Below are 72,089 nucleotides of genomic sequence, written 5' to 3'. Positions count from 1 at the left end.
ATGCCTTAATCCAACTCCCAAACCAACTATTTGGATTATACCCATTCCAAATCTGAGTAGGTACGTGCACCAGTTTAACCATGTGGCTGGTAAGATCAACCACTGCCTGCCCCTCATTATCTATATGCAGACAACAATTACTGAGGTAAAATTTTCCACACACACCTCCTTCCACTGCTAACAAATAATCAAGATCCAGCGTATTTTGGTAAATGGCTGACCTCATACGGGTGTTTTGTTTTACCAAAAGGTTAAGTGCTTTAGCTGTCTGGTTATGATCTCAACCACCGCCTGCAATCTTATGATGCGGTTGAGCATATATATGGGGGTTTGGTAACCGTGAGTGCCATCTTTAGCCCACGTAGCAGGTCCATAATAATTAATAATGCGCTGAGGTGGCCACTCATCATCTTCCCAACTACCTATGTTCAATGATGCTCGCTTCTTTCTATGATTTACATTATAAACCTTAACTCCCAAGGTCTCTCCCGTTTTAATTGGCAACAAGAAGAAGGATGGTTTGAGCATACCTAGCACACATGCCCCCTCCCAATCTTGTGGTAACTCTGAGTATGCTTTCTTACCACAGATCCAGTATAAATTCTCTGAGGCTCTCCAATTAGATGTAGCCGTTAGATCAAACCATACCTCTCTCAAATTGGTGTAATTGGCAAAAGAATTAGAAGGTTCCGAGACATTTGAAGCTGACCACTAAGTAGTAGTTTGAGTACTAGCATTATCGGCCTTCTGTCCTAAACAAGTTAACTCGCCAACAGGTGTATTATACATTGGACCTCCTCTAGCTAAACATACATGACCTATTATAGATGTCTTTAAACGCCATTCCGATTTTTCTCTTACACTTACTTGATGGCCAGTTTGGGAATGCATCTGTTTTTCATTTGTCTCAGTACCATACTTCTCTTTCTTCCATGGCCATTGGTCTCCCATATTTGTGCCTCCACATACAAAGCAGTTAGTTATATTAAGACCACCTGCTATACTCTCAGCCAAATCAATAAACAGATTCTTAACATTATGGGGAACTTTATCCTCAACACTCATCTCCTCATAAAAGGAATGGAAATCCTGTTTAGTCTGAGCAGTCGTGGTCTCGGTTTCAAGGCCTACATACAATATAGCTCCTGGATCTGCTCCTGTACCATGTATCTGGAACCCAAAAAGGTTTACAAACTTGTCAATGAATTGCTGCGGGTTGGAAATTGTCATCTGTACGGGGTTACACTCCATAGTTTTACAATAAGGTGTAGTGGGCAACCTTTGAATTATCATGTCCTGGTCTACTGTCTTTCCTCAGGTCGCCCAACCTACACATGACCAATAGGGGCAGAAGTTAAAATCTCTATTTGGGCTATCAGGATCAGTAGGTCTTTTACTAGGGCATAAATACTTATCATTGAACTAACAGACACACACCCACACACTAACAGACATACATACACACACTAACAGACACACACACACACACACACTAACAGACATACATACACACACTAACAGACACACATACTAACAGACACACACTAACAGACATACACACACTCACATATTTAACACATACATACATACACACTAGCAGACACATACACACTAACAGACACACACTAACAGACATACACACACACTAACGGACACACACACTAACAGACACACACACACACTCACATATTTAACACATATTTGTTTTTTAAATGTAACCCCCCCAGCCTCCTTACCTTTGGAAATGCTGGGGGGGAAGGTTCTCTTCCTCCCTGGTGGTCCAGTGGCTGCTGGGCGGGCGGCATTGGCGGGCGGGTGGCTGGCGAGGCAGGAGCACTTCCCCATAGCTGTCTGCTCAGCTCCCTCGCGCGTCGCAGAGTGAGGCTGGGATCCGGAATATGACATCATATTCCGGCTCCCCGCCTCACTCTGCGGCGCGCGAATGAGCTGAGCAGACAGCTCAGAGGAAGTGCTCGCTTGCCAGCCGCCCACCAGCGCCGCCCGCCCAGCCTAGCAGCCCGCCGGCATGTCTGTTAGCCGCAAGGCTAACAAGACATTTGCCTTGGGCATTTGTGGGCGGCTTTTTTTGCGCCCCCTGGAAAATGGCGCCCAAGGCAAATGCCTTGTTTGCCTCGCGGCTAATACGTCCCTGCCTGTGGACTGTATGGTACTACTTTATCAATGTCCCCTGAGAGTGAGTATTTCGAATTACTAACCAAATTGTACGAGGTTGGAATTGGGGATCAAAACACTTAGGCTCACCTGATATCGGATGACACACACTATAATCAGTATCTAAGTATCTACACCTAGACACAGATCCTCTACATTCATATTGTGAGTGCCAAATAATGGTCTGAGATATCTGATTACCCGTTTTTGTAGTCTTAATACAACTAACACAACTTGGAATATCCTCACCTTTACCTTCCTGAAATATTATCAACACATTAAAACAGACAAACACATCATTCTTGAGGTCCTCATCCTACTCTTCGACCGTGCGACGGCACCTCAGCTTCCTGCTTGTGAGGGTTACAAGGAGTGTTGTCCTTCTGATCCTCACTTACCTTCACAGAGGTCCCTTCGAGACACTCTGACTATGACAAGTAGGCAGGTGGTCAGGCTTTATTATGGCTATCAAAACACCTACTTGCTGATCTCTGATGATGTTTCCAAGCACGATACTTCAAAAATCACCTCGTACTTCGCAAGTCATGTTCAATCCGACTGGGTCATGCGCTTCAACCGGATCTTGCAAGGATTTTCAGGATCTGGAGTAGCTTGCCAGGAATCTGCCGCTGGTTTAACCCTAGAGTGATGGATCCAATGAGTCACCTCTGCCACCTTTACAGCTGTTAGGGTAGATAAAAGAACAACATACGAAGGCTAACAGAATTCACCCCAAGTTTTAACTTAATATGTATTGGTGGGATATTATGGGCAAGTCCTGGAGGATTATTCTCTGCCCATACTCCTGGAATATAAAATAAGGATTCATCACTTCTTGGGTTCGCATTTGTCATTACAGAATAGAAATGCCATTCTTCTTCTTTCGGCACCAATACCGCTAATATGCCAGGTGATTTATTAAACTGCAGGGACATTGATCCATTGAAGCTTAAATATTATCTGAGCTTGAGGGGCTACTAATTTGGTCAGCACCTGTGTCTATCATAAAAGGACTTCTCTTTCCCCCTATTGATACATCGACCATTGGCTCCACTTGGCCAAGGGTGATGGAGCCCGGTCGGTATCAATAGTCCTCCATGACTGTGTCAGCCAGACCAACAAAATCTCTATCTTCCCTATTCCTTGGTTTCTGAGTAGGGGGATAATATCTGCCTTCCTGAACACGCCATCTGCTATTGCTATTATTCCCTCCAAAACTTCCTCTTCCTCTAAAGCCACCACTATAACCACTTTGTCTTCTTCTCTCATCTTGCCTATGACCTGCTATATCCCCTCTGTGGGCAATCCTTCTTCCAATGTCCTTCCTCTCTACAGTATGCACATTGATCTCTGCCTAGTGATACCCTGCTCATCCTATTTTGAACTCCTCTATCCATCTCCCCTCCTTGTCTAGCTACACCTGAAATAGCAACCGCTAACATATCTGCTTTCTTCCTCATCTTAAGTTCCTCCTCACGCTTTGTTTCAGTCTCCCTGTTCATATTCACCTTATTTGCAATCTCCATTAACTGTGATATGGACATCCCTGCAAATCCATCTAACTTTTGTAACTTCCTTTTAATATCACTCTGGGACTGGCTGACAAAGGCTGAGTTAATCATTCGGGAGTTTTCAAGGGCTTCAGGATTGAAAGGAGTGTACAGTCTGTATGACTCAAGCAGTCTCTCATAAAAAGCACTGGGTGATTCATTAGCTTTCTGTAACACCTCAGCCGTCCTGGACATGTTAATTGCCTTTTTCCCACCTGCCTTCATGCCAGTAATAATGGCTTGTTGATAACCCTTTAAATGGATCATGTCAGCGCCATTTACATTCCAATTAGGATCCGTGCTAGGAAAATGAGCAGTAGCCCAAGCAGCTGGATTAGCTTGGTTTTGGGTACCAAAAGAGCCTTAATGGGCGCTTGATTAATGCGAATCCTTGCCTCAGAATTGAATAAGGTTAGTAATAGCTAGTGATGTACCGAACTGTTCGCTGGCGAATAGTTCCTGGCGAACATAGCGTGTTCGCGTTTGCCACGGTGGGCGAACACATGCGCGGTTCGATCCGCCCCCTATTTGTCATCATTGACTAAACTTTGACCCTGTGCCTCACAGTCAGCAGACACATTCCAGCCAATCCGCAGCAGACCCTCCCTTCCAGACCCTCCCACCTCCTGTACAGCATCCATTTTAGATTAATTCTGAAGCTGCATTCTTAGATAGAGGAGGGAAAGTGTAGCTGCTGCTCATTTGATAGGGAAATGTATAGCTAGGCTAGTGTATTCAGTGTCCAATACAGTCCTGAAGGACTCATCTGATCTCTGCTGTAAGGACAGCACCCCAAAAAGCCCTTTTTTAGGGCTAGAACATCAGTCTGCTTTTTTTTTGTGTAATCTAATTGCAGTTGCCTGCCAGCTTCTGTGTCAGGTTCACAGTGGATACTGTGCCCACTTGTCCAGTGCCACCACTCATATCACAATAGCGTGCATGTCACAATAGCGTGCATTTAAAAACAATTTTTTTTTTTACTGTTATAGATTGAATAGCAGTTATTCCCTTTTGCCCTAGAATAATGCCCAATTTTCAGAGGCCACGTACCCTGAACTTGAAAAGTTCTGAGGACATAGTTGACTGGCTAACACAGGACACCCAATCTTCTACAGCTTCCGCTCGGAACCTTGACGCACCATCCTCCTCCAGCTTAGCTTCGGGCACCTCTCAAGATACCACTGTAAAGGACCGTTTCGCTCACAAGGGGATACAAACCGTTTAGGCGATAATCCCCTTCCAGATAGACAAGCAGCTACTGCAATCTCCAATCTCCCGAACTGCAAACTGCACAAATTCACCAACTCCCGAACAAGAGACACACGAACACTGGAAGCAGCCGAACAGGAAAAGCCCTATGAACACCTTGACGCACCATCCTCCTCCAGCTTAGCTTCGGGCACCTCTCAAGATACCACTGTAAAGGACCGTTTCGCTCACAAGGGGATACAAACCGTTTAGGCGATAATCCCCTTCCAGATAGACAAGCAGCTACTGCAATCACCAATCTCCCGAACTGCAAACTGCACAAATTCACCAACTCCCGAACAAGAGACACACGAACATTGGAAGCAGCCGAACAGGAAAAGCCCTATGAACAGCTTACACTCCTGGCAATCGGCATACAATCAAATTCCCCCCAAGAATGAGACGACACTTCACTTTGAGGGTTAAAACAGGAACTCCTTTACTGGGGCTAACTGCCCGGTTTTTATGCAGGTCTCCCACCTGGTGGACACTCCCCTAGGGGACCAGATGGGAAACTGGGAAACATATTGGACATTGACCAATCACAGACATACATCTTTAAACAATCCCACAATGCATCACAATCCCTCCTCCCTGACCTGGAGATAATTGGAGAAGTAATCCAATTATCTCCAAGGACAGAGGCAAAACTCCATTACCCACATGGCAGACAAAAAGACAGTAAAAGACACAAAATTACCCACTGACACATTTAGTACACAAAACACATACATGCAACATATCCCCAGATAGCTTAGATCTGAGCGCACATTATTACCGAATGGCGCTCAGATCACATACATATAGTTCAATCGCCATGGAGCCAAAGTCTTTCACATAGTCTTTCGTTACACGAATAGGCTCCATGGCATGGCTATCTGGGGTGAGGCTGTTCATACGGTCAAACTACCGAATGAACAGCCAGTCGGTTCCACTACCGAATGCCGAGGTAAGGAGGCTGGCGGCTCAGCGGTGTTCGCGCAATAAAGTGTCCGTTTTCAGTTCCATAGTTTGAGCGCTGAACACCGCTGGCCGTTCGGGAGTTAAAATGGCCGCTGCCACGTGTTCGGCAAACGAACAAAGGCCACCCAGCGTTCATCAATTAAGCTGCAGTTAACCGCAGCTTCTGGGCGGTCAATTGACGGCACACTCCAGCTCCTAGGTTGTCCCTCGTACGGTAGTTTGTTCGGTAGCTGGAATCTACCGAACACCCCGGCAGAAAGGCACGAACAAGCCTTTCTGCAGGGAAAATAAAAGCTTTAACCTGCAGGGCCATAGTCCAAAGGGAGCAGGCGAGCAACCAGGCTCCTCCAGTGTACAGTGGCGAGGTTGGTTTCGCAACACTTCTCCCCTTTACCCCCTAGACTAACAGGGTATCTGACCTCCTGCCGGTCAGTGCCCTGGTTAGTCCAGCAACCCACCCACGAAGCACAAACAGCAGTACAGCCCACCAACAACAACTGGTTACTACACCTGGATAAAGTAGAAACTTGTCCATGTCCAGGTGCCTTACCACGACTGTGCGGGGAACTGGTAGATTGCCTTGGTGGGTTACTGAGTGGGCAGAGACCAGTGGTACTCTGCCCTGGTGCCAGCACTACCACGGAAGTAGCCTGGTTGGAGCCTGGTTGTGGGAGGGGGAGACCGACTGTCTCCCCTCTGGATACACCGCTCTGGCTGGGGGACAGGACCGACCGTCCCTACCCCTTGTGCTGCAAGTGCAGAGACTACGGTCCCATCTGCACAGTTGTGGGGCTTAACATCTCCCCTTGGTGGGTTAGGCTGCCGCTGGAGAGAGGGTGTAACCAGCTCCTCTCTCTGAACTGTAGACTGCTGCTGGGGAGAGGGGGTAACCCGCTCCTCTCCCTGACACTCTCTATGCTGGTGGAGAGTGGGACCCACTGTCTCCCCTTTCAATATTTTGTCCTGCGGCTAGGGTGCAACACTGACGGTCTCTGCTCCCTGCAGGACACTCTGCCGCTGGGGAGGAAGGCCAGCACCTTCCGCTCCCTGGGGTACACACTGCCGCTGGGGAGGAAGGACGGCATCTTCAGCTCCCTGGGATACACACTGCCACTGGGGAGGAAGGATGGCACCTTCAGCTCCCTGGGGTACACACTGCCGCTGGGGAGGAAGGACAGCACTCTCAGCTCCCTGGGGTACACACTGTCACTGGGGAGGAAGGACAACACCTTCTGCTCCCTGGGGTACACACTGCCGCTGGGGAGGAAGGACGGCACCTTCAGCTCCCTGGGGTACACACTGCCGCTGGGGAGGAAGGACAACACATTCATCTCCCTGGGGTACACACTGCCACTGGGGAGGAAGGACAACACCTTCAGCTCCCTGGGGTACACACTGCTGCTGGGGAGGAAGGACAACACCTTCAGCTCCCTGGGATACACACTGCCGCTGGGGAGTAAGGACGGCACCTTCAGCTCCCTGGGATACACACTGCCGCTGGGGACTAAGGAGAACACCTTCAGCTCCCTGGGGTACACACTGCCGCTAGGGAGGAAAGGCAACACCTTCAGCTCCCTGGGACACACACTGCCGCTGGGGAGGAAGGACAACACCTTCAGCTCCCTGGGATACACACTGCCGCTGGGGAGAAAGGACGACACCTTCAGCTCCCTGGGATACACACTGCCACTGGGGAGTAAGGACGGCACCTTCAGCTCCCTGGGGTACACACTGCCACTGGGGAGTAAGCACGGCACCTTCAGCTCCCTGGGATACACACTGCCGCTGGGGAGGAAGGACGGCACCTTCAGCTCCCTGGGGTACACACTGCCTCTGGGTAGGAAGGACAACACCTTCAGCTCCCTGGGGTACACAGTGCCACTGGGGAGGAAGGACGGCACCTTCAGCTCCCTGGGGTACACACTGCCGCTGGGGAGGAAGGACAACACCTTCAGCTCCCTGGGATACACACTGCCGCTGGGGAGGAAGGACGGCACCTTCAGCTCCCTGGGGTACACACTGCCGCTGCGGAGGAAGGACGACCCGCTTCTCTCCCTGCAACTTGCTCGGCCACTGGGGTCTCCAACCTGCTGACTTACATGCCCACCCTGCTCCGACCTGCAGGTACTCTTCTACATGTTTCCTCACGAGCTGCACGTATTCCTCCGGAGGGTTAGGTCCGAGGAAAATCAGCCGTGATCTCAGCTCTTTGTCAAACTCCTCCTGCGTGTAGCTGGGCGCCATGCTTGTTCTGCTGAAGTTGCTTCTTTTGTAGATAGGGGCGCTGTACGGATACTGGTGTTGCCCTCACTTTGTAATCCAAGGAATGGTGTTGCCCTGTAGCTGTCCTTCTGGGCTGTGGAAATGATCCTGCCGCTTGCCACCAATTGTAACGGACCGTTTCGCTCACAAGGGGATAAAACACGTTTAGGCGATAATCCCCTTCCAGATAGACAAGCAGCTACTGCAATCACCAATCTCCCGAACTGCAATCTGCACGAATTCACCAACTCCCGAACAAGAGACACACGAACACTGGAAGCAGCCGAACAGGAAAAGCCCTATGAACAGCTTACACTCCTGGCAATCGGCATACAATCAAATTCCCCCCAAGAATGAGACGACACTTCACTTTGAGGGTTAAAACAGGAACTCCTTTACTGGGGCTAACTGCCCGGCTTTTATGCAGGTCTCCCACCTGGTGGACACTCCCCTAGGGGACCAGATGGGAAACTGGGAAACATATTGGACATTGACCAATCGCAGACATACACCTTTAAACAATCCCACAATGCATCACAATCCCTCCTCCCTGGCCTGGAGATAATTGGAGAAGTAATCCAATTATCTCCAAGGACAGAGGCAAAACTCCATTACCCACATGGCAGACAAAAAGACAGTAAAAGACACAAAATTACCCACTGATACATTTAGTACACAAAACACATACATGCAACATATCCCTATATAGCTTAGATCTGAGCGCACATTATTACCGAATGGAGCTCAGATCACATACATATAGTTCAATCGCCATGGAACCAAAGTCTTTCACATAGTCTTTTGTTACACAAATAGGCTCCATGGCATGGCTATCTGGGGTGAGGCTGTTCATACGGTCAAACCACCGAATGAACAGCCAGTCGGTTCCACTACCGAATGCCGAGGTAAGGAGGCTGGCGGCTCAGCGGTGTTCACGCAATAAAGTGTCCGTTTTCAGTTCCATAGTTTGAGCGCTGAACACCGCTGGCCGTTCGGGAGTTAAAATGGCCGCTGCCACGTGTTCGGCAAACGAACAAAGGCCACCCAGCATTCATCAATTAAGCTGCAGTTAACCGCAGCTTCTGGGCGGTCAATTGACGGCACACTCCAGCTCCTAGGTGGTCCCTCGTACGGTAGTTTGATCGGTAGCTGGAATCTACCAAACGCCCCGGCAAAAAGGCACAAACAAGCCTTTCTGCAGGGAAAATAAAAGCTTTAACCTGCAGGGCCATAGTCCAAAGAGAGCAGGCGAGCAACCAGGCTCCTCCAGTGCACAGTGGCGAGGTTGGTTTCGCAACAACCACTCACCTGCCTGCCGCCACCACCAACACTAGCACAACAGCCGCTTCACTTTATCTGTCAGAGGAGTTATTTACACATCCGTTTGAAGAAATGAGTGATGCGCAACCATTATTGCCAGAGGATGTAGATAACAGGGATATGTCTCAGTTAGGCAGCATTGCACACATGGATGTACGGTGTGATGATGATGATGTTGTACCCTTATATGCAGAAAGTGTTTGTGATATAAAGTAGAAAAAATAAGTAAATAAAATGTAAACAACTAAAGTTCAAAATAATTCAGGAAAATACCACACAAAAAAAGTCCAGAGTCTGTAAAATCAATATGTAAGTCCTGCAGAAAAGAGTCCAGTAATGTAATGGAAGGTGGAGGTCCAAATGTATGTAGAGATACCTTGGGTAAAGAGAGACAAAAGCGTATATAGTGTAACTCTATAACAAATTTATTGCCCCAGGTATAAAAGGTCCCCCCCAACATAAAAACTCTTAAACGAATAAAAATATAATACTCATCGTAGTGCAGGAGAAAAAAAACCTGTGCTAGCTCGTATCAAGTTCAGACTGTAAGTCAGGTTCCCCAGGGAAGACAGCGACTGCCTGGTGCACTCAGGAGGGCTGTCTGTAGTTGTACTAGAGGGGAAACGCTGGCGGTAAATCCGGCTTCTTTCAGGAGCTTGTGGAGAAGGGTATACTGCAGTAGTATACAAAAAATCACAGACTCCTAATAAAGGTGAATGTGTAGTGTCTACCAGATATCCAAAATAGGGGGTAACCCTGGTAAACTTGAAAAAAGAAAAAATGTACAAGGGTTCTAACAAGTAGACCCTAGAACATAACTTGGATATCTGTAAAGAATGGTCTAAATAGAGTATAACGAAAATATATAATAGCTTTATTGAATAAACAGAATCCTAACTACCAATTCAAACACAAAAAAGTGAATCCCAGAGGGGAGCTATAAGAAACTCAAAATGCCAAAATAAACATACTGAGCCATGAATTGTGAAAAATATAGCCTATGGCTAAACCTATCTAGAGGGTAGATACAAAACCCTTCTAATGAGGTAAATACTAAAACCCTAGAGCATATAGACACAAAGTTGCAGAGTATCTGCTAAAAAGGTAACAAGGTATAGCCAGTATGACAACTTAAGTGCTTACATAAGGATTGCAACAATTGCAAAAAAGAAAAAACCGCTGAAAATTGATGAAGGACTGGACTAATAAACTGTATACCCTGATAGGGGTGTGCACTAAGGATGTACCTGGTGGAATCTAGCTAGATAAACAAAATAGCAAAATCCTGTGATAGAAAATACTTCCTTAAGGCTAGGACTACAGAAATCTCAATCCTGCAGGTGCTATAGGTCTTAGAAACCGACCCTATAGCTAAAGAGATGGTAGCACTAAGTAGAGGTGCCCCTTACTCGATCCTGCAGGTGCTATAAATAATAGAGACTGTAACTAAAGAGATTCTAGCACTGAGTGGAAGTGCCCCCTAACCAGTAGCAAACTGCAACCTAAAGGCTCTTAATTCCGGCTGGCAAGACCCCCATAATCAAAGAACAAAAAAAGTGCTTAAATAAATCGTGCTAAGTGAAAATAAAAATAGCGTGATGCCTATAGCATGATGCCTAACGCGTTTCGGCGCTACTGAAGCGCCTTTGTCAAAGGCAGAATGAACCATGCTGACTCCTGCGTGTTCTTTTATATCTGTAGGGAGGGCTCAGCTATCCAATCGCTGATGATGGGCGGGTATGCGTTCGTACCAGAATGAGGCTTGAAATGCAACATGCTAATTGAAGCACTTCCCCTCCGATTCTGCCGCCCCTTCAATTACATCCTCGGCGAAACTCCGCCTAATAGGGTGTGTATTAGAAGTCAATACCGATCCTAAATGTTAACCCTTAAGTCATTATAGGGTTATATTACCCCATACTTCACTTAAGGTCCTGAAAATTAGGACCCTTGAGTGATCCAAGGATATATAAACATACACAGAAAGTGGGGTTGGTTTATTTGAAATATTGTCATACAGATGACTGGGCTAACAGATGTAACACTAACAGGAGTCTTGTTCTGGTTCATTTTATTTGTAGTGTATTTGGAATTTAAATTAAAAAAGCAAACAACAATTACTTAAATTATTCATTATCAATAATAAAGCCAAAACATCATTATTACTGGTCTAGACATTAATAAATGGGGTAAAAGAAAACCCTTCATTAAGTCCCTTTGGTGACATGGTGTCCAATTTGCTTATCCAGAAACATTCCCTTCTTCTTAAGATCAGGTCAAAGTTTCCACCTCTTTTGCCCTTATAGACACGTTCAATACCTGCAAATTGTATGGCTCTTGGTGAGTCATTATGGTATTGTCTCATATGTCTGGCCACTGGGGTGTCTCTAAATGATGTTATGGAGTGGACATGCTCCATTACCCTTTTAACCCCTTAAGGACACATGACATGTGTGACATGTCATGATTCCCTTTTATTCCAGAAGTTTGGTCCTTAAGGGGTTAAAGGGACATATGGTCTTCCCCACATATTTCATGCCGCAGCTGCAGGTTAGGAGATAAACCAAACCTGCAGTATTGTAGTTAAAGAAATGTTTTATGGGGATATGGATTGTGCCTGTGGAATCGGATAGAATTTTGGAGTCCTTGGCCATGAAACAACATGCGACACACCTGCCGCATTTATATGTGCCGTGTACCGTGAGCCAACTTCCCTTGTTTTTATTTTGAAGCTGTAAATGACTCGGGACAAGCATCTCTTTCAGATTCTTACCTCTCCTAGCCGTAATTGATACTGTAGGAGATACCACATTTTTTTGATGGGGATCTTGGGTGAGGAGGGGGCAAAACCTACCAATGATTTTCTTTGCCACATCCCAACCCGCATCATATTTGGCTATGCAGCGTATCATTTTTGTAGTGTTTGGTGCGGGGATATCATCAAGAAGTTTTTCCCTATCGTTTTGCAATGCCCGTTGGTAGGCTTGTTTCAAACATCTACCTGGGTAGCCCTTTTCCTTGAATCTTTCTCTGAGATCTTTTGCCTTTTCTTTAAATTCCTCCAAAGAGGAACAATTCCGTCTAAGTCTTAAATATTGACCTACCGGAATTCCACGTTTGAGTGCATTAGGATGAAAACTTTCCCACTTCAACATGCTGTTGGTAGATGTGGGTTTCCGATAGAGAGTGGTGACAATTTCTCCATTATCTGATATGGTGAGTGTACAGTCCAAGAAATTCAAAGAGGGGTTTCCCATCTCTGAGGTAAATTTGAGGTTGAGAGTATTGATATTCAGATTTCTCACAAAGTCTAGGAATAGTTCCCCTGTTCCAGTCCATATTATTAGTATGTCGTCTATAAAGCGTTTCCATAGAAAAACATTATCCCTGTATTGAGAAAACGCTTCAGAGCTTACAACTTCATTTTCCCACCACCCCAGGTGCAGGTTGGCATACGACGGGGCACAAGACGTCCCCATCGCCGTACCCTGCACCTGGTGGTAGAATGTGTTCTGAAAGAGGAAGAAATTGTGTGTAAGTATAAACCTTAATAGGTCTATGACAGGGATAGGCAACCTTCGGCTCTCCAGATGCTGTGGACTACATCCCCCATAATGCTCTTACACACATAATGCTGGCAAAGCATCATGGGAGGTGTAGTCTAAAACATCTGCAGAGCCGAAGGTTGCCTATGCCTGGTCTATGAAAAAGTAGTATGTGGTAAATGTTCCATTCCTCTAGATGCCAAAAATGACCTTACATGGTTGATGCCGGTCATATGGGGTATCGAGGAATATAGGGCTTCCACATCTAAACTACATAGGGTCGCTCCTTTTGGTACTTTAATACCTCTCAAACATCTCAGTGTATCCTTGGTATCTTTTAGATACGACTTTAAATTCTCCACATATGGTCTCAAGATCTCAAATGCTACCCTTACTCGTGAAATTATTCGATCCTGATACTATAGGGCGTGCTGTTAGGACTTCATACCGCTTATGTACCTTAGGAAGGCAATAAAAGTTGGAAATAGTCGGATCCTTCACAAAGATACATGCATATTCATCTTTAGTCAAGATGCCCCGATTAAAATGCATTGTCCAACAGGGACTTATATTCACTCTGGTACTTTTGGGAGGGATCCCCTGATAGCATTTTGTACGTATTTTTATCATGAAGAATATTTTCGGCCATTATGACCACATTACCCCCTTTGTCGGCCGGTTTAATTATGATACTCTCATCGGTTTTTAGACTGTTCAATGCTTTCCACTCAGCTCTGGTTAAAAGAACACGCAGGAGTCAGCACGGTTCATTCTGCCTTTGACATAGGTGCTTCAGTAGCGCCGAAACGCGTTAGGCATCATGCTATTTTTATTTTCACTTACCACGATTTATTTAAGCACTTTTTTTGTTCTTTGATTATGGGGGTCTTGCCAGCCGGAATTAAGAGCCTTTAGGTTGCAGTTTGCTACTGGTTAGGGGGCACTTCCACTCAGTGCTAGAATCTCTTTAGTTACAGTCTCTATTATTTATAGCACCTGCAGGATCGAGTAAGGGGCACCTCTACTTAGTGCTACCATCTCTTTAGCTATAGGGTCGGTTTCTAAGACCTATAGCACCTGCAGGATTGAGATTTCTGTAGTCCTAGCCTTAAGGAAGTATTTTCTATCACAGGATTTTGCTATTTTGTTTATCTAGCTAGATTCCACCAGGTACATCCTTAGTGCACACCCCTATCAGGGTATACAGTTTATTAGTCCAGTCCTTCATCAATTTTCAGCGGTTTTTTCTTTTTTGCAATTGTTGCAATCCTTATGTAAGCACTTAAGTTGTCATACTGGCTATACCTTGTTACCTTTTTAGCAGATACTCTGCAACTTTGTGTCTATATGCTCTAGGGGTTTAGTATTTACCTCATTAGAAGGGTTTTGCATCTACCCTCTAGATAGGTTTAGCCATAGGCTATATTTTTCACAATTCATGGCTCAGTATGTTTATTTTGGCATTTTGAGCTTCTTATAGCTCCCCTCTGGGATTCACTTTTTTGTGTTTGAATTGGTAGTTAGGATTCCGTTTATTCAATAAAGCTATTATTTATTTTCGTTATACTCTATTTAGACCATTCTTTACAGATATCCAAGTTATGTTCTAGGGTCTACTTGTTAGAACCCTTGTACATTTTTTCTTTTTTCTTTTTTGAAGGGTATACTGCAGATGAGATTTTCGTTTGCACCCTATCAACGCGTTTCGCCCTTTTTCCAAGGGCTTTTTCAAGATAGGTGCTCCATACCTTACTTAGCAGTTATATACTTTGCCGGGCAAACGGATTCAACTTTCTTAGACATCGATAAAATCTTAAATAAAAAATGAATAAGAAATAGCTACTACACATAAAAACCTGTTAAAATACAGTAATAGATATGCAGATCTTGAAAGCTATAGTACAATGCCATCCTAGTGTGGTTAAGAGGCAATTCTAATATAATATAGATATGCAAAACTTAAACAGTGTCATCCAGGTATGATTAAAAGAGGCAACCTGAAGTAACATAAAAAAAATACATAGACTTTGAGACATACAATTGTTACAATAGTTAAAGTTGCTGTTAATACATTTGCACATCTTACTCTAACATTATGATATTTTGTGAACCTCATTTGTTAGTTTAAAATAGTAGCAAAAATGTTTCACTATTGATAGTTTGGTACATGATCTTGATAACAAAATAAGTGAGCGATCTTAACTTAGGGGTAGCATTATTAATAAATGCATATAGACTATCCAGTGGTCTCACATTTTCCTTAGGGGCAGACATTTAGTAACAAATTTACCCCTAAAGGAGAGAGTGCTTGATATTCTGTTCGAAACACCCAAAATAACCGTATTTACAAAAAGTACATTGTGATTTTCTGTATTAAAGCTAAAATCTTAACCATTGTTCCCTTAGATGAAAAATCTTTAGATACTGGGTAAAATATGTACTATCTTTAGATTTATAAATTCTGCTCTAAAAGGTTCATTCGCGGCAAAGTATATAACTGCTAAGTAAGGTATGGAGCACCTATCTTGAAAAAGACCCCGGAAGAAGGGCGAAACGCGTTGATAGGGTGCAAACAAAAATCTCATCTGCAGTATACCCTTCTCCACAAGCTCCTTAAAGAAGCCAGATTTACCGCCAGCGTTTCCCCTCTAGTACAACTACAGACAGCACCAGGCAGTCACTGTCTTCCCTGGGGAACCGGACTTTCATTCTGAACTTGATACGAGCTAGCACAGGATTTTTCTCCTGCACTATGATGAGTATTATATTTTTATTCGTGTAAGAGTTTTTATGTTGTGGGGGGACCTTTTATACCCGGGGCAATAAATTTGTTATAGAGTTACACTATATACTCTTTTGTCTCTCTTTACCCAAGGTATCTCTACATACATTTGGACCTCCACCTTCCATTACATTACTGGACTCTTTTCTGCAGGACTTACATATTGATTTAGCAGACTCCGGACTTTTTTTGTGTGGTATTTTCCACAATTATTTTGAACTTTAGTTGTTTACATTTTAATTTTTTCACCTTATTTACTTATTTTTTCTACTTTATATCACAAATACTTTCTGCATATAAAGACACCCTTATTACTCATAAGGAGACTATCCACTAAGCGCTGAAACTTATATTTGCATCTCTATATAGGAATTGGGAAATTTATTTTGTTTTAGCTGCTAACATCTTCAGAATACTTAGTATATTATTTCTATTTGCTTTATTTAGACTATATATTGGTTATTACGTTAGTCTGTTATTTATTCAGTACGTGCGCTCTCTTTTATATTTTGTATGATGTTGTACCCGCTGCTGCTTCCTTTGCTGAGTTGTCAGATACAAGTGAAGCGGTTGATGATGATGATGCGTCCATGGATGTCACGTGGGCGCCCGCTCAGTAAGAAGAAGAACAGGGCGAAAGTTCAGATGGGGAGACAGAGAGGAAGAGGAGACGAGTTAGAAGCAGGGGGAGGTCGTCGCAAGGAGCTAGTGGCACAGTCAGACAGCATGCATCGGCACCCGGGGTCAGCCCGACAGCATGCCAATCAATGCATGCTGTGTCCACCACCAGAATGCCGTCATTGCAGAGCTCAGCAGTGTGGCAATTTTTCTTGTGTGTCTGCCTCTGATAACAGCGATGCCATTTGCAACCTGTGCCAAAAGAAACTGTGTCGTGGGAAGTCCAACACCCACCTAGGTACAACTGCTTTGCGTAGGCACATGATCACACATCACAAACGCCTATGGGATCAACACATGAGTACAAGCAGCACAGAAACTCAAAGCCTCCATCCTCCTCCTGGTCCAGCATCTTCAGCCATGTCAACCACTGCTGTCCTCCTTGCCCCATCTCAACCATCCGCCACTCCGTCTCTCGCCTTGAGCAGTTCCCGCTCATCTGCCCACAGTCAGGTGTCTGTCAAGGACATGTTTGAGCGTAAGAAGCCAATGTCAGAAAGTCACCCCCTTGCCCAGCATCTGACAGGCATTCAAAAAATTTGTGGCTATCGGGACACCGCAGTGGAAGGTACCCGGACAAAATTTATTTTCACAAAAGGCAATCCCCAACCTGTACTCGATTGTGCAAAAGGAAGTAATGGCATGTCTGGCACACAGTGTTGGGGAAAGGGTCCATCTGACCACTGATACCTGGTCTGCAAAGCATGGTCAGGGCAGGTATATCACCTACACTGCGCATTGGGTAAACCTGCTGACGGCTGCCAAGCATGGAATGCGTGGCTCTGCAGAGGCGTTGTTGACACCGCCACGACTTGCAGGCAGGCCTGCTGCCACCTCCTCTACTCCTCCTACTCCATCCTCTTCCATAACCTCCTCGGCTGAGTCCTCTTCTGCTGCTGCTTCTTGCTCCACATCAACGGCACCCCTCCAGCTAACTAGGTACTATTCCACATCCGGGATACGGCAGTGTGTCGCCGTCTTGGGTTTGACTTGCTTGAAAGCAGAGAGTCACACCGGACAAGCACTCCTGTCCGCCCTGAACGCACAGGTGGAAAAGTGGCTGACTCCGCAGCAATTGGATATCGGCAAAGTGGTTTGTGACAACGGAACAAATTTGTTGGCGGCATTGAAGTTGGGCAAGTTGACACATGTGCCGTGCATGGCACATGTGTGTAATCTGATCGTACAACGCTTTGTGCATAAGTACACAGGCTTACAGGACGTCCTGAATCAGGCCAGGAAGGTGTGTGGCCATTTCAGGCGTTCCTACACGGCCATGGCGCACTTTGCAGATATCCAGCGGTGAAACAACATGCCAGTGAGGCGCTTGATTTGCGACAGCCCGACACCTTGGAATTCAACACTCCTAATGTTCGACCGCCTGCTCCAACAAGAAAAAGCCGTTAATGAATATTTGTATGACTGAGGTGCTAGGACAGCCTCTGGGGAGCTGGGGATTTTTTTGCCACGTTACTGGACGCTCATGCGCAATGCCTGTAGGCTCATGCGTCCTTTCGAGGAGGTGACAAACCTAGTCAGTCGCACCGAAGGCACCATCAGCGACATCATACCATTTGTTTTCTTCCTGCGAAGAGGATCAGGCCGTAGATGAGCGTGAAGAGGAAGAGTTGTGGTCACCATCACCACCAGAAACAGCCTTATCAGCTTATCAGCATCACTTGCTGGACCTGCGGCAACGCTGGAAGAGGATTGTGAGGAAGAGGAGTCAGAGGAGGAATGTGGCTTTGAGGAGGAGGAGGAAGACCAACCACAACAGGCATCCCAGGGTGCTCGTTGTCACCTATCTGGTACCCGTGGTGTTGTACGTGGCTGGGGGGAAGAACATACCTTCATTGAGATCACTGAGGAGGAGGAACGGGAAATGAGTAGCTCGGCATCCAACCTTGTGCAAATGGGGTCTTTCATGCTGTCGTGCCTGTTGAGGGACCCTCGTATAAAAAGGCTGAAGGAGAACTACCTGTACTGGGTGTCCACGCTACTAGACCCCCGGTATAAGCAGAAAGTGTCTGAAATGTTACCAAATTACAACAAGTCGGAAAGGATGCAGCATTTGCAAAATAAATTAAAAAGTATGCTTTACACAGCGTATAACGGTGATGTCACAGCACAACGGGAATCTAACAGGGGAAGAGGTGAAAGTAATCCTCCTCCTCCCACAACCACGCTGGCAAGGACAGGACGCTTTAAAGACGTGTTGTTGATGGAGGACATGCACCTTCTGGCGAGCAGCGGAATCCACCAAAGAACGCTGAACCTGCTCCCAAGTATTACGCAAACCAGCCAAATGCTCATCCAGAACTGGCATGCCCTGTGAGGAGAAAGCAGCCGGAAGAACAACAGGATGCTGGCCATAGACAATGTAAAAAGGACGTTTGCCGGAAGAATCATGAGTAGCGTTATTCCGAGCAAACTCAGCCCAAGGAAGAAGGTCAGCCCAATTGTTCTGATGGTGGGATACGAAACTACGAAGGTACTGCTCCAGAGATTGATTGGCACGTTCAGCAGCTCCATTAGACTGGGGGTGGTAAGCGGAAGAAAACGAGAGAGTAATACCCATTTCCGAATAAAAAGCTTTCCAGAACCTGGAAATAAATTGGCTACCCATATCGGATACAATAGATACAGGAATGCCATGCAACCGAAACACCTCTCTAGCGAAGATAAGTGCCAGTTCCCTAGACGTGGGCAGCTTGCGAAGAGACACAAAGTGAGCCATCTTGGAAAACCGATCTACTATCATTAGGATAACAGTGTTACCATTCGAAGGGGGTAATTCAACAATAAAATCCATGGACAGGTTAGACCAAGGTCTCTTGGGAACGGGTAACGGATGCAACAGCCCACAAGGAACTCTACGAGAAGATTTCATACAGGCACAAGTAGTACAAGCACCTATATAGTCGGTGACATCCTTGCGCAAGGAATCCCACCAAAAATACAGAGAAACAGCTGACACCGTTTTGGAAATACCAGGATGTCCAGCAGTCTTAGTGTCATGATACAACGACAGAATATCCCGTCTCTCAGGAACATCAACGAATAGTTTATCAGTAGGCCTCTCGCTAGGTGCCATGCTTTGTTTCGCTTGTATGGTCTGCAAGAGGGACGAGGAAATAGACAAAATAGTAGTAGCTATTATCCTGTCTGGGGGAATGACAGGAGTAACATCAATCTCCTGTTTGTAAGCAGTTTTGAACTGTCTGGACAGAGCGTCTGCTTTAGTGTTATGATCACCTGGCCTATAGGTGATAATATAATTGAAATGGGACAAAAACAGTGACCACCTAGCCTGCCTAGAAGACAATCTTTTAGCCTCACTAAGGTAGGATAGGTTCTTGTGATCCGTAAATATGAGGATGGGATCCTTAGTTCCTTCTAACAAATGTCTCCATTCTTTGAGTGCTAAAATAATAGCAAGGAGTTCGCGATTACCCACATCATAATTCTTTTCTGCTTTGGACATTTGTTTAGAAAAGAAGCCACAAGGATGCAATGGCTTTTCAGGTGACTCTCTATGGGATAAGACAGCACCTACCCTGATATCAGAAGCATCAACTTCAAGAATATAGGGCAGTGAGGGGACAGGATGCTGTAAAATAGGTGCAGATGTGAACGTAGTTTTAAGAAATTCAAATGCCTGAAGTGCCTCGGGAGACCAGACACGAGTATTGCCATCCTTTTTTGTCATACGGGTGATAGGCGCTACAATAGAGGAAAAACCTTTAATAAAGCGTCTATAATAGTTAGAGAAACCAAGAAAACGCTGAATGGCTTTCAAACCTTGTGGTAGAGGCCATTCCATGACAGCAGAAAGCTTCCTGGGATCCATACGAAAACCTTTAGCGGAAATCAAATATCCCAAAAACTGGACTTCGGATTGGTCGAATAGACATTTTTCCAGTTTACAATAAAGACCATTAGCAAGAAGGGTCTTCAGAACTGTTGTAACATGTCTGTGATGAGTGTGTAAATCTGTAGAGTATATTAATATGTCGTCCAAGTACACAATTACAAATGTGTGAATAAAGTCTCTTAGGACGTCATTAATAAATTCTTGAAATACTGCTGGGGCATTACATAGACCAAATGGCATAACAGTATACTCGTAATGGCCAGATCTAGTGTTAAATGCCGTCTTCCATTCGTGGTCTTTCTTAATACGTATTAAATTGTATGCACCTCTAAGATCCAATTTAGTGAATACAGTAGCATGTTTTAGCCTGTCAAATAATTCCGTGATTAAAGGTATAGGGTATGCATTTTTGATGGTGATTTTATTTAGACCTCTCTAATCGATAAACGGTCTTAAATCACCTTCTTTCTTCGATACAAAGAAGAACCCCGCTCCAGCCGGAGAAGAGGATCTCCTAATAAACCCTTTTTCTAGTGATTCCTTAATATACTCCTCCATGACACGGTTTTCTTGAACAGATAAAGGGTACACCCTGCCCTTTGGAGGTATCGTGCCAGGCAATAAATCGATAGCACAATCGTGGGGTCTGTGAGGCGGTAATTTGTCAGCCTCCCTTTTATCGAAGACAGACAGTAGACAAAGGAGGAGTAGTAGGAACATTAATAGAATTCAAAGGGGTGACTTCAATAGTACAAGACTCGTGGCAGGCTTCGCTCCATGATTTTATTTGCCCCGACTCCCAGTCGAAAATGGGATTGTGAGCACGTAACCATGGGTACCCTAACACGACGTGAGAAGAGGGAGAGGTGATGACCTGGGTAACGGTACAGTTTCATGAGTAACAACTGGAGAACTTAATGGTCTACCATCTATGGCCTCAACGGCCAAGGGTATCTCCTTCTCTCTGATGGGAATGTTGTTTTTCTTAACAAAACCAGAGTCTATGAAATTTGAGTCTATGAATAAACCAGGGCGTGTATGTGCTCAGCTATGCAACTCTCTCCCATATGCAAAGAAACAGGGAGAAGCAAACGGTTAGGAAGCAATTTAGGAGACTTAGATATCACACCCAAGGCCAGTCCCCTATAAGGTCTTAGGTGCGAGAGTTTTCTGGAAGCAAAGGACATTCCTTTACCATATGGTCTCTCCTACCACAGTATATGCAGAGTCCGTCCCTTCTCCTATGTAATTTTTCAGTATCAGAGAGTTTGGCAACCCCTAATTGCATGGGTTCCTCCTCAGATACTTTAACACTCTCAGGTTTATCAACTCTGGGGTTAATAGGTGTAACAAAACGTCTATTCCTGTTTTTAGTATAGAGCCTGTCACGAATCCTATTATCTATATCAATGAGGTAGTCAATAAGGTCCTCTAATGCAATAGGAAGCTTCCTAGCTGCTACCTCATCCAATATAGTGTCAGATAAACCTTCCATAAATGCAGTAGTTAACCCATTGTTGGTCCAATCTACCTGTGAAGCAAGGGTACGAAACTGAATGGCATAGTCAGCCACAGACCTAGAACCCTGTTTAATTCTCATTAATGCTCTTGCGGCATTTTTTGACCTTTTCGTTGTGTCAAAAGTTCTACGAAAAGCCGTAAGGAAACTATTGAAATCATGCACCATAGGTCCATTAGCCTCCCAAATAGGATTTGCCCACTCAAGAGCTTTATCGGTAAGTTGGTGGATAAGGAACCCCACCATAGACTTTTCTGTGGGAAAGGAACATGGATACATCTCAAAGTAGAATTCTATTTGATTAATGAAACCTCTGCATGTCTTAGAGTCCCCTCCATACCTAGGAGGAGGTGTTAAATGGGCCGAAGTATTAGGCAAAGTAGATACTTCAGGAAGAAGAGGTGTAGGAGGGTTAGGTGTGGTTGCTGGAATAGTTCTAGATAAGAGCGTCTGGAGAGCCTGGGCTATCTGATCCATACGGTGATCCTGCTCTACAAATCTAGCCTCATGAGACGCCATCTGCTGAGCTAAATCTGCGGGGTCCATGGCCCTATCGTAATGTAACGAAAATATACCCTAACACGCAGAATTCAACTAAACAGAAGACAACACAGAGGGGAGATACGTCTACCGGACTCAACGTAAAGGAGAGATATACAGAGTCAGGAGCGATCCGAGGTCAAGGGCACAAAGAGACAGCGTAAACTAGGACTAGCCAGGGTCTGGTACACAGTAAACAGCAAGCCTGCAAACAGAACAGATAAGGATAAAGAGAAAACATAGTCAGAAACAAAGCCAAGGTCAAGTACGAAGGAACACAACTGAACACAACAAGCGCTAAAGGGAACTGAAACAGAAACCACGATAGGGCAAGGAACTAAGGGAAAAAGGTGAGTATATATGCCTAAACATCTATTTTGATTGGTCCCTGTCACATCCACGCCCCCAAAAGGTAAGTGTATGGGGAGTGTGGCATGACAGGGAGGCCTTTGCCAATTTAGGCTTCCACTGTCCCTTTAAGAGCGCGCCCGAGACCCGCGGCGCTCTCTTAGAGTCAGGCGGGACACGTGACCGCTTCTCGCGGTCACTGCCCGCCTTCCTCTTGCAGCCGTCGGATGAGCCCGACCGGCCCCTGGAAAGGGTAATTACCGCTACAGCGGGTAAGGGCTGTGTTAAGCCCCACCCCCGCTTTCGGATTGGCTACGCCCCAAACAGCCATAGCTCCGCCCCCAAACTTCTGTGCGGCCACTTCAGCTTGCTTGTCTCTGCCTGTGAGCTGTGCGACACCCCAGCTGCCATGGGGCACAGCTCACACGTCCCCCTTTAGCTCTCAGACCTGGGTTATGGCCCCTCCCTAACCTGGTGGCACCCGGGGCGGACCGCCCCCTCTGCTCCCCCTTAGTCCGCCACTGACTACAGTTAATTGTATTGGTTATGGTGTCTATAGCCTGTCCCTGTAGGCTGAGCAATGTAAATGCTACCTTTTGATAGAAAAGGCAGTGTTTACATTGCTGCCTAGGCACATCTCTAGTGACAGTCACTCAGACGACCACTAGAGATGCTTTCTAGTCCAGTGCTGCACAGTGTGCAGCACCTATGTTGAGCATCTACACTCTCTGCATGGAGGTCCTGAATGCTCCCCGTAGAGATGCAATGATGCAATGTATCTCTATGAGGAGATGCTGATTGGTGTGGTGAAGCACAGCTTTTTGCCACACATACGCAATAGCCTCCCAATGCTTTCTTATAGGAGATCATCCAGCTGTCGGCCAAAGTGAAGAGCACACTCGTTACTTCAAAATGAGCAAGATAACATATTTTTTATACTGCTGTGCAATAGCATACATTCACTATTTCAATCCAAATGACCAAACATTTCTTAATATATCAAGGTAGTTGGACTGAAACCTGGATTATATGCAAATGCACGTCTGCGTCTGCTTACAATAAAATCTGCTCTGCTTTATTTTGAAGCCCTATAAGTGCTTTATTTCATGTTTGAGTGATAGATTTCAATTTTTTTCCGCTTCCATATCTGCGCACTATGCTGGCGCGATGCATTACGGGGCTGGTATGGAATTTTTTTCCAGGCCTGCTTTTCATTCCCAGTCCGGCCCTGCTAGCATAATGCTTGGTACAGGCATCTCAAACCCTGGCTCCCCAGATTTTGTTGAACTACAACTTCCATGTATCCCTGGCCATTTCCTTCAAAGAACTCTGTGAGTTATAAGCCATCAACATTATGGCCTACTAAGGGTGGGGCGGGCGGTCTGCCTTGGGTGCCAGCAGGTAGGGGAGTGTCATGGCCAGGCATGTGTGAGCTGTGTGGCCACACAGGCTGCCATGGCAGCTTGGGCGCTGGGCGGCCGACACAACTCAAACAAGCAGAGACCAGCAATGCAGCTACTTCAAAACCGGCCACACGAAAGGAAAGTGGGAGCCAATCTGGTGGTGGGGGCAGAGCCAATGTCTGTAAGTAAGTGAGAGAGAGAGACTGTGTGTGTGTGTGTGTCTGTCCATGTGTGACTACCTGTAACTGTGTGTGTGAGTGTGTGTTTGACTGTCTGCCTGTAACTGTGTGTGTGTGTGTGACTGTCAGCATGTGAGTGTGTGTGTGTGTGTGTGTGTGTGTGTGTGACTGCCTGCCTGTAACTGTGTGTGTTTGTGTGTGTGTGTGTGTCTGCCTGTAACTGTGTTTGTGTGTCTGTCTGCCTGTAACTGTGTGTGACTGACTGTCTTCCTTGAACTCTGTTTGTGTGTGTGTGTGTAAATGCCTGTAACTGTGTGTGCATCTGACTGTAACTGTGTGTGTCTGACTGTCTGCCTGTAACTGTGTGTGTGTGACCGTCTGTGTGTGTGTGTGACCTGTAACTGTGAGTGTGAGACCGTCTGCCTGCATGTGTGTATGACTGTCTGCCTTTAACTGTGTGTGTGACAGTCTGCCTGTAACTGTGTGTGTGACTGTATATGTGACTGTCTGCCTGTGACTGTGTATGTGATTGGCTGCATTTGACTATGTGTGTGTGACTGTCTGCCTGTAACTGTGTGCGTGACTGTCTGTGACTGTATGTGTGACTATCTGCATGTGACTATGTGTAGAATATTGCATATTCTATGTTTCCATTGATTACATATGGATGTCTGGATTGGCATAAGTAACAGATGGTATCAATAAGTCACAATGGTTTTCCTTGTATGAGAGGTCTGGAATGTGGATTAAGGGTTTTGTCCTAATATGGCCAGAGTTATGCTCTGACGTCAGTATGGGCACTTCTATATAGTAACTGTACAAAGGGACACGAGGTCTCCTGGCTCTTCTTCCTGTACAACGATGTAACTCTCCCATCAGAAGTCCAGCAATTACCATCTGCTGTTGAACATCCATTATCATGTAACATCCTTTGTTGTTTTATTTGGTATCAGTAACTAAGAATAAACCGTAAGTAACCGTAAGTCGGTGTGAGGCGGCACTCCTGCCCCTGACCTGTTATAGGACTAGTTCCTCGCTGCCATGAACTCGGTGACCGCTGGAGGCCAAGTTCTTTCCATCCTGGTTGGTGCTGAGGGCTCTAAGTATTGCGCTCTTCCGCGGGCGTGTCCAGTGCCTCTGGGTCTAGACGGTCTTTGCTGTTACTGTTTAACTCCAGGAGATCAGCCTGACATGGTGCTAGGCTTTGTGTCTCTTTGATTAGTGCATTGGTTCCCTCTGTGCAAGCTTGTTGTGCGATCAGTGTAGCTTGGAGAACCCAGGTAAGAGGCGGCAGCAGTGGGTTTTGTGGACCGGGATGACCCCCACCGGTCCTGAGGGGGGATTCGGCTGCGATTTAGCCCGCTGGCCCCGCTGTGAAGGTCGGCCACCACTCCCAGCCGGGACCGCGCTAGGCCTCAGTAGCTCTGGACTAGTAATCCGCCGCAGTTTGATTCAGGATTGCACCAGCTGGTTCTCGCTGCGTTCCCGGCATCACTCTTTATGGGTGGAGGTCAGATGCAGTACAAGACTAGTCGGTTAGCGGGCTTTAGAGCTTTGTATGCGGGGAGCCCCAGTCCTGTGCTCCCCAAGCCCCCCCCCCCCAAAGAAAACATTTAAATGTTTACATTTGGGAAGGGGGGGGAGGGTGCCACACTCAGGATCCGCCCCGGGTGTCAAATGCTCTAGGGACGCCCCTGGGGCCCGACTTTTATTTACTTCCTAAAAGCGATGAATTTCTGTTACTTTAGTTTTATTTGTGTGTTTGGGTCATTGCTTTGGAAAAATAGTTCAGGGATTTTCCACAATCACAAAAAGTGACCTGCAGACTTTGTATGATTTCACATAGTAAAAGGATAAGGAGGCTAGTGTGCATGTGTGGCAAAATGCCGTGCTGTGCTAATCAGAAGGGACCATCTGATAGAAATAGCAGAGTTTTACTCAGCTGTTTTGGAGGAAGAATCTCCTGTCAGAGGGACAGCAACTTGAGGGATTTAAACCCAGTTCTGTTAACATTGCCAGAATGGGAATATTTTACATTGCAAGATTAAAATGAGGGGGACATTGTACCTAGACTACATCATTGAGAAAAAATGGTCTGGGTGTCTATAGTGTCCCTTTAACATTACTTTAGATTAGTGGTTACTTAACTAGACTGTATGCCATGTTGATAACTCTATATCTTATTATAACCTTACACGCTGATTACACTCATGAAAAAAAAAAAAAGGAGAGCAAACAATATTCACAGGTCAAGCAATCTATGTATACAGAATTTATCCTTAGACTTATTTGAGCCCCTGACATTACGATGTCTGGCAGGTGTTTCTGACAGCCTTATCTACTATTGAAATTAATGAAGGCCTTCAATTTAAGTTGGACATGTGTGAATGTGGCTCAAGTGTAAACAGCTACTAATTTACACCATGATAGGGTCACAAGGTTTTGTGAAATGTTTTGGTCGTTTTTAACCCCTTAAGGGCAGATGCATCTGTCCATCTTATGTATTTTATATGTCTGTTAAATCATAATTTATCCACACTTATTATATATTAGACTTTTTCTATGTACTCAAAAGGCCTAATTCTCTCAAATATTGTGCACAAATCTGTCTAAATTTGTGTTAGTGGGCATTTCCCCTTTGCCGAGATAATCAGTGGCATATCAAGATGCTGATTAGACAGCATGATTATTGCACAGGCACACAAACAGTTACAAGCCACAGACACACACACACACACACACACAGTTACAGGCAGACAGTCACAGAGCCAAACACACAGTTAAAGGCAGACAGTCACACACAGTTACAGGAACACAATCACGAACAGTTACAGGCACACAGTCACACACACAGTCACAAGCAGACAGTCACACATACTACATTAAAAGCAGACAGTCATACACACTCAGTTACAGGCATGCAGACACTCACGCACACTGGTAGGCACACACACACACACACAATCAGTTAAAGGCAGATAATCACATATACAGGCACAGGCACACACAACGGCACAGCTACAGCGACACACACAATTAGAGTCACACACAGTCAGACAGTCACTCACACAGACAGACAGTCACACACACACACACACACACAGGCAGACAGACAGTCACACACAGGCAGTCAGTCAGACACACACACACACACACACAAACAGGCAAACAGTCACACACACCTCTTTGCTTTATGGCTGGAAGGGGGGGTGGATGCAGTTGGTTTTAGGGGAAGCAGGGACACCTTCCTTCTTCCCTCTTCCTGTGCAGCAGTTACCAGGGGCTTCGGGTAGGTATTAGCCCTGCATCAACCTCGTGATAAGCCCCCCCACTGCTTGGTAAGCCCTGCCCCCGCTGCCTCTAATTTTTTTTTTTTTATAGACCCGGGTGGAGAATAATGAAATCCTCGACCCGGGTACCTGTTTTAGCTCCCCTGCACGCTTGTCACCCGACCATGTGAGAGCTGTGTCGGCCACATGGCACCCCTTGGTCCATGGCACCCTGTGCAGCTGCACAGCTCAGACACCCCTAAGGCTGGCCCTGTTTCCTTTAATAATGTATTATTATTATATATTTATTATCATTTATTCTCTGCGCCAAATCTCAATATCCAGGTGCTGCCATTTTTTTCCCCTCTGTCATTGATGTCTGCAGTTTGCCCTTCTGTAAAATAATTTTTACTGATAGATTGTGGTAAAGATTGTCACTCTCCATAAGAAAAAGCAGCCTCTACAGAGACTAAGATTAAGATAAAGGTAAAACTTGCAGAGTGAAAGTGTTTCTTTAGAAAAGAGGGACATTAGAATAGAAAAGGGGTACAGAGGGATTTGGACTCACAATAGGGGCCGTCCCTACTAAGTAGGGAGCTTGGGAGGTAAGCCCCTAGCCATGCCTCTCTTCACCATCTACTGAAAGGCCATCTGCTAAAAGGCTGAAAGGCCAAAATGCAAATCCATTCACAAGCATGGCTCCATCCAGCTATTCCCATCTCTTTACTTGTCTTCTGGCTGTTACTTTCTAGAGCTTGCTGACTTGAGCAAAAATAAATTAATGCTTGATGCTGTGCAATGTGCTTACGTGGAAAACAGTTGGCTGCTTCCTGATGAAAGTGGGAGAATGCTTGAATGGCATTCAGTATTCAAGCATTATTCCCGGTGCATCCATTCTTAGCAGTAATGTATGCAGCTGTTAATCGATATTTTTAATAGGATAGAATATTTCTCACATGACTAGGATCTTCAAGGGAGTTCAGAATTAAACAGTTTATTTAGCTTCAGATTATGTATGTCCAGTTGTCTGGTTCCAATTACATGTCAGTTAGTCCACTCATTGTACAGCGCTACGGAATCTGATGGCGCTACATAAATAATAAAATAATAATAATGTAGTAAATGATGTAACTGACACAATAAGCTTGATTGTTCTGTCTCAAAGCTTACATTCTAAAAGGCAATTTGAAATCCAGCATGCACCTTAGGTTGTGTTAGTGGCATGATAATATGTTTTAAGGGAGTGATTGAAGGTGAGGATAGAAGAAACAAGTTGAAGACTATGCAGTAGTGAATTGTAGGTAAATTATGGCGTTTGGGAATTTACCTGTAAGCAAGAGATGGATGATTTCATGCCAAACGTGTGAAGCTGTAGTTTGAGAAGAGAGCTAAAGCTAATTTAGAGAACAGTGATGTAGGACTATTAGAACTTTTGTTGGCTTATGTTGTAGTATGCAGTAAAATCAGAATTCTTCATGAGATGAAAAGGACTTTTCAAAGCAGAGCAGGAGTAATGGACGAGGAAGATAAATCGGATGATAGCAATGTAAATATAGGGGTTTAAGTCAACTGGTGGTCAAGAGAGACACCAGAAGAAAGTTACAGTCATCAAGATGGGAGATAATGAAGGAGTGACCTAGAGAAGACAGGAGAAAATGAGGTAATGAATTTGAGTTGAGTAGAAGGTTGTAGTAAGAAGGATGGAACACGGGTTTTATCAGTTCATGTACAGACAATAGACAGATTTAAGAATCACTATTTTTATATTGAGGAAATAGAAACATGTGGTGTGAGATGAGGGAAGCAGATAATGACATGCGGGCAGATGAGCTGCATGTATTCCTGACACTATAGGTTTAAAATATCCATTTAGGTCATCCCCTTTACCTTCCAGCATGATGTCAGTCTTCTCACAAATGGCCCTGCCCCTCCTCCACCTCCTTGGCTGAGATCATCAAACTTGATTATTAAAGCCAATCCAATGCTTTCCCATAGGAAAGCATTGTGGGAGGGGGTCTATTGCGAATGCGCGGAAAAATGCTGCATTGTGTCAATCAGCATCTTTTCATAGAGATGCACTGGTTCACCAGTGAACCAGTGCATCTCTATGAGGAGCGTTCAGTGTCTCCATGCGGAGTGTGGAGACACTGAACGTCAGTGCCACACATTGTGCAGCACTGACCCAGACAGCACCTCTAGTGGCCATCTGAGTAACTGCCACTAGAGATGTTCCTAGGCTGTAATGTAAATGCTGCCTGTTCTCTGAAAATGCACAGTTTACATTAAAAAGCCTGCAAGGACACACTATACTCACCAGAACAACCACATTAAGCTGTAGTTGTTCTGGTGACTATAGTGTCCCTTTAGTTTGTAGAAACTCTGTTTTCAGTGTTTATTATAGTGTCTTTTTATAATAATATTTGAGCACCCATTTAATACCAATTTCTGCTTTAAAATATTTGAATTTATTCAATAGAATTTCATAAAATGATTATTAATTTATATTCATTTTGTAATCGTTCGACATGTTATATATGAATACAAGAAAAAAACAACACAGGTACACAAATGTGTTATCAGCCAACATGCAAGAAAGGATTTGGTTAACTCAGTTCAATGAGGAACTGTGTGAACTCCAGCTTGTACCACCCCTTCAGCTTGCTTATATATACCAACTTTGCTGCAAAAAGACACTGATCCTGGGGAGAAACGTCAACATGAAGACATCATTTGTTGCCCTGTGGCTGTTACCCTGTATGATATATGGGGCTCACGTGCCTGTACCAAGTAAGATACAATGTATATTCTTTCTATGTTTTAATGTATACATTGCAAAGAATATGGATTATAGAGAACGTTTTCTTTCTGGTATGAACACTGTTATACCATTTGCTCCATTAAATAACCTGTAGAGCAGCACTTTTCAACATGGGTGCCTTGGCATACCGGTGTGCCACAAGTCAACCACGAGTTAAAGAGTCACGGTTAAAGCTTGGATTCCCGTCTGGCAATTCATTAAAACTAATCAGAAAATTTGGTTAGAGGTATACATAACATGTATAAGAGTAAAGGTCTGAGTAAATTTGACATTAATAATATGTGCATCGGAATTTTATTCACTCTTCGAAGTGTATGTTGGTCCAAGAAGTGTATGTCTATATAGAGATAGATAGATAGATAGAGTGTTTTAAATGATAATTCCTGGCAATGCATTAAAAATTTTATTTTTAAAAATTGCCATTTACCTTTTGAGTTTGATAACTTCTCTGTTCATAGAAGTAACACCTTAAGGACCAGTGACTCTCTATGAAGCTATATCAATCTGTTCTGAAATCTTATTACATAAATGGAATCCCAACTCAGTGAAGGACTGCAGGGTTGTATAGAGATGTTGATGATGAATGAGCCTAAGGAATCAGATTATGATAAAGGCAAAGTGTAACATTTGGTCTATAAGGAGTTAATCCGTACCTTACCCTACAAGTATTGGGATCTGGCTTTTGGAAATTGTACCTCTTTAAATCCACCTGGCATTTTAGCCACTTAAAAGGATAAAAGAAAATGTGTGGCATTTTGAACCGGGCAGGCTTACAAGGGGAGAAATGTAATTATCAGCAAATGAAAATACCTGTCTAGAATAACAGAAGAGTTTTTACTTTCAAACATTACACCTCTTGATAAAATACTCAATATTAAAAGAGTATTTAAACAAAAGAGAAAGAAAACAAGATATACAGGTTCATGCAATAAGATTTAAATTCAAGGTGAATTTTTAATTTAAGTTCAAAATAGCTATGCTGGGAAAAAATCTTTAAAGTTTGGCTGCACTGGCCTTAAAGGGACACTCCAGGCACCCAGACCACTTCTGCCCATTGGAGTGGTCTGGGTGCCAACTCCTACTACCCTTAACCCTGCAAGTGTAATTATTCCAGTTTTTTATAAACTGCAATAATTACCTTGCAGGGTTAACTCCACATCTAGTGGCTGTCTAGAGGGCACTTCCACCGGCCGACGTAATGCAGAGGAGGAGCGGCGGCGGAGGAAGAACCCGCGACGTGGGACATGTCGCTGCCTCTGGTAAGTGACTGAAGGGGTTTTAACCCCTTCAGCAACCGGGTATTCCTGGCACTGGAGTTTCCCTTTAAATCTGAAAATTCTCCTTGAACTCACTTTGAATTGTCACGTTAGTAAATTACACTGTAGGAATTGTAAAAGTCTGTTAAATCACACTGATTTTAAATATGTTGAGCTAAAATACAATCCTATTAAAAATATAGTGAAAAAGGAGGGTAACCCCTGGTTGCAAATTAAAAACAAAAAAAATTGTGTAGTTAGTACAATTTAACAAAAAAAGAAGGGAGCACGAGGTAACACGATTCTTTACTAAATTAAAACTCACCATTTATTAATGATAAAATAACATACTTAGATCATAAAAAGTTTAATATAAAAGTGTCTAAGCTTTTTCAATTATCAAAAATGCCTCTCAGCTCAGGAGGCGAAGTAGTTGGATATGGAATGCTAAATATCTAGTGTCCTTGCCAATTGCTACACTATGAGTCACTTAGATACAAGTTTAGTATTTTCACTTAACGCGGCACTGTCATGCCGCACTTACTTTACCCCAATCGCTTCCTCTTCTTTTCCTCTCTCAGGATCTGTTCTTCTTTTCTTTCTATCTGATTTAGTTTTCTATTGACTATTTTGTCTTATGTATTTTTCCTGACCATCTTTGACCAAAGGAGGAGCTTAAGTTCGCTCCATTTCCTGTGGTCAAAGAAAAGTTCCCACAACACTCACCCTCTCCTCCGTAATCTTCGCTGCATCATTTGCCGTTCAAACATCCTGTCTGTATGCTGGCGAAACTACAGAATTTAATTCTAGCAGAATGAGTACAGTTTGTCAATTCGTGTTAGGAAGACATTCGGTACTTTTTGTTCGGTTTGGAATTTAATTTGAATGAATAAAAAATTCTGATCCAGTCAGTGCCGCGGCTGCATCTTACAGATGCTTAGTATATAGCTCCCTAATTCCCACGGTATTAGGACGCCATCTACTAAAAGCCTGAAAAACCAAAATTGGTCTTTCAGACTACTTTACTAATACTAAGTAAAGATTACTTAGTATTAGTAAATAAGGGAGTTTAACATCTCCATTCTGCCCCTACTCGCTATACTGTGAGGAGGGGCATGTTTACTAAGCAGTGAGCAGCTGTTGTAAAAAAAAGTAAAAACCCACCAACCCCTAATCCAGTAAAGTGCCCAATGGTGGGGCATCTATTAAAATAAGTAACAGGGGTACATAGTGTCCCCCATGAGACCCCACCTGTGCCCCACGAGTGGGGGCTATTGAACTAAACAGGGGACATACGACCTGTTGTCCCCCACTGGCCTCCACCCATGAGCGGTCGTTGGGGTCCCCAAGTGACTATAGGGGAAAGGCCCTTTTGTCTCAGGCCATGTTTTTTTTTTTTAATATAGATTATAATTCAAATCTCACTTATTTTCAGAGGTTAATTGTATGTTACAGGGGCTGTAATGATATAAGATACCTGTTGAATTGACTGTTCATATTAGGGGTACTTGAATTCAATTAAATATTACTAAATACTCCAAAAAGGTTGAGAAACCAAGGGATAAAATATAAGAATGTTATAATTTTCCTTCACAGAATTTATAACTTTTTGGGCAACTTATCTTTGTTACATTTGTTCCCCCATTTCCCAGTAGAAACCAAAAACGTCGCTACTGTATTTGCGGCCACCAATGCTGAAATTACATCTCTCTCTGAGCAATTGTACTCTTCGGATGTGAACAAAGCTGCATCTAGTGACATAACCCTGAATCTTCAGTACAAAGCAAGCAGCTCACAGACCTCCTCAGGAACAGACTTTGCAAGCCAAAAGTAAGTTAAAGACTCCATAGAGCAATATACATTGCAAGTAGTACATGGTTATACAAATCCCTGATATTCCAACTGCAATGGACTATAATTTACATATTACCTAGCCAGCTTTGGGGGTGGTTGAGTGTTTTGGAAACTGTAGATCAGAGTGTTGCGAAGGTGTCTGGGACTGCATATCTCAAATATAGATCTATAGAATGTAAGCTCGATCGAGCAGGGTCCTCTTCAACCTATTGTTCCTGTAAGTTTATTTGTAATTGTCCTATTTATAGTTAAATCCCCTTCTTAATATTGTAAAGCGCTACGGAATCTGTTGGCGCTATATAAATTGCAATAATAATAATAATAATAATAGATGCACAAAACATGGACACTGAAACATTTGGGATTTCTTTCTTATCCCTTGAATACCCTAAAACTTTGTAACAAACACATAACACATTTCTAGACTGCATCCCTAAATTGTAAGCACTCTGACACCAAATATATAATATGTATGTCTACAGCAGATTATTTCGTAGATGTAGTGAGGATACATGACAAGTATACCATTCTCCTTTGATGTTGGGGGGGTGGGGGAGGGGAATAGGTAACTACAGAAACTTTTTTTTTTAATCGCTGTAGTTTTAAGCCACTGAAGGGAGGGAGACTTAGGCTTAAGATACCTCCTTGAACTATAACCCATGAGAATAGATTTTTATGGTGTTTAAAATTACTCACTGGTGCCCAACTCAGCAATGCCCAATTCAGAAATGAAAAAAAAAGTCTTGAGAGTTTTCCGCATAGCTTAAAGACTACTTTAGCAAAAAATATTAGCCAACTGTCCAATAAAGAAAAATAGTTTTGTGTATTCCTTAAACTCAGAATTTTCACAAATTAAAGTTGAACTGCAAAATCGAGATGACAATAGACAAGTTGTGGCTATGTGAACAATAAATAAATAATGTGTCTGGTGGAACTTGTGCAAAAAAATACAAATATCAATAGTGGTTTAAACCACATAAAAAGTGCTAGTGCAGTTAGACAGGTACATGGTTCAGTATAATGACTTATAGTCCATCATAATAACATTAAACCAAACAGAGACAGAAAAAACATATAGTGTAGTATTTAATTCAACATATTAAACCTAAAAACAATGGACAGGCACTCCTGTCCTAGTAGCACTTTGCCCCTTTGGGGCTCTTATCCCTTATCCCTTTATCCCCCTATATCTGAGCTGACCCATAGTCCTCGTTTAAGAAGATATTGGTCCTGGCCACAGGGAAATGTGTTTTGTATAATGTATTCATAACACTCACTAAATTTGTTAAATGCTGTCTTTAGTTTAACACCTTCATTGATTATACTCTATTTATAGAGACTCCTAAAGTCTTACTTTGTGAAAATCCATTTAAACAATTAGTAGTTTGGTTTTCAAGGGTACTGGATAGGCATTGAATTTGGTAACATTTAAGAGTTAAATGACTTTGTTTATGCAGCACATGTCACACCTCCCTGCATGTGACTTGCAAATCCTTCTTATACACTTCCTGTAAAGAGATGTTTACACTTTGTTTACAGTCTGTTTAAGTTAGACTTACTTATCTCCTGCACTGTTAATAGCATTTGAGACACTGCGGGAGCCTCCTGTGTGTGATTGAAGTCCAATTTACAGAGCAGGAGATAAAAACTCCTAAAATATGTAAACATCTAATGAAAAGTTAAAAAAAATATTTTTCATGCAGGTTATGTGTTTTACAGCCAGGGGAGGTGTGACAAGTGCTGTATAGGTAGAAACAAAAGTGATTTAACTCCTAAGTGGTAGATAATTGAGCAATGAGACTGCAGGGTCATGATCTATACTTCGTTAAGCTAAAGTTGGTTTGATGCCTATAGTATCCCTTTAATTAGACCTCCCAACAGGAAGAGAGGAGTCATCTGGAGAGAAAGGTACTTGCATGCAAGTTAGCAGAACCAATAACTCAGCTTGGTAAGGAATATAGGGAACAGCAAAGTCAAAACTCTAGCCAAGGTCACCCGAAAAAAAACACACGGTACTTTCGAGCTAAATAAAACAATGACATGGCAACAGCCGCCTCATCAATGCCTATATATGGAGAAATTCCACTTTTGGTAGTTGTAAGCTTTGCTGTCTCCATTGCAATCGAACCATGTTAGAAAAATTTCTGACAGTTTAGGAACAGGTAAGTACTCTGACATCTGCTTGCTATTTGACAAATGAATTTATAACATTATCAGTGTTCACTGACTTGGATATGTAACATTCCAAATGCAATTTCATCTTATTGAATTGTTTATTGTGCCTGGGGTCCTCCAGCACCTTAATTTAGTGTTAAACCATTTTCAAGCAAAGGCCTTCTAGCCACACCAATTCATACAAGTAATGGGAGCTGTGGTAGGCTGAAAGCAATCAACTAAAACTGTCCATTGCTGATCAGACTAATGCTTCCCATTTAGTCCAGCCAGCACAGAGTGTATTGGCTGCTCAAGACTCTTTGTTTAGAATTTGAACATTAAAAATGGTTTAACACTGAATGGAAGAATAGCATCAGGGGACTCCAGCAACTACAACCCCTTAAATAATATGTCCATTTAAGTGTCCATTTAAGTGTTTTGAACTCTCCCTAGATTTTGAATTTTCATAGAACCAATTGTATAGTTCTAGGCTGAACATACATCTGATGTGAGTTTTGATGTTAATTTTTAATTAAACATATATTCTTTTTAGGCTTTTTAGCTATGTGAATGAAGCCAAACTGTTTGCCCGCCCAACCTTTGCCAGATTCAAAGCTTTGCTTGACAATTATATAACGATAACAGGAACTGCAGAGTCAGTGCCCACAGCAGAAGTGCAGGAACAAACAGCGTTCTTAGATGAGGTCTTCAAAACCACTCTCATGTCCAAGCTAACCTCTTTCTTAATCTCCAAAGGTAAACCAAAATCCATAAATTGCATTAACAGAACATGTGGAACACCTTTCACACTGCACCCCTCACACACACGTTGCAACACACACACACACATACACTGCACTTTTTCTCATACGAAAGCTCTTCAGTGGTGTTCTGCACATGGGCTGCGCTGGAAGAGCATTGAACTGATATACTAACTTTAAGAGGGGCGTGCTTATAGGTTATGACAAAACACCCCCAATCTGGCCCTGACACCCTTCTCACTGGGCCACTGTGATTAAAAAAATGCCTGGGCTGAATAATTTTTCTAGCCCGGCCCTGCTTAAGCTTGAGCAGCATTTTATTATTCACTTACTATATTGTTTTTTCCCAAGTATCTGAATACCTCATATGCAACAGGGTTGATGTTCCAGGAGGGATAAAGCAAATGGTCAACTGACATTTAATGTGGCTAAGTGCAAAATAATGCATCTTGGGTGTAAAAACCCATGGGCAGAGTATAGAATACTTGATACAGTGCTAACCTCAACACCTGAGGAAAGGGATTTAGGGGTAATTATTTCAGATGCGTGGGCAGACAATGTAATAGAGCAGCAGGAAATGCTTAGTTATAGAGAGAGGTATTAGCAGTAGAAAGAGAGAAGTGCTCATGCCATTGTACATAATAGAATTGTGCACCAATGAAATTTTCGTTTCGTACAAATGATTTTGTACTAAATAGAAATTTCATTCATGAAACCCGAATTTCGTCCGTGAACCATTCGGACAAAATTATTTGTTTTCATCCATTTGGATGAAAACAGCACTGGACACGCACAAAAAAAAAAAACAAGGAGGGAGCCAGCAGCGCTACCAGCTCCCTCCTTGTAACATTAACTATTCAACCCCCCCCTGCATTAACCTATGGGGGTCACTTTGACCCCCATATTGATAAAAGGGAGGTTAAATCCTCATGCATGCATCTACTTGCGGCATTTAAAACTACTAGCGTCATTTAAAACTACTAGTAACTGGGCAGCTATTGCTTCCTCCACGAGATTCCTGTGCTGAAACCTCCAAGGGAAGTGTCTCCTTTCGGGGTATGAATGCTCCCTCTGGTTGGCGTTCGTCTATACGAAATAGCGGCCCAATTAATTGGTGGGAGTGTTCTAATGGGCACTGGGGTGGTGCTCATTCGGGAGACGAACGAGACAGGAAGCAATCCACTAATGCCCCCCCCCAGGCTGGCGTTCATCTATACGAAATGGTGGCCTCCCAGGGGGCACTCATTAATTGCTTCCCTTGTGGTTTTGCAACTACGCGAGAACATAATGTGAGAACATTCTACTTGAACATTCTACTAGCATTTTAAATGGGATATCGGGGTGGTCCTCACTCGGGAGTTAAAGGAGTTCCTTTCGTAGAGGCGCTCCCGAACGAGGAGCAGGTACAATAGAAGAAGGACAAGGGGAAAAACACACAGTATAAATAGAAAGCACCCGAACAAGCTGTGGTTCCACCACAGATGTGTTTTCACATGCTTTCAGTGAATAGGGATTAATGTGTGTACCTTTCAGAGTGTGCTTGAGTCACAATGTGTGTGTGTTACTAATACAGTTAGTATTAGTTGTTTGTGTAGACATGTTGGTTTGCATTAAAAGTGGGTTTAATTCACTGAGAACATAATTAATACTGCCTATTGAATGTTTTGTGTGTTGTATACCTTTCCATGAACAGGTTACTATACATCAGAAGCTAGCTTTAAGTCTGACCTAAAGGAGATGTGGTTTGGTCTTTACACCCGTACCAAGGGCCCATTGGATTCTTCTGGTTTTGAACACGCTTTTCATGGTAAGGAGATACAACTGCTATATCTATACTAGTGATATAGACAGGGTCAGCATGCTCAGAGATCAGTCTGCAAGTTGTGATAATATCTCAGATAGTTTAACTGATTTCTGAGACTAATTCATATAAGCCTGGTATCAAGTAGATCAAACTGATTGTGGAGATGAGGGAGGCGATGTGTTGAAGAACTCATGCCTGGTGATGGAACCAAGACCTATGCTTGCAGAAGTACAGATCTTTGTTAGGGCTTTATCTCCATCAGTGCCAGGACTCTGGAAAATAACTCCATAATGGGGAGGTTGCATACAAACATTGGACTGTGAAGGATGCCACTACTCCTAGTACAAGAGACACATATATACAGCACAGTCCATAAAGCCTAGGCCCACATATTGCAGGGATTGGCTTAATATAAACCTGTAGAATGAAATAGAGTTGGAAACAGGGAGAGAAGCACAAGGATGGTTATAGGACCTTCTCTCTCAGAATGTTGAGTTTTTCTATAGTTTCATCATATATATGATGTTTAAAGCTCAGTGTATTCCTGCCACAGCAGTGTATCATAAACATTTTTGATTATGTAAATTTTGAAACCATAAGCATTTTAAATGTCCTTTTATCAGAAATGCACTGAGCTGAGGTGCAATAAATAGATGTTGTCTTTAAACAGGTGAGATCCATAACGGGAAGATATCTGGATTCCACAACTGGGTGCAACTGTATCTACAGGAGAAATCAGGCCAACTCAACTATTTGAGTTACAGCGTTGATGGACCAGTAAGTTAATTAAGTTAGGCTGCTTATATAGATGCTCTGTCTAGAGAAGGGTATATGGCAGTTGAAGATTATTATAAAATGTTATACTTTTTTTTTATAATTAATTTATTTATAAAAAATTTACCAGGAAAGATACATTTTCTCTAGTTACCAAGTATTTCCTGAGTCCACAAAACATTGCATTGATATAATAGAGTACAATATATATTGTACCCCCTTATTTCATATATATATATATATATATATATATATATATATATATATATATATATATATATATATAGAGAGAGAGAGAGAGAGAGAGAGAGAGAATGTATTTAAATACTGTATTGTCAAGATTCGGGGAACCCAACACGCTAACACACACACAGACACCTTAGAGTGGCCGGGCTAAGCACACACAGAATAGTCAGGAGATAAGCCGAGTAAGGGGAACCAGAAAACAGAATAACGAGAAACAAGCCGAGGTCAAAGGGTAGGAGAAAGTCACAAAGTCAGTATAACAAGCCAGAGAGTACGTAACCAGAAATCACACGTTCAGTATCAATACGTAAAGCAAAGACCACAACAGGGCAGGGAGGAACAGGAAAGGTAAGTATTTAAACCATCAGGTTAATTCTGATTGGATAATTTCCAATCAGAATTAACAATCACACGTGGGAGATATCTAAACCTCCCACTGTGATTGAGGCACTGTGCCTTTAATGCCGGGTCAGGTGACTGACCCCGGCGTGACATATCTTGGGCAGTCTTCCAGCGTGCAGCGTCATGCATGCTGCCGCTGGGGGGCGTGGAGGAAGACGCGGGCGGCATCCGAGGCTGGAGGGATGCCGCTCGCCGAGCCCACGTGGAGAAGGGGACCGCGGACGGCTGGAGGGTGAGTGCCGCGAGCGGACTGCAGCCTCCCCTTGCAGCCGCCCGCGGGATCCTGACATTCCCCCCCCTCGAAGACAGCCCAGAGGGCGGGAAGCAGAAGGCTTCAAAGGAAACCTGGCATGAAAGGAGCGGACCAAAGAGGGAGCGTGCAGATCAGAGCACGAAACCCAAGATCGCTCCTCAGGGCCGTACCCCTTCCAATCCACCAGATATTGCAGCCGACCCCTAGAAACACGAGAGTCGAGAAGGGCAGCCACTTCGTACACATCACTGGGGACAGCGCGAGGGGAAACAGGCCGCCCGAGGGGACGAGAGAACCGGTTGCAAAGCAAGGGCTTCAAAAGCGAAACGTGAAACGTGTTCGGAATGCGCATGGAAGAGGGCAAGTCCAGGGAGTAGGAAACGGGGTTAACCCTACGTAACACCTTGTAGGGACCAAGGAACCTGGGAGCGAACTTCATCGAGGGAACCCTGAGGCGGAGGTTCCTGGAGGACAACCATACCCTATCACCCGGAACATAGGAAGGGGCCGCACCCCTATGGCGATAAGCAAACTTCTTCTGAGCTGCCGCTGAACGGGACAGTGCAACATGGACCTGATCCCACATCTTCCGCAAAGATGCGAGGTGCTGGTCCAAAGCGGGCATTCCCTTGTCGGAGAACGCACCGGGAAGGACGGTAGGCCGAAACCCATAAGCAACCTCAAAAGGACTTAAGCCAGTAGACGAATGAGACACCGTATTCCTGGCAAATTCAGCCCACGGAAGGAGGCGAGACCAGTCATCCTGGTGCGCATTAGTGAAGCAGCGCAAATACAATTCCACACACTGATTAGCACGTTCGGCTGCACCATTAGATTGCGGGTGATAGGAGGAAGTAAACGACAAGGAGACCCCCATCTCAGCACAAAAAACCCTCCAAAACCGAGAGACAAATTGAGGACCCCTGTCAGATACTATATCTTGAGGTACCCCATGCAAGCGGAACACTTCCTTGGCAAACACCTGAGCAAGTTGAATCGCAGAAGGCAGTTTCCTAAGCGGAACAAAGTGCGCCATTTTAGAGAACCTATCCGTCACAGTTAATATCACTGTCTGACCATCGGAAGGAGGAAGGTCTACTATAAAATCCATGGATAAGTGGGTCCATGGTTTTTTGGGTACCGATAGAGGCATCAGGAGACCCTGGGGTCTCACATTAGGGGACTTACACTGCGTACAGACCCGACAAGCCTGCACAAAATCCACTACGTCTCGCTTGAGTGAAGGCCACCAGAACTGTTGAAGGAGGCCCTTATAAGTCTTGGTAACCCCCGGATGACCAGCAGTTTTGGCTGTGTGAAATAAAGTTAACAACTTCTTTCTGTCATTCACTTTAACGTATAGTCTGCCAACAGGCGTCTCAGGGGGTGCTTGAGTTTGGTATGTCTTAATATTATCAAGAACAAGAGACGAAAGAACCAAACGGGTAGCAGTTATTATCTGAGACGCAGGTACAATAGGTTCAGGGGTCGGGTTAACAGATTCTAGAGGTTCATACTGTCGAGAGATAGCGTCAGCTTTGGCATTACGGCAACCAGGTCTATATGTAATAACGTATTGGAAGCGTGAAAGAAATAGAGACCATCTAGCCTGCCGGGCGGACAACCTTCTAGCATCAGCTATATAGGAGAGGTTCTTATGATCTGTTATAACCATAACTTTGTGTCTAGAACCCTCTAATAAGTACCTCCATTCCTTAAAAGCTAACACAATAGCTAATAGTTCCCTGTTCCCAACATCGTAATTCTTTTCCGGATCAGATAACCTTTTTGAAAAGTAGCAACAGGGATGGAGGGGTTCGTCATACGATGACCTCTGTGACAGTACTGCTCCCACACCTGATTCAGAAGCGTCCACTTCCATAACAAAGGGAAGAGAAGGATCAGGGTGGCGTAGTACTGGAGCAGAGGCAAATGCCTTCTTGAGAGTGTCGAAGGCCTTAAGGGCTTCAGAAGTCCAAACCCTAGGGTGTAGACCTTTCTTAGTCAGCTTCGTTATAGGGGAGATAAGTGGTGAAAAGTTTCTTATAAATTTCCTGTAATAGTTGGCAAATCCTATAAAACGCTGGATAGCCTTAAGACCTTGGGGAAGCGGCCAGGATAGTATGGCTTCTAATTTAGCAGGATCCATACTGAAACCCTGTTCGGCTATTATATATCCTAGAAATTGCACCGAGGTCTGACCGAACAAACATTTTTCTAATTTACAATAAAGTCCGTTCTGTAATAACCTTTTAAGCACCATCCTAACATGATTATGATGTGTCTGTAAATCAGGGGAATATACAAGGATGTCGTCAAGGTACACCACGGCACAGACATGCAATAGATCCCTGAGGACATCGTTTATGAGGTCCTGAAACACAGCGGGAGCATTACACAGTCCAAAAGGCATGACTAGATACTCATAATGTCCGCTACGTGTATTGAATGCTGTTTTCCACTCATCATTCTCCTTTATACGAACAAGGTTATAAGCCCCCCTGAGGTCTAATTTAGTGAAGTATTTAGAACCTTTGACCCGGTCAAACAACTCCGTGATGAGGGGAATAGGGTAGGCGTTTTTAATCGTTATATTGTTCAGGCCCCTGTAGTCTATACAAGGCCGTAGGTCACCCTCCTTTTTGGCAACGAAAAAGAAACCAGCCCCAGCAGGAGAGGAGGACCTTCTGATAAAACCTTTACTTAAGGCTTCCTGTATGTACTCCTCCATTACCTGGTTCTCTTTTTCAGAAAGAGGGTATACCTTACCCCTAGGCGGCATAGTACCAGGTAAGAGGTTTATGGCACAATCATATTCACGGTGCGGGGGTAGTTTATCTGCCTCCCTTTTTTCAAACACCTTAGCTAGGTCTGCATACACAGGAGGAACATAAACAGAAAGTGGTTTGGCTGTGGGTACATTAAGCAAGCCAACAGGACAAACACGAGTCATACATTCCCTTTGACAAGATTTCCCCCAGGAGAGAATCTCCAAACAACCCCAATCAATCATCGGATTGTGTTTAACCAACCAGGGGAAGCCCAAAACGATAGAGGCTGTAGGGGAGTTGATTATTTGAAAGGACAATCTTTCCTTGTGCAAGGCACCCACTGACATAACCAGTTCTTTGGTCTCATGGGTCACCAGAGGTTTCTCCAGTGGTCTACCGTCTATGGCCTCCACAGCCAAGGGAGTGACCTTTTGGATCAGAGTCAACGATGTGGTTTTAGCAAAGCACTCATCCATAAGATTGTCAGCAGCCCCTGAATCTATCAAGGCTTTGGTAATCACGGTAGTATTTCCAACAAAAAGGGTGACCGTAATAAACGGTCTAGTGATGGGGACGTGAGGGGTAAACGACATAACACCCGAGGCCGACCCCTCTATAGGCCTTGGGTGCTGCAGTTTTCCCCGCAATTCAGGGCAGGTTCTTAGAAGATGTCCCCCTTTCCCACAGTAAAGGCATAACCCTTCCCTTCTTCGGTATGATTTTTCTACCTCAGTTAACCCAGTAACACCCAATTGCAAGGTTTCAGGGGGAGGTTGGCTAGAAGGGGATAATGCCAGTAACACAGTACTGGGTAAAGCAGGTAACATCTGTGTATACATACGCCTCTGACTACGTCTCTCTCTAATACGATTATCAATACGGATGATATAATCTATAAGATCGTCCAGAAGGACAGGCAATTCCCTGGACGCTATTTCGTCCAGGATGTAAGCGGCCAAACCCTCCTGAAAGGCTGTAACGAGGGCATCATTATTCCAAACCACCTCAGCTGCTAGAGTGCGGAATTCGATAGTGTAATCTGCTACAGATCTGTTAACCTGTCGGACCCTAAGCAGAGCTTTGCCAGCAGAAGCAACCCTACCGGGTTGATCAAACGTGCGTTTGAAAGCTGTCAGAAAATCTGCGAAGGACATAGGAGACATATTCTCCCACATGGGGTTGGCCCATGCTAAAGCTCTCCCAGACAAGGGGTTTATCAAAAAGGCAATTTTAGTTCTGTCAGTGGGATAGGAACGTGGATTCATTACCAAATGGATGTCAATTTGATTGAGGAAACCACGACACAAAGCTGGGTCACCACTATAGCGCTGTGGCGGTGTCATATGGACTACATGAGCAGGAACGGGTACTGGAGTGGCAATGGGTTCGGACACAGCAGCAGCAGCCTCCTGAACGGCAGGCTGCAAGTGTGCAGTACGAGCCAGTATGGTCTGTAAGGCTTGAGCAAACTGATCCATACGGTGGTCCAAGCCATCCATTCTAGCCTCCTGATTAACTAGGAGTTGTGGTATGTCAGCAGGTTCCATTATGGCCCTGTTGTAATGTCACGATTCGGGGAACGCAACACGCTAACACACACACAGACACATACACAGAAAGTGTGCAGTACCGGACCTTAGAGTGGCCGGGCTAAGCACACACAGAATAGTCAGGAGATAAGCCGAGTAAGGGGAACCAGAAAACAGAATAACGAGAAACAAGCCGAGGTCAAAGGGTAGGAGAAAGTCACAAAGTCAGTATAACAAGCCAGAGAGTACGTAACCAGAAATCACACGTTCAGTATCAATACGTAAAGCAAAGACCACAACAGGGCAGGGAGGAACAGGAAAAGTAAGTATTTAAACCATCAGGTTAATTCTGATTGGATAATTTCCAATCAGAATTAACAATCACACGTGGGAGATATCTAAACCTCCCACTGTGATTGAGGCACTGTGCCTTTAATGCCGGGTCAGGTGACTGACCCCGGCGTGACATATCTTGGGCAGTCTTCCAGCGTGCAGCGTCATGCATGCTGCCGCTGGGGGGCGTGGAGGAAGACGCGGGCGGCATCCGAGGCTGGAGGGATGCCGCTCGCCGAGCCCACGTGGAGAAGGGGACCGCGGACGGCTGGAGGGTGAGTGCCGCGAGCGGACTGCAGCCTCCCCTTGCAGCCGCCCGCGGGATCCTGACATGTATACAATATGCACAGCGAGTAAACAGATGTGAAATCTAAGTCAAATCATTATTTGCCCTTACCACCTACTGCCTTCAAAAGAGCATAATTTCTACTAGATATACTTGCTCATAGTTTTGTAAGGAACTTGGCAGGTAGGTTGTTCCAAACATCTTTGAGAACCACAGTTCTTCTGTGGTTTCTGGCAGCATCAGTTGCTTTTCCCTCTTCATGTAATCCCAGGTAGACTGAATGATGTTGATATCAGGGCTTTGTGGGGGCTTTGTCAGATTTTCCAAGACTTTGGCTGTATGTTTGGGGTCATTGTCATGCTGCCCATTTGGGACAAATCAGATGTCTCCATGATGGTATTGCATGATGGATAAGTTTCCCAAATCCATTTGCAGCAGTGCAGCCCCAGACTTACAAGGAATCTCCACCACGCATCACCGTTGCCTGTAGACACTCATTGGTGTACTCCTCTCCATCCCTTTAGCATATAAACTGCCTTCTTCCAAATATTGAAAACTGTGACTAATGAGTACAGTGTACTTGCCAATTTTCTGCTGCCTTGTCCCTGTGTTTTAGAGCATAGTTGAGTAACTTGGCCTTGTTAAGTCACTTGGTCTTGTTTCCACATGGTAGGTATGACTTTTTGGCAAGACTTCTATGAACACCACTTGTAGCCAGACTTCTCCGGAATGTAGATGAGTGCAACAGGGTCCCACTTGTTTCTGCCGATACTGATCTCTACCCACTGATCTGCGGGGGAGCAGCTACACAGCACAGAGAGTCCAGACAGCAGCTCCCAACCTGCAGAGACCGCATACAGCTCAGGGAAGTGAAGGATGGGGGGAAAGGCAGCAGGGAGACATGGGGACACTGAGACACTAGGGGACACATGGAGACACTAGGGGACACTGGGAGACCTGGGGACACTGAGACACTAGGGGACACATGGAGACACTGAGACACTTGGGGACACTGAGACACTTGGGGACACTGGGAAACATAGGGACACTGTGAGATATGGGGATGCTGAGACATTTAAAGTCAAACCTAAAAACACAACATTTCCAGTGGACATCAGGCAGGCTGCTGACACAAATGGTGTGTAGTTTAAAGTAAAATGTGGCAATTTCTTGCCCTCGTGGCTGAAGTGTATGTATGTCAAATTGTGTTCTAGGTTTAGAAAAGGGACTGGGATGCAAAACTCAACTCAACTCATTTCTCAAATGTATATTATTTTCCAGGCCACAGTTGATTCTGGATATCCTCTGTTTAATTTATTCTAGAGGAAATGTTACTTTCCAGGATATTTTTCTTATTCTCATATTTAAAATACATTTCGTTTTTGCAGTCTAAAAATAATCATATAAAGACATTCACATCTCTGTAAACAGCCCTATCTTTGGTCTTGACTCCCTGTTAAACACTGCTATAAGTGTTGCCTTTTTCTGTCACTGATACTTGGAGGTGGATAAACTGAAACAATGGCTGAGATTTATGATAGTGTTGTGTTGTGTTCCTGCAAGTGTTGCAAATATGTATAAGAGGATGAGTTACCAGTGGTATGTGTGTGCTGTGATTGTCCTACTTTTTGAATTTTGCACAATTTGTCGAACACGACACTTTGATACATGCAGTTTGTGCCCTGGTGTCAGGACTAACCTACATTGTGATGGCAACTGGTAAATCCTAAATATACATTTAAAGGGTTACTCCAACCACTATGACCACTTAGTAATTTGAAGTGGTTATGGTGGTAGGAGTCTCGGTATGCAGTGTTTCTGCTTGAAACACTGCTCATCCATAGTTATTTTTAATTGTGTGCCAGGGGCTAGTCGCACTTTCAGCACACGTAACATAGGCAGACCAGAACTCTGTTCCAGGCTGCTTTATGTCAACTGTGCATATGTGCAGGCGTTTGCTCTGAGCTGGCAATCACAGACTCTTTAGGAAGATTGTGATAGAACTGCGCAAGTGCTGGGTGACGTCAGGACGGGCATGGAAGATCAGTGCTGATAGCTTTGTCCAATGTTGGATTAAGGTAAGTACAAACCCTGATGTAAAATTATGTAAAATCACTTTTTAAGTTAAAGTAATGCAGGAATAAAGATTTTATAACATGACAGGAGGCTTCGTATTTGCTTAAGACTTTCTTTACTTAAGCTTCACAGCAGCACTTTTTTACTTAGTAACAGGGTAACCAATCAGAAAAAAGATAACATGGCATAAAAGTCCCTCCCTGTGACGTCACTTCCTCTTTCTTTGCTGCTTCACACCAGTACAGGTCAGAGTGCCACTGTCTCCTACTTTCTGTGGGTTTTTCTGTGGTTCACTTATTAATTTTCTGTCATCTGTTTTACATCATTCACTATTATTATATACTGTTATATTTGTTCTAATATTTCTTATCCTTGGGCTTTTATTTATCCACCTTATTTATCCTTTGCCTATACTTTCCTAAAACACTATTGAGATTTTTATGTTTTTCACTACATCTAAATTCTATCTTTTGTATTCCGATTCTTTATAACTGTTTTTTTCCGTTTTCTAATATCTGTTTGCTACCTCTTTTAGTCCGGTTTGCGAGCGGCATTCTGTGCCCCGTTTTTCCCGGGCTTTTGGGCTGTGGAGAACGCCTCCATCAGCTCTCAGTGCGCACGGCGGCCATCTTGGATCTCGCACTCATCCGCGAGATCCAAGCGGCCTCCTCGTTCGCTTGTGCGCATGCGCGAGATCGCGGCGGCCATTTTCTTGGTTCCGCGATCTGCAATCTCTCCGGCCGTGCGGCGGCCATTTTTTGCCGCATTTCGCGGCGTTTTCATATTTAACTTACCTATATGATTAAATGCAAACATTCAAGTATACCTGCTCAGTACTATATATAACTTAAAATTACAGGTTTAAGTGTTCTCTACTTCCCTCTACTCACCATAGGAGGGATTTTAAAATACCATTAGAACAACCACAATCTATTTCAGACTATCACCCCCTGGTGGAAATTTGTTTATACTACATTAACCTATATTCTCATTGAATAAAACAATCCTTGTTTATATTACTGAATACCTTGGAATACATATAGGGTAAATTCCCTGTCTATACCTTTGACTAAATACAACCCATACTTATACTGTGGATGGGTATAGGGAAAAATCCCTACACAAGATTTATGATTGCTGTTTCCTTATACAGCCCATGATTGGCCCGCTTTGTCTGTGCCTCCATACCTCTATACGGGTCTGTATAATTATTCCCAGAGGTTATTTATGCTGGGTGACCCCCAGTTTCAGCTTGCACTGTGGATTTATAACATATTGTGATATATGGTGACGGCCTTAAGATACATTCTAATGCTGGCCTATTCTGCCCCATAGGTCTCAACACTGTTGCTATGGAGGCTTCAAATCAAGATCAAAACCTGCAAGCAATTATTAATGCGGCTGTAGCCGTTTCACTAGAAAAGGCCCTGGCTCGGGTGCTGCCCATTGAGCCAAAGGATCCACAAATATCTGAACCCCCGCTTTCTGACGAAGAAGCGGTGGAGTCCGATTCCACAAAAATAAACCCTTCCAAACCCAATAAGAGATATTGGAAAGGGAATGGGCCAGAACCTCTCAAACGCAAGGGGAAAGAACCGGCGAAACGCCCCAAACAGTCAGACACTAAAGAGAAGCACTCAGTCCAGCCCACTCTATCGGAAGAGGAGGAAGATTCTTTCGACCTACACCCCTTAGCCATCCTAGATGAATGGCAAGCTGACCACTCCTCTGAAGATGAGGAAGACTGGCCCGAGACATCGTTTAAAGGAGCACCTCTCCTTCAAACTGCTATGGGAGATCTCACAACTGAAGATATGGTACCCAGTTCCAATCCTTCTGGGGACGCTGAATCCTTTCTGGATTCGTTTGGTCAACCTCTTTTCGACCCAAGACAGATCAGATACCCTCGATCATCTGAATGGTCACTCCCAGACCATCTCTCCAAGTATATACATATTTGGATCAGGAGACCCCTAGATCGGGAAGTCCGCAAGCGCCTAAGAGCCGAATGTCCTAGACCTTCTCTACCGGACAAGGTCGCTGTCACCCCAGAGTTTGACACGCTGCTCTACACATATATGGCCAGATCCGGCCGTGACCCTAAAAAGGGCATTGAGCGCAGCTTGCGCCTCACGCAAGACAAAATGCTAGATATCCTGGGACCCCTGGCCAAAATTCTTCTACTGGCTGATGAAGCCCTTTCTAATGAAGATCCTTTAGACCCATCCGTGATAAGAGAATGGGCACTACGCTCAATTTGCCTGCTGGGCAATGCAAATACATCTCTCTGTACCGAGCGTAGAAAAGCAGTGCTGCTGCGTATGGATGCCAAGTTAGCTGACTTGGGAACAAAAGAATTGGGTCCCAAGGCCAAAGGCTTGTTGTTTGGAGAACCCTACATTAAAGAATTACATAAACATGTAAACTTATACGCCACACTAAACAAGGCGCAGTCATCCATGAAAAGGGTATTCCATCATCAACCCTCACGGGTTTTTGGCAGGGCTGGCCGTACAAGGGGTCGTACAGTCAGCCGCTTCTGGTCCACAAATCAACGCCAGAGAACCCCCACTTCACCATTCTTCCCCAACTATCAATCAAGGGGCTCCTACACCCAAAGGGCGGATAGGGGAAGAGGATACAGAGCCCGCGGACGCAACAGATACCCAACAGGTGAGATTCCCTATCTTTCACCTTTCTACTGTTTATCATGCGGGCAGGTTGTCACTTTGTGTAGACATGTGGAAGACGCTGTCTTCAGATACCTGGGTTCTAAACACAGTTCAAGGTTATTCCATAGAGTTTCATTCTCTCCCTTCTCAAACAGGTTATCCTCTCTATCCAACGATGTCAAAATCTCAGAATCGTCTTCTCGATTCAGAACTACGTTCTCTTCTAACAAAAGGAGCGATTCAACCTGCTCCCCTCGACGAAGGCTTCCTCAGCTCCGTCTTCTTGGTCAAAAAGAAATCTGGGGAATACCGCCCAGTAATCAACCTTCGCCAACTGAATACTTTCGTGGTTTACAGACACTTCAAAATGGAAGGAATACATCTCCTCAGAGACATTCTCCGACCAGGCGATTGGTTCACCCGACTCGATCTCAAGGATGCTTACCTCTCTGTATCAGTACATCCATCCAGTCGGCGTTTTCTCCGCTTTCCTTGGCACCACCGGATTTTTCAATTCACCTGCCTTCCATTCGGCCTGAGTTCCGCCCCGTGGTGCTTCACCAAACTACTCAAACCAGTCACCGCACATCTTCGAGAAAGGGGCATTCGTTGCCTAATCTACCTCGACGACCTCTTGCTACTCTGCGAAGACGTATCCAGGCTGCGTTCACAGACGAACTATACATCTTTATTGATCGAATCTTTGGGATTTGTCATCAACCAAGAGAAATCATCACTGGCCCCATCCAGAGTCATTCAATTTCTCGGCTTCGAGATCGACTCCTCAACCTGTGTTCTTCGCCTGCCTCAATCCAAGTTAACTGCGATCAGGAAAGAACTACGCAAAACGCTTCGTCAAGCAGATCTACCCCTCCGAGGTTTGGCTCGGATCGTAGGCCTACTTTCAGCCTCCATTCAGGCAATCTACCCAGGTCCACTACACTATCGGGCCATGCAACGCTTGAAAGCTCAATTCCTCCGGACCCACCCATCATACGATCAGAGGGTCCCGATCACCACCGAAGTGAGGGAGGAACTTTACTGGTGGCTCCGCCACATGTCTGCCTGGAACGGCAAGGCAATTTTCGGTCCCACTCCGGACTTCGTGGTGGAATCAGACGCGAGCCTTCTAGGCTGGGGCGCAACCTGCCATACATCATCCACCGGAGGACCATGGACCAACACAGAACATTCTCTCCACATCAATTGCCTGGAGTTAATAGCCGGCTCTTTCGCAATTCGCAGTTTGACCAATCATCTCTCAAACTGCTGTATTCTCCTTCGGATGGACAATATCTCAGCCGTCCAATACATCAACAAATTAGGCGGAGCCAGATCTCACATCCTCTCCGAAGTGACAAAGGACATCTACGAATTTTGCTTCCAACGCAACATCACACTTCAAGCAGAATACCTTCCAGGGGAGACGAACGTTACCGCGGATTGGTTCTCCCGACATTGGAGAGACGCCAGCGACTGGCGCCTACACAGGACAATCTTCCTTCGCATCTCCAAACTCAGGGGCCCGTTTGTTCTAGATCTATTCGCCTCCCGGACGAATTTTCAAGTCCCTCGTTTCTTCAGCTGGCTCCCAGACCCAGAATGCTCGGGAGTGGATGCCTTCCTTCAGAGGTGGCCGACAACGGGAGCCTATGCCTTCCCTCCATTTGCGATGATCTCCAGAATCCTTCTTCACGTTCGCAGACAACAGGTCATGCTGGTTCTACTCACCCCACTCTGGCGGGGCCAAGCCTGGTTTCCAGATCTCCTGGACCTCTCCTGTCGACATCCTCTACTGCTACCTCCATGGCCCAATCTCCTAGAGGACCCTCAAGGGAATCCTCATCCAATGATACTGCAAGACCACCTCCACCTAGTAGCTTGGACTCTTTCAGGGGAACCTGGCATTTCGGAGAACTATCGCAGAGAACTAAGGAACTCCTCTGGGATTCATGGGCCCCTGGCACCAGAAGATGCTACCTTTCCTCCTGGAACACTTGGTGCAATTGGTGCCTGGAACGGCATACCGATCCCCTTACTGCCCCTAGACAGTTCATATTGAATTTCCTCTCTCATCTATTCGACCTGGGCCGATCCTACCGATCCATCAACGTTGCCCGGTCAGCCATCTCGGCAGCCCACGTTCCCCTAGAAGGAACTCCAGTGGGCCAGGACCCGCTGGTTTGTAGGCTTTTGCGGGGCATTAAACTGGCTCGCCCTCCAACACCGAAATACTCCCATCTCTGGGACGTCAATGTCATGATTCACTTCCTGGAAACTTGGCCAAACAACGAAGATCTATCCCTCCGTCAACTCTCTGCAAAATTCACCCTGTTACTTTGCCTAGTGTCCTTCCGACGGGTATCGGATGTTCGAGCATTTGACCATGACGCTGTCAATTTTTCTCCAGAAGGTGTCACCTTTTTAGTATCCAGACGGACAAAATCAAACTCTTCTTCAGTTTTTTACCCGTACTTCCCTAACCACCCGAAATTGTGTGTGGTTTCACTTCTCTCCCGTTATTTACTACTCACCTCCTCTCTCCGTTCAAACTCCTCCAGCCAACTATTGGTCTCGTATGTTCGACCTCACCATCCGGTATCAACCACAACCCTTGCCCGATGGGTTAGATGGTTACTCTCCCTGGCCGGGATTGAAGCATCCTTCGGAGCCCACTCCATCAGGGGAGCGGCGGCATCGGGAGCATTCAACGCGGGAGCCTCTCTTCGAGACATTCTTCAGTCTGCAGACTGGTCACGGGAGCAGACGTTCCGCAACTTCTATTTTCGTCCGGCTGTACACGCTTCTTTACCCCTTCTCGGGGAGCGTTAAAACAGCAAATACGAAGCCTCCTGTCATGTTATAAAATTGTAGATTATGCTAGCTTTAGTGTACCTATAATCTTAATTTTATTAATGACAGGAGGCGAGTATTTCCCACCCATTCACTATCGTTTTCCCCCCCTTTAGAGTCGCCTTAATAGATAAGTTCATCTAAGATAAGAGTAATACACGATGTATCTTCTCCCAGGGGGGGCTAAGGGTTACACTCTATGGTAAATAGTTTAACACTTTGTTGGAGGTGGGCTATGATATATGATTTCTAATTACTGGATGTCATAATTTTAGAAATCCAATTCACGGATTAATCCTTGGTTTCGACTCTGCTCTCTCGTTTCAGCGTAAAGCTCCCTCAAGAGGACAAGCCTAGTTGCTGTATCATCAAGCATTATCTCAGCTCTCCAAGAAGACATCTTTGTTTACGTTCCTGTTCCCTCTCAAGCATCAACTTTCTCACCTGGCATTCTGGATTTCGCATCTGAACTTCTTTATCAGTTTCCTGTTCCTACTTGTTCGCAGCCAGAAAGAGGAAGTGACGTCACAGGGAGGGACTTTTATGCCATGTTATCTTTTTTCTGATTGGTTACCCTGTTACTAAGTAAAAAAGTGCTGCTGTGAAGCTTAAGTAAAGAAAGTCTTAAGCAAATACTCGCCTCCTGTCATTAATAAAATTAAGATTATAGGTACACTAAAGCTAGCATAATCTACAATTATTCAACAATTTATCCCTGCTCAATCTGTCATGTAGTGTATTATTGCTGATCCCATATGAAAAGCTGCCAACTGAAATTGATATCTAGTAAGTCACTCTGGTTTATTTTTCTTCTCCCAAAAGTGCAATGAGAGCTTGTTTAGTGCCATACAAGAACTCCCTTAGCATGTTCAAGTACTTTTATAGCAGTAAGTGCATGTATGGGTGCCTGGATGACTGGCTGGCAACATGTGAATGCCGGCTTATTCATATGTTGCCACCCTATGTCACACATGCACCGTTATATGACATGAAATGAAGGGAAGTAGTCTGCTGCATACCTCACATTCCAATTTCAAACATCTTGACCTAAAATTTCATGGTTTTTGTATCTTTCTCAGTGGACCACTTATCCTGACGTATATGGACTACAAATCAGATGGTCTTCCTATCTAAAAACACTGAGCTCCATGTTCATTGGAAGTAGTCCAGAGTTTGAGTTGGCAATCTACACTCTCTGCTATGTAACCCGTCCTGATGCTTTGTAAGTACTTCCGGTTTCAAACTAGTAATATGTCGGTCATTGCATACCTATGAACATATGCAGGATTCTTCACTAACGTTTCAATGCGGAGCTCATATGATTTAGACAATTCAGGCCAAGAACAACATTCTGTTACTTGTAGCAATTTATCACAATTTACTCAACACTGAATGACAACGTAAAACAGATGAATTCAATGTATTTAAAGCTAAAGGTATGCTTCAAAAGTGGATGAAGAATATATTACATTTTTGTGGCCAATATGAGTTTTCTTATGACATTATTTCTGTTTTTATAAAGGTGTTATGGCTCCTCTAATGATTCCCTTTTTCCTATTTTTCCCTCTGTGACTAATGCTATTTTTGTTCTAGGTGCACTGTCAGCCTGGGTGGCAAAACACTGCAACTTCAAACCTACACCTGGGCCAATTCAACCTATGGAAGTGGCAAAAGATATGTTGCATCTTCTTACCCTGTCGTTTAGTGAAAGCAGCATGATTTTAATAAACATATAAACTTGCACCTCGTGTAAATGGCATTATCTGTGACTGTTTCATTTTAAAAAAACACTTTCTACATCTACTCTAAGTTCTTCTAATGAAGCAGGAAAGTATTCGAGTATTATACGTAAATGTAAAAAGCACTTAAATAGTATTACAAAAAGAGAAGCTGAAATAATATTTAGGTTTGGTACTGCCATTCATTGTCACCTCTACCTTGATTATCAACAGTGCACCATACCCTCAGTATAAGTCATGTAATGACCTCTTTAATGTTTGATGAAACTAATTGAGGTTTCTTGATAGCATACGACTCAGCTAAGAGGTTTGCCTTGACGTTAGAAGGTGCACTTTAATGACCATTGCAATCCTTTGGTATTTCAATGTGCATAAGGATTGGGGATAGCGCACAAGTAAATTATCTTTGGGTCATTGTTATTATTTGCTACATACACTATGCCTATTCTCTCCTTAATCTAATTATATATATTGTACTATAAATCTTACTCACCATTGCATCAAACATCTTATTTCTGTGACCAAACATATTATCTGCCAGACTTACGTAATCCACTTTCCACCAGCTTCACCTTTCTCCCTCTTCTTTCTCTCTCTCCATACCCCTCGGCTGATCTGTTGCTCTAATTTCATCTCCCACCTCAGTCCATCATCCCTCCTCACCTATCGATCTTCTCTCCTCGCCGTTCCATCTGTATTCTCCCCTTCTCATTCTGTCTGCCCTTCTGTCATGGCCGTTACCTGTAATTCGTGTCTCTTCCGGGTTGACGGACTGTAGCCACACCCCCTCTCTGACGCGGTCTCATTGCGCTACATAATGCGACCGCGCCAGGCAACAGACGCTGGATTAATGAACAGCGTACCGCGGAATTTAACCGGCTGCAACTCTTCTCTACAAACTTACCTGTGTACCGAACCGGACTCGTAATCGACTAACCTCCTTCTCCTTCCTCGACCACGGCTAGCACTTGACTCCTCTCGACCTCTCTCCACGGAACCTCCCCGGAGGGCACTCTGGGACCAACTTCAATTCCTTAACTCACTGCATTATACGAACTTTCCCCTGACTACTGAACTCTCAAGCTTCAGCCTGCTCACACATTCTCCTATCGTTATAGGAGTAATTCCTATTCATTAACCTTTCTACCTCCATATGAGATGTTTTCTATCAATTAAGCTAAATCAAATCTCTGCAAGTTAATCTGCATTGCCTTCCTTCATTTTATTGCTGCAATTCAATTGTGTTGTAAATCTAAGAATCCACTCAACAATCCTGAACCATTTAAAGATACAGTACCTATGTTTCTTCAATCAATTATATAAAAGACACAGTATCAGTTAACTCCCTGGTGAACTGTCATCTCTTTATTTCATCAACTTCTCACATTCACATCTAATTAATCAGAAATCTGCAGTTGAGCTCCATCAAACTCTATGTGAACGTGACACCTTCCTTATTTCCTCTATCTTTCCCTACCCACATTGATTTATTTTCTGAAGTGATAAGCTGTGAGAGATTGAGGCCGGTCATAGGCTGAGAGAATCATTTGAGCTCTCTCATCCTGTTGCTGCTGCCGATGGTACATATATATTGGTATGGCCCATATCAATACGTGCAATGTGACACAGTTATAGAATGAGAGTGCTCAAGTGACGCACTCAGGTTTAGCACTGCCCTCCATCGCCAGTTATCAAAGAAGGGTTAGTTCGAGTAAAAGAGACACCACAGGCTGATGGGGACCCTAGTTCACAGTTAAATTGTAATTAATCGGTCAAAGAGTGAACTGAAGGACAGTGACAGGACACTCCAGCCATCATAACCACAAAGAGATGAAGTGGTTATGATGTACAGAGTGCTCCATTGAGTAGTTGACATTTGACATGAGCAACAAATTAACTGTTTTTATTTTGTTGCTTGAGAAAGAAACACTTGACATCGCACAATTGCAAAAGAACAACTACCTACCAAACTAGCTTGTTAATAGCATATGTGGCTGTGATGTGAATCCACCCTGTTTCTCTCAACTGACCCTGTCACATACTCCCAACCTGTTACATGCTGTCACTTAGTCACATTTACCCAGCCATGCACATGGTCACGTACCCCCAGTGACATTCAGCCATCCCCAGTCACATTCATCCACACAGTGAATAACATTTATTTTGCAACCCTGTCACATTCATTCGCCCAGTCACATACCTAGTCATACCCACATTTACCCACTCTGTCATTTACCCACTATCCCCATTGGTGTTCATATACTCCTACTCAGCCCTAAGGGACTATCCCAACCTTGAATGTATAGCGGAATATTATTATTATTGTGATTTATAGAGCGCCAACAGATTCCGCAGCACTTTGCAATATTATGAGAGGGGGGGATTTAACTATAAATAGGACAATTACAAGAAAACTTACAGAAACGATAGGTTGAAGAGGTTACTCTGGGAGGCCATTAGCTTTCCTACAGAGATGGGTTTTAAGGCACTTCTCAAGAGATGCAAGACTAGGGGAAAGTCTGATGGTGGTAGGCAGGCTATTCCAAAGGGAGGGAGCCACCCGCGAGAAGTCCTGCAGGCATGAGTTGGCCATACGGGTGCGGGCAACGGACAGGAGAAGGTCATGGGCAGAACGGAGAGACCAAGAAGGGGCATATTTATGGATCTGTGAAGAGATATAAGAGGGGCTAGAATTGTTCAGTTCTTTATAGGTATGGGTTAGCACTTTGAATGGACTTCTATAGGATACAGGAAGCTAATCTAAAGATTGACAGAGGGATGAGGTGTGAGAGGACCGACTATAGAGGAAAATCAGTCTAGCGGCAGAATTCATTACAGACTGTAGCGGGGCAATATGGCTTTTGGGAAGACCAATTAGGAGAGGGTTACAATAATCCATGCAGGAAATTACTAGAGCATGGACAAGCTCCTTGGTAGCGTCTTGCGTTAGAAAGGGGCGGATGCGGGCTATGTTTTTAAGATGGAATCTTCAGGATTTTGCAGTGTTGCTGTTCAATATTATGAGATAAGTTTTACGTGTAACGCCCTGATTGACTCAGGCGCTGCAAAAAACTTTATCGATATACAATTTGCCAGTAAACACTTCTTACTCATGAAGGAGAGAGCATCACCTCTGGCCGTTGAGGCCATTGATGGGAGACCACTCTCTCAGCCTTTAATTACCCACGAAACACTAGCTATCACTACCACTATAGGAGTGTTACACGAAGAACTCATCACATTTCAGATAATTGCTTCCCTTTCTTGTCCCATTATAGTTGGATTCCCATGGCTTGTTAAGCATAACCCCCGTGTTGATTGGGCTAAAGGAGAAATACTGGAATGGGATAAAGAATGTAAAGAGAGATGTATCTCACCTATTACTAAAAGAGTGGGTATCGTTAATCCTCAGTCTACCAAAATTCCTGTGCATTATAGGGAGTTTAAAGAAGTGTTTAATAAAAGTCACACTGATATGCTACCCCCTCACAGATCCTATGATTGCTCCATAGATCTGTTACCCGGTACTATACCCACTAAAGGGGGAGTATATACCTTATCACCACAGGAGAGTAGAGTTATGGAAGAATACATTAAAGAGTCCCTACAAAAAGGCCACATACGTAAATCTTCTTCTCCTGCAGGTGCAGGGTTCTTTATTGTTACCAAGATAGGAGGAGAGTTATGGCCATGTATTGATTATAGGGCATTGAACAAGATCACCATCAAAAATGCTTATCCCATTCCCCTTATCTCAGAATTATTTGACAGACACCAGGGCCTTATGAGTGCTTATAATTTAGTAAGGATTAAGAATGGAGAACTGCATTTAAAACGAGAAATGGTCACTATGAGTATCTTGTCCTGCCCTTTGGCTTATGCATTGCCCCAGCCGTATTTCAGGATCTCATTAATGATGTTCTCAGAGACTACATTTATTCTTTCGTATTGGTAGCCCTGGATGATATACTCATTTATTCCCCCGATATCCAGACACATCATGGGCATGTTAAACAATGCTAAAAAAAACGGGCTATATTGCAAACTTGACAAATGTCTATTTGACCAGATGGAAGTTCAGTTCTTGGGCTATAATATCTTGGACTATGGTTTTCAGATGGAACCACGTAAACTAGAAGCCATTCTACATTGGCCATTACCCAATGGGTTAGAAGCCATTGAAAGGTTTATTGGGTTTGCAAAGTACTATAGGAGATTCAGCAAAGGTTTCTCTACTGTGATAGCCCACATCACCAATATGACATAAGGGGGTTAACTGTAATATATGGTCTAAAGAAGCTAAAGAAGCTTTTGAGCTCCTTAAGAAATTATTCGCTTATGCTGACATATTGGTACACCCTGACACTAGCAAACCCTTCATACTAGAGGTAGACACCTCTGAGACAGGGTTAGGGGCTGTTCTTTCTCAGAGGGAGAGCCAGGATAACCCTTTGCATCTTTTCTAGAAAGTTGTCACCAGCGGAACGTAACTATGATATTGGTAACAGAGAATTGTTAGCCATTATCCTGGCAACATCTTTTAGAAGGTTTCAGGGATCCCAAGGGATCATAACCGATCGCAAAAACTTGGCATACATTGGTGATGCTAAAAGGCTGTCTTCTAGACAACCTAGATGGTCGTTGTTCTTGTCACGCTTTAACTTTATTAACACGTAGAGACCAGGTCCTAAGAACGTTAAGGCTGACGCCCTATCTAGGCAATTTGACCTAGAGGCAGAACAAGAACAAGAGACCTCTCCCATTATATCACCTGGATGTATCATTGCCTCAACGGTTCTTTCCTTGTCTTCTCCTCTCCTTAATGCTATAATGGCAGCCCTGATCCAAGCACATAGTGATAAACCTCGAGATAGGTTGTTTATTCTGTTACTGGAAAGAAAGGAGGTAATAAGAGTGTTTAACGATAATGTGACAGCTGGACATCCAGGCATTAATAAAACAATGTCTGCTTTCTCTAGATTATTTTGGTGGCCATCTCTTAGAAAGGACATCAGAGAGTATGTGGAGGCGTGTGCTATTTGTGTAGTTTCTAAGGTTCCCCATAAGTACCTTGTGCGTTATTGCCACCTCTTCCTATACCCAGTGCCCCATGGATTCACTTGTCTATGGACTTTATTGTGGAACTCCCAAATTCTAAAGGCTATAACACCATCCTAATGATTGTTGATCGCTTTTCTAAAATGGCACATTTTGATACCTTCTTCCCAAGAGTTGGCTCATATATTTATACACGAAATAGTCAGATTACATGGTATTCCGTTAAATATCGTGTTACAGTGGGACGAATTTGCCAGAAATAATGCTACCCATGACTCATCTGGACATAGGCCATTTTTTTTGACAACGGTTGTCATCCTACTGTCCTCCCTTCTCTGACACTGCTCTTCTAACTCTGGATGACCATCTCACATGTATTCATGAGACATGGACTAAGGTCCACACGGCTTTGGAAACAGCTACGGCTCGTTTTAAACTGCAAGCTGATAAGAGGCAGGGTGCCAACCCTGTTTACCAGGTGGGTGACTGGGTATGGCTCTCCACAAGGTATATTAAACTCTAAGTTCCCAGCATGAAGTCTGCACCGATGTTTATTGGTCCCTTTCCAATTATGCATAGGATTAACCCTGTGTCTTATTCTCTGGCTCTCCCTGTCTCTCATGTATCCCTACTTAAGCCTCCCCTCAAGCCTGGTCCTGCCCACCCTGTGGGTGGTCTTCAAGTGGGGGAGTACTGTCACGGCTCTCGGCTCTTCTGTCGGTGTCGCTGCACAAAAACTAGGCAGCCACGCAGACAGAAAGGTTTCTAACTTACTTTGGTCGTGGTGGGCAGCTGCCTGGTCTCCCTCCATTCCGGTCCCCAGCGGGTGTGACGTTCTTAGGAACACCAGCCGCTGCGGTTCAGGATTTCATAATAAAATTACCCTCGCCCACATTAAAGATGGCACCATCGTGTGTGCAATGTCACGTCATAGACGTGCACGCACGTTTTGGGGTCAGAGGTCAGAGGCAGCCAATTACAGCCTAAAGAGGGTTATTTACACCCAAATTACCTTTTGCCAGTGCCCTGTCGTGGTTTCCACTAGCTGCTTATCTGAGAGTGTGTTCCTGATCGTGTTTTTTCTGGTATTTGACTTTGGCTTTGTTTTGACTTCCCTGATTTCTGGTATCCTTGACTTCTGGCTATCCTCATCGTTGCGTCTTATTCTGTGTCCCTGACCTTTGCAAGTATTTTGACTATTCTATGGTACGTGATTCAAGAGTTTAAAGATGGAGAGCATGATGGACTTTGTCAAAGGCAGTAGAAAGGTAAAGAAGAATTAGTATGGAGTAGTGGCCTTTGGATTTAGCTGCAATTTGGAATAAGCACTTCTGCATTATCACTGTCAATTTCACGCAACCTGGAGAACAGTGATTGGCTGGGAGTGCTTGGGGCATTGTTTGATAAGTAACTGTTTCTTAATAATCTTGGGGATGGCACCAGGGAATGCTAGGCAACCTACCCTTGACTGCTTGTTGCTTAAATGTTGCTCAAATTTGATAGTAGGAAATATGCACCCTCAGATGTTAAACAGATCCTGATAACCAGGGCAGGATTAACCAAGGGGCTGGTGGAGCTGCAGCTCCAGGCACATGGAATATGCCCATTGATTTAAAAATAAAAATAAAAATATATATTTTTTTACCACTCTTCACAAGCTCTTGATTAAGTATGGAAACTTAAGAGGGGTGTAGGGGAACAAAACTGGTGTAGACTGGCTGACAATGAAAATAGTTAAGGTAAAGCTGACTTTGCGCACTATGCAAATGCTCTAACACTTCGGCATGTTCCCTTTCTTCTACACTCACTATATACACCATTCTCTGTCCCAGACTTTATAACAGAAGTTTCTGCCTGCTAGAGGACAACTGAGTGCTAGGGGACTATAGGTTTTCATGGGCTGTAAGCCATAATCATCGCACTTATGACAAATCACGACTTGAACTATCTTGCTTTGCATGTAATGCGTCTATCTCATATATTAGTTTCCCCTTTTACGTTGCATTACTGAAATAAATTAACTTTTGCACGATATTCTAATTTTTCGAGTATCACCTGTAATATGACTCACATGGGTTCTTGCTGCCTATTTAGAACATGTAAAACCTGTGCTGGTTAACACAGTTGCCATCCATCTTAGTCGCACATCATCCTGTTGTGAAATGACACATTAAAATGAGCTAAATAACATGCCTGCAATATCAAATCCTCACTGAACGTCTTTGCTAAGGATTGAAGAACCAGAGGGAAAAAGCAACATATAGAATTGTTCATTAAACAGGGCTCATGATGTTCCTGACATATACAATATACATAGGCATCCCCGCTATAATGATTTCCTAACAATTTAAAGTTGCTGCCAGTGTATATAGTGGTTAAAGTAATGTTGGTACCATCTGTAAAAGCTCTCTGTTGTTCTGAAGGGCAATATCATTGAAAACAGGTACACTGTCATTGCAATCAACAGAAATATAAACATGAAAGCCAAAAATACAAAACATTACATTTAGTATGTGATAAAACTTTAATTACTCCAAACTTGGTGTTTGACTTATAGGTTGGGATTTCCCAGTCGTATTCCAAGTACAATGTGTACTGAATAATTAAAGGTAATAGAGGAACAACATTTAGCACATTTAGGAAGTGTTTGGCTAGGGGGATGCTATTTACTAACTTTCTACTTAAAATTCTCAACAGCTAACAAGTTTGTAAATACACAGCACAGAACTTCAATAGGATCAGAATGCTCGTATAGAACATCGATTGGTCATTTGCTGCCATCTTGAGGATATAGTAGTAAAGCATATTTGTTCAATGACAAGTTGAACATCTTACGATTTCTAATATTATGTTTAATTGTCCCCTGTATTTAACAAATATGTTTTTGTGTGGTGTGAAAAAATAAAATTCAATGTAGAAATCTATACCTCTTTATTTAACATCTGGGCACCCCTATCTTAGCTCCCAGTCAATTCTTGTTATAGGCTCTATCTTTGCACCTGACAGTCATCGTAGAGAAAGTACTCAGAGAAGAGGAGACGTGAGACAACGTTTTTATTTTTCCTCCTCGTTTCCAGTGAGTACCACGGCTGTGCCTAGACTGAACTGGAATGCGATTTAATTTGCTACATTTTTATTATAAATTTAATAGAAAACATATCACCAAGTGAAAAAAAAGTTATGTTATTTTCAAAGCTCTATGTTATGGTATAATTTTCAGTGAAGTGACAGGGTCTCTTTATGTCATGTAAATTATCGTGAAAGATATTATTTGCTTAAAAATAAAATGAGCTATTCTGACACATACAAATTGGAGCAGTTTAGGCAATTAAGAATGGCAGGGCTTTCATCGGAATGAATAAATAAATAAATATATATATGCACTGATCAGCCACAACATTAGAACCAATGACAAGTGAGGTGAATAACATTGATTATATAATTACAATGGCACCCGTCAAGGGTTGTGATATATTAGGCAACAAGTGAGCACTCACAAAAATGGGTAAGCGAAAAAAATGGGTCAGAGCAACTCCAAAACAGCAAGTCTGCAGGGTGTTCCTGGTATGTAGTAATTAATACCTACCAAAAGTGGTGCAAGAAAGGACAGATGGTAAACTGGCGTTAGGGTCATGGACGCCCAAGGCTTATTGATGCACACATGGGAACAAAGGTTTACCCGCTTTTGTCCGATCACACAGAAGAGCTACTATAGCTCAAATTGCTTAAAAACGTAATGCTGGCCATGAGAGAAAGGTGTCAGAATACACAGTACATTGCAGTTTAAATCATATGTGGCTGCGTGGCCACAGATCGGTCAGAGTGCTCATGACGACCTCTGTCCACCGCTGAATGCACCGTCAGTGGGGATGTGAATATCAGAACTAGACCATGGAGTAATATTTTAAAAAATATATTTCAGATTTTTTGTTATGTAATATGGATTTTTTATGTAAGATAATATATATTGTTATTTAATATAAATATATATTGTTATATAATATATTGAAAAGCTTATCCACAAATATTAAATTGAGACCTCTGTTGTTTCTGCTCTGCAAGGTCTGACGACCACTGGTATCCCTAATCCCAGTTCAGCTCTGGGACCTACAAATTTGCTCTTTGGGGCTGAATTATGATGACGAGAGCTGCATAAAAGCACAACTTCCATTATTTTTAAACAGACCAAGCAATGTTTATCCCATTATGCTCTAATATTAAAGGAATCCTAGCATTAATCCTAATACACTAACCATAATATCAACTCTAACACATTATCACTCCAATGTTATGACTGGGAATAGGGTTAGGGTTTTTAGAACAATGTAGGGCCATACATTCTCTAGACACCAGAATTTGGCTTTTGCAGAATTGAGAATAGTCTGAATTTGGGCTGATTTTTTTTTTTAATCCTGACCGGCCATGTGTGAGCTATGTCGGCCTTACGGCACCCCCTGGTCCATGGCACCCTGTGCGGCCGCACAGCTCGCACACCCCTAAGGCCGACCCTGATTGTGGGCCACATGCGGAGCAAGTTTAACATGCTTGAGTTAGAGCAGGGGTCCTGAAACTATGGCCCGCAGGCCCAGTGGCGTACTAAGGGGGGGCGGCGGGGGCGGTCAACCCCGGTTACCAATCACTAGGGGGGTGCCTGGGGCGAACTTTCACAGGGGCGCCATTTGTGTCTTATATCCAGCAGCAGTAGGTCCTCTGTTCTCGCGATCCGCGAGAGCGTTGCCACGGGTTACTATGGCAACCGGCGGCAATGCTCTCGTGGATCGCGAGAACAGAGGACCCTGCTGTTGCTGCATGGGAAACGAGCATGGAGAGTACTGGGCCCCTCTTCACTGCCCAGTGATGCTGTGCCAAATACTCCAGGTACGCCCCTTGCGCAGGCCATATCCGGCCCGCCAGGGTCCTGAACCCGGCCCAAGCACTCAGGGCCACCCAATGGGCCCTATATCCTCAGGGGCACGGTCAGCGCTGCGGCCGTGCAATAGCATGACTGGGCCCCTTTAAAAAATTGAAGCCGCAAAGTAGTGCTGGGAGGAAGTGGCCGATACTTCCTCCCAGCTCCCTCCGCGCAGGAGGGAAGAAAGACACGCCGCGAGAACGGGGGAGCCACACCGACTTCCATCAGCCACAGCCACCCACCTGCAAAAAAAGTAAGAAAAACTTGCGGTGTGTGTTTGTATGTCAGTATGTATGTTTGTATGTATGTCTGTATGTGTGTCAGTATGTATGTTTGTGTTTGTATGTATTTCAGTATGTCTGTGTGTGTATGTGTTTGTATGTCTAACTGTATGTATGTATGTATGTATGTCAGTATGTGTGTATGTATTTCAGTATGTATGCATGTCTGTATGTGTTTGTATGTATTTATTTATTTCAGTAGGTCAGTATGTATGTCTGTGTGTGTGTGTGTGTGTATGTATGTATGTCAGTATGTGTTTGTGTGTGTGTATGTCAGTATGTATCTATCTGTATGTATGCATGTCAGTATGTGTATGTATGTGTTTGTATGTCTGTCTGTGTATGTATGTCAGTATGTGTCTATCTGTATGTATGTCAGTATGTATTTATGTGTATGTATTTTAGTATGTTTGTCAGTGTGTTTGTATGTATTTCAGTATTTCAGTATGTATGTCTGTGTGTGTGTATGTATTTATGTCAGTATGTATCTCTCTGTGTCTGTCTGTCTGTGTGTATGTATGTCAGTATGTGTTTGTATGTATGTCAGTATGTGTTTGTATGTCTGTATTTCAGTATGTGTGTATGTAAGTCTGTGTGAGTGTGTATGTATGTATGTCAGTGTGTATGTATGTCTGTGTGTGTGTGTATGTATGTATGTCAGTGTGTGTCTGTCTGTGTGTATGTCAGTATGTATGTGTTTGTATGTCAGTATGTGTATGTCTGTATGTATGTATTTCTGTATGTATGTGTATGTCAGTATCTATGTATGTGTGTGTGTCAGTATGTATATGTCTGTCTATGTATGTCAGTATGTATGTATGTATGTATGTGTGTATGTATGTCCTTATGCATGTTTGTATCTGTATGTATGTTAGTATGTGTATGTGTGTCTGTATATGTCCATGTGTCTGTTTCAGTATGTATAGGAATTTGTTTAAAAAAATGTCAAACTATAGTCCGACCCCCAGCAGTGTCTGAGGGACCGTCAACTGGCCCCCTGTTTAAAAAGTTTGAGGACCCCTGAGTTAGAGTATGGAAGAAATAAAACAAAGCACAATAGTGTAGACTGCACTAAACAATATGACATAATAGCCATAACCACATGTGTCACATGGTAGGATGAGACACATGACCGGGCAGTTAACTTGGTACACACTATTTAGTAAGGATTGAAAAAGCAGGAAAGGTGGTGGGGTATGTTTGTATGTCAACCATGAGTAAAAGCCAAATCTTAAAGGACCACTCTAGTGCCAGGAAAGCATACTCGTTTTCCTGGCACTAGAGTGCCCTGAGGGTGCCCCCACCCTCAGGGACCCCCTCCCGCCCGGCTCTGGAAAGGGGAAAGGGGTTAAATCTTACCTTTTTCCAGCGCTGGGCGGAGAGATCTCCTCCTGCTCTCCTCCTCCGATCCTCCTCTTCTCCTCCCCGTCGGCTGAATGCGCACGCGCGGCAAGAGCTGCGCGCGCATTCAGCCGGTCACATAGGAAAGCATTCATAATGCTTTCCTATGGACGCTGGCGTGCTCTCACTGTGAAAATCACAGTGAGAAGCACGCAAGCGCCTCTAGCGGCTGTCAATGAGACAGCCACTAGAGGACATAGGGGGAAGGCTTAACCCATTCATAAACATAGCAGTTTCTCTGAAACTGCTATGTTTATGAAAAAATGGGTTAACCCTAGAAGGACCTGGCACCCAGACCACTTCATTAAGCTGAAGTGGTCTGGGTGCCTAGAGTGGTCCTTTAAGCATGTGGAGTGTGATGAGGAAAATGTGGAATCTATGGGTAAATATCTGCTTAGGGCAAAAGAAGGAAACCCAATTATTGGCTGGGATATGTAATAAACCACCTAATGTTAATATTGATGAATATTGAGAAAGCTGCAAATCTGGGTAACACGTTAGTTATTGGAGATTTAAATTACCTGGACATAAACAGGTACAGAGGGACTAGTAGTTCAGCAAAAGGAATTAGGTTTTTGAACTTGTTAAATGACACCTTCATGTAACAACTTGTACAAGCACCAACTAGAAAGGACGCTTGTCTGGACCTGGTTCTAAAAAACAACGTTGATCTTTTGACCAACATTCAAGTAGGTGAGAACTTGGGAAATAGTGATCACAATATAGTGTCCTTTGAAATAAACTAAAAAAAAAACAATAGCACATGGGTTATAATAAAACATATAATTTTAATAAGGCCAGTTTTAATAAGTTAAGGGCAGCTTTACAGTATATTAACTGGCATAAGCACTTTAGTGAAAAGAACACTGAGGTTAAATGGAATATCTCAAAACAAATATTAGAAAGTTATACTTCTCAGTATGTACCAATCAATATAAAAGAAACAAATTGAAACCAATGTAGCTTAGTGGGAAAGTGAATCAAGAAATTAAAAAAAAAAGGAAAAGGGCATTCAAAGCCTTTAAATCGAACAATGATCTTGAAAAAAGCATTGTAAGTCATGTTTCAGTGTTTGCAGATGACACAAAACTCTGTAAAGTAATACAATATGAGCAAGATATTACTTTGCTGCATAGGGATTTAGATAGACTGGGGGACTGGGCACTCAAATGGCAGATGAAATACAATGTAAAAAAATGCCAAGTTATGCACTTCGACATAAAGAATGCACAAGCAACTTATACCCTTAATGGAAACGAATTAGGGATAACACACGAGAAGGACTTGGGAATTGTTGTAGATAACAAACTGTGCAACAATGTGCAATGTCAATCAGCAGTGGCTAAGGCCAGTAAGGTATTGGCATGAAAAAGGGCATTAATTCTCGGGATGAGAATATCATTTTGCCTCTTTATAAATCATTAGTAAGACCACATCTTGAATATGCTGTGCAATTTAGGGCATCTGTTCTAAAGAAGGATATTATGGCAGTAGAAAAAGTGTAGGGGCGGGCTACAAAATGAAATTTAAAAAATTGAACATTTTAGCTATGAAGAACGGTTAACAAATTTAAGCCTCTTTAGTTTAGAAAAATGTCACCTCAGAGGAGATATGATAACATTATACAGATATATTGTGTGGAAATCTATTCACAAACAGGACTATACATAGGACATAAGGTCATGCATTTAGACTGGAAGAAAGAAGATTTCGTATAAGGCAAAGGAAAGTTTTTTTTTACCGTAAGAACAATAAGGATGTGGAATTCTTGCCTGGAGAAGTGGTTTTATCAGAATCCGTGCAGATGTTTAAACAGCAACTAGATGCATACTTCAGTAAAACATAAGAAGGTAAAGGCGCACACAAATAAAGGAGGTAGTTACCTGACGTATAATATAATATTTGGTAACTGATGATGGATATCTCCTCCTTATATACAGCAAATGTATTCAGTATTGTATTGAGACAGAATGCCTATACAAAAAATATAAGCACAGAACAAAACATAGTGTAATCTGTATATAATACACAGTGAAGTGGGAATTTTTGAGCTGAAATCACTCACACTTTTCTGAGCCATTTAAAAGTAGGCTCGGGACTTATGCAGCTTTTATGTCACTTAAATGGGACATACGAATTTCCTCCTCTCTTCAGGCAAATTCTCCACTTATATAAATAACCGTCTGTTGGAAAGTTGGAGTCAGGAGCCAGGAGTATCAGGATATATAAATAAAGAATTTATTTGTATAAAACAAAAATAAAAAGTATTGCACAACGCGTTTCAACCATCTACTTCAGGTGCTGTTCAGAGTTCCTCAGGTGCTGTTCAGAGTTACAATGGACATACTGCTGTTTATATAGGGGATAGTATTGAAACTTAATTACATGATTCCCTACACATGTAATACTAATTGAAGTTCATTGCCTTATATGGTCCGAACCGGATGTGAACTGCCACCTCCAATATGGCTCCACATCCGGTTCGGACACACAAAGTATCAGGATCATGCATTTCACAATATTTTCACAAATAGCAAAAATCAAAAATAATACATAACTATTTCCCTCCCATCATAGTCAACCTACACGATATAGCCAGATCGTGGGTGACTGGGTGGTTGGGGATATTGTAGGTATATTCCGTCTGTCCGTCGCGTCACTTCCGGTGACGCGTGCGCTAATTAAATCAGTCCGTCGCGTCACTTCCGGTTTCGGCGAGATTCAATCACCATGTCCCTTATCTTTTTCCGTAATGCCATGATGTCCATACAGTTTGAGGCTGAAGTAGCCATCTTTAAAATGGGCAATTAGTCCATATATCCGCAAATATATATATGCCGCAAAAATTGTTTGTACATATAAAGGAGAAAGAAATGAATATTAATCTTTCATAAAACCTATATCAATAACATATAAAAAAAATTTAATTTAAAGTGCCTCTAATCACTGTGCCTCATGCATAAAGTGCAAAAAAGCTATAAAGTGCAATTGAAAATATAAAGTGCATAAAAAACCCAATTGTCCAGCATTCTCTTTCTCATAGCAATAGGTCTAAAAGACAGTATAGGGAAAAGAGTGTTCCATAAAAAATAAATAAATAGGAAACCTAAACATACAATAAAATACCAGAAAGAAATAGAAACTGTTACTTAAACCCACTAAAGAGCCTCAATTATAGCAATTTATTAATTTCAAAATCAATATTAAGTCCTTTTGGGATTAAGGTGCGTAACTCGAAAATCCACTTGGATTCTTTCAAGCTAAGAGCTCTGGATATATCTCCTCCTCTCCAGTTAAAAAATTGAAAAGTTTAGCTATGAAGAACGGTTAACAAATGTAAGCCTCTTTAGTTTAGAAAAATGTCACCTCAGAGGAGATATGATAACATTATACAAATATATTGTGTGGAAATCTATTCACAAACAGGACTATACATAGGACATAAGGACTTAGACTGGAAGAAAGAAGATTTTGTCTAAGGCAAAGGAAAGTTTTTTTTTACCATAAGAACAATAAGGATGTGGAATTCTTGCCTGGAGAAGTGGTTTTATCAGAATCCGTGCAGATGTTTAAACAGCAACTAGATGCATACTTGCAAAAACATAATATTCAATTATATAATTTTTCAATGTAGGGTAATAGCTTCTTGATCCAAGGATAAATCTGACTGCCATTCTGAGGTGAAGAGGGATTTTTTTTCCTAGTTTGTTGCAAAATTGGAAGTGCTTCACACTGGGTTTGTTGCCTTCTTTTGGATCAACAGCATAAAGGAAAAGGAAAGAAGGTGGGTACAAACCCACCAAATGAGGGCGCTGATCCCTACAGACAAGTGTATAAATTCGTATGAAAAGTGAAAAATGTATTATATACAATTCTCAATAAATAAAAATAAATATAAAAACAATTGCAATATATGCCAATAAAAAGATACTAAGCAGTACAATTTTAAGACCAGGGAACAAAGCCTGACACCAACCACTCCGCTCACAAGTGAACAGATGTAACATACAGCCCTTGGTCGCGACTCCTAGGGCTGAAATATACTTGCGGCTCACAATACAATACAGTACAAACGTGGTGGTGAAATAACGGTCTCTGGACTGCTGAATTAGATGCCTCTGGCTCAACGCGTTTCGTCCCGCGTTCTTCGGGACTTCCTCAGGAGCTGTAAATGCTGTAGTTTCTTCTCCGCCATCTTCTCTTCATATACCTTCCATTTTTTCAATCTTCGCGCTCTAAAGTGCCATAGCGCATGCGTACACCGACACCAACTTCCTTCCAACTACGGGTAACCGCTTAGACCAGTAGCTATCGGTAAATATTCGGCGCGCATGCGCGGCCAGATGAGACCGCACAAAACTTTATTGGCATTGAGTACGGGCACAACATAACACTGATATAGTTATGTGTGACTGAAAACTCATTACAATTCATGCCTAATGATACAAAACACGTCCTTAGAATTTACCACAAAATAACAATTGTATATGAGCACTTAGAATGGCCATATCAACTAGAGAACAATTTATATGTATTAGTGAAAATATATATATATATATATATATATATAAAAAATATGTCTAAAAATATCTAAAAAAGTATATAATATGGTGTGTTCAGTTTTTTGTGGCAATCTTTACGACAATTCCAATGTACATACCCCTTCTTATATTCTTACCAAAAAATAAAGTAAAAAATAATAATGCCAACTATACTTAAGGGCACAGTACAAATCTATCCTTATTAGATCCGTACAAAATTATTGTAATGCCTCAATCTTAAACGTAAAGATAAATATAAAAACATAAATATAAAGGTGAAAATATGAAAATGAAAAACATGTATATATTATAAAATAATGATAAAACTAAATATAAAAAATTATTAGACATGCTAAAGTTAGGTATACTCTGAAAGTCATATAGATATGTTCTACCATTCAAGATCATACAGCATAAAAAAAAAAAGAAAAAAAAAAGAGAGGAGGATAACTTTTCTTTCACATGAAAGCCAGAATATCGGTATTCAGGCCTCGAGGGGTAGAATATCCATTCCGTTTCTTGTCTGGCTAATGTCTTGGTGTCGCCACCTCGCCAATGTGGAACAACTAAATCAATACCTATACAAACAAAATTATTAAGAGTAAAAGCAGAACAATTATTACAATGTCGAGGCACACTATGTTTTTCACTTTTATTTCTTATGCCGTAGAAATGTTCTATCAATCTCTCATGTAGTTTACGGATAGTACGGCCTATATATTGCATTCCACATGCACATTCCAGCAAATATACCACATTTTTACTGCTACACGTTATAAAACGTTTTATCATAAACTTTTCACCTGTAACAGTACTTTTAAATGTAGTGGTGGTTATTTTTTGGGACTTGCAGGTACTACAGTTTCCACATCTATAAAAAACATTTGGTTTCTTACCCAAAAAGGTTCCTGTTTATTTTCTGAAACCATTTTCGGAAGCATACTCGGTGCTAAGATTGTCTTTCGACTATCAGTTTTCTTATATACAATTTTCGGTTTCTTAGGTAATGTTTTGTGCAAATAAGTGTCCTGCAATAGAATCGGCCAATATTTCCTAAGAATTCTGTCCATTTTGTTCGCTTTATTATTATACTTCGTAATAAATGCCATATCATATGTGTTCCTCTCAGAATTAGTTATTTTCTGTCTTACTTTTAAAAATGCATCTCTTTTTCTATTTTCAACCTATTTCCGACTTCTTTCAAGCAGCTCTTTGGGATAGTTCCTATCTAAAAATCTTTTGTTGAGAATCTGAACCTGATTATCAAAATCTGTCTGGTTTGTACAATTCTTAAACAACCTAGTTTGCTGACTCTTAGGAATATTACGCAACCATATGGGGTTGTGGCAGCTCGAAAATTCTATAAGGCTGTTACAGTCCGTAGGTTTGAAAAAGATTTTGCTACAAATTAAATTTCTCTCAACAAAAAAAGTAAAATCTAAAAAGTGAATCTGTTTGTCTCCCATTTCTTGGGTAAAATTCAAACCATAATCGTTAGAGTTGACATAAATCATAAAACTATTAAGCAAATGTACATCTCCCTTCCAAATAATGAAAACATTGTCTATGTACCTTCACCATAGCACCAGGTTTGCCCCAAACGGATTATTGTTCCAAATACACCGTTCCTCCCAATTCGCTACAAAGATGTTGGCGTAACTTG

The 72,089-nt window shown here is 43.2% G+C and overlaps 1 protein-coding gene across 2 annotated transcripts; it reads left to right on the top strand.

Annotated features, from left to right (window-relative positions):
• The first annotated feature begins 30,329 nt into the window (after window positions 1–30,329).
• LOC134568953 (uridylate-specific endoribonuclease D-like) lies at window positions 30,330–54,237 on the top strand. 2 transcript variants are annotated; one of them, XM_063427706.1, is made up of 7 exons: window positions 30,330–30,439; window positions 33,382–33,556; window positions 36,288–36,490; window positions 38,189–38,302; window positions 38,970–39,076; window positions 53,574–53,716; window positions 54,088–54,237. In XM_063427706.1, exons 1-7 carry the CDS (start codon window positions 30,370–30,372, stop codon window positions 54,197–54,199), a joined length of 924 nt encoding a protein of 307 aa, XP_063283776.1. In that variant the 5' UTR covers window positions 30,330–30,369; the 3' UTR covers window positions 54,200–54,237. The 2 variants fall into 2 exon arrangements, with proteins under 2 accessions (XP_063283776.1, XP_063283768.1); XM_063427698.1 differs by having other exon boundaries at window positions 33,379–33,556.
• Window positions 54,238–72,089: the final 17,852 nt, after the last annotated feature.

The sequence above is a fragment of the Pelobates fuscus genome, chromosome 1, assembly GCF_036172605.1.
Source record: "Pelobates fuscus isolate aPelFus1 chromosome 1, aPelFus1.pri, whole genome shotgun sequence".
NCBI lineage: Eukaryota > Metazoa > Chordata > Amphibia > Anura > Pelobatidae > Pelobates > Pelobates fuscus.
Note: the sequence above shows the minus strand (reverse complement) of the source record. Positions and strands in the feature narration are given on the sequence as shown.

Excerpts from the sequence above, each read along its gene's own strand:
- LOC134568953 (XM_063427698.1), top strand. The coding sequence starts at position 30,370 with ATGAAGACATCATTTGTTGCCCTGTGGCTGTTACCCTGTATGATATAT. Across the intron at positions 33,557-36,287 it reads ACAGACTTTGCAAGCCAAAA|GCTTTTTAGCTATGTGAATG; the intron begins GTAAGTTAAAGA and ends TATTCTTTTTAG. Across the intron at positions 38,303-38,969 it reads TTTTGAACACGCTTTTCATG|GTGAGATCCATAACGGGAAG; the intron begins GTAAGGAGATAC and ends GTCTTTAAACAG.